Source organism: Saccostrea cucullata, unplaced genomic scaffold, assembly GCF_032062105.1.
Source record: "Saccostrea cucullata isolate Sc308-1 unplaced genomic scaffold, CSIRO_AGI_Scuc_v1 ctg2541, whole genome shotgun sequence".
In the NCBI taxonomy this organism is placed as follows: Eukaryota; Metazoa; Mollusca; class Bivalvia; order Ostreida; family Ostreidae; genus Saccostrea; species Saccostrea cuccullata.
In genome coordinates, this window is record NW_026936136.1 from 1 (window position 1) to 69937 (window position 69937).

General features: G+C 34.8%; 4 protein-coding genes across 4 annotated transcripts; 2 read left to right on the forward strand and 2 right to left on the reverse strand.

Moving 5' to 3' along the window:
* The first annotated feature begins 1674 nt into the window (after nt 1-1674).
* Nucleotides 1675-42622, forward strand: LOC134244849 (queuosine 5'-phosphate N-glycosylase/hydrolase-like). The gene is made up of 10 exons (XM_062727099.1): nt 1675-1739; nt 7558-7683; nt 34084-34181; nt 37807-37939; nt 38233-38382; nt 39049-39172; nt 41094-41208; nt 41513-41583; nt 41762-41829; nt 42083-42622. Exons 2-10 carry the CDS (start codon nt 7570-7572, stop codon nt 42248-42250), a joined length of 1041 nt encoding a protein of 346 aa, XP_062583083.1. The 5' UTR covers nt 1675-1739; nt 7558-7569; the 3' UTR covers nt 42251-42622.
* A 6904-nt stretch (nt 42623-49526) lies between these two features.
* On the reverse strand, nt 49527-58235 carry LOC134244850 (interferon-related developmental regulator 2-like). The gene is made up of 12 exons (XM_062727100.1): nt 58042-58235; nt 57120-57251; nt 56676-56757; nt 56240-56320; nt 54970-55165; nt 54240-54290; nt 53656-53834; nt 53172-53280; nt 52606-52740; nt 52087-52215; nt 51700-51789; nt 49527-50606 (listed from the first exon to the last, which is right to left on the reverse strand). Exons 1-12 carry the CDS (start codon nt 58061-58063, stop codon nt 50517-50519), a joined length of 1296 nt encoding a protein of 431 aa, XP_062583084.1. The 5' UTR covers nt 58064-58235; the 3' UTR covers nt 49527-50516.
* A 5750-nt stretch (nt 58236-63985) lies between these two features.
* On the forward strand, nt 63986-66398 carry LOC134244851 (protein HEXIM1-like). The gene is made up of 2 exons (XM_062727101.1): nt 63986-65248; nt 66014-66398. Exon 1 carries the CDS (start codon nt 64087-64089, stop codon nt 64930-64932), a length of 846 nt encoding a protein of 281 aa, XP_062583085.1. The 5' UTR covers nt 63986-64086; the 3' UTR covers nt 64933-65248; nt 66014-66398.
* A 1794-nt stretch (nt 66399-68192) lies between these two features.
* Nucleotides 68193-68959, reverse strand: LOC134244853 (uncharacterized). Its single transcript, XM_062727102.1, has 2 exons — nt 68741-68959; nt 68193-68378 (listed from the first exon to the last, which is right to left on the reverse strand). Exons 1-2 carry the CDS (start codon nt 68897-68899, stop codon nt 68208-68210), a joined length of 330 nt encoding a protein of 109 aa, XP_062583086.1. The 5' UTR covers nt 68900-68959; the 3' UTR covers nt 68193-68207.
* Nucleotides 68960-69937: the final 978 nt, after the last annotated feature.

A 69937-nucleotide genomic window follows, 5' to 3' on the forward strand; every position in this document is an offset into this window, starting at 1 on the left:
AAAAAAAACGTAAAGTCCTTCCCTAAATGTGAAAATTTATTTCGGCTGGGGAGAGGGGGTGTCTTATGCGTCATAAATTCATGTCTATGACATTTTTATACCAACTTAACACGAATCCGCGTTTTCGGGGGGTGGGGGTGGGGGTGGGGGTAAGGTCCCTTTTAGTTGATTTTTTTAATACATGCAATGAATAACTTTTAGTTAGTTTAGTTTGTGCATTAAATAACTTAACAAATTTCAGAGGAGTGGTCCGGACTCCTCTCTCTAGATTTATGCATGTAAAACATAAAACATATCTCATTTGTAAATTAAACAAAGAGATATAAATGTTTGATCGGCGTTTTCTTGGAGGGTCCAAGGTCAGTTTTAGTTTCTTTAGTTCATACATTAGCCCATGACTGTACAAATTTTAAATGCCCCCCCCCCCTAAAAAAAAATCTATGCATGTGAAACATTATTACACACAGAGATATATACCTTTAATTTGAGGAAATTTTTTAACTATATAGAATATAATGGAAAAATGTTAATTCATTTTCAAAATATCTTTCTATGCGAAACGACAGATATTTTTTCTTTTATTTTTCTCTCTTCAGAAGTTTTTGTTGTCTCCGGGGTTGGGGGGGGGGGGTTATTACCTATTTCAAATAGGAAAACAAATAAATAAAATAAACAATGTACTTTATCAATCGCATATATTGAATATAACATAAGATAAAAAAAATATTGGTCATTTAATCTATTTAATTTTACCAGGGTGACCCTCTTGGAAAAAAATGTCCTGGATCCTCGCCAGTTTTTCCTTCTTCTCTTTTTTGTGAAAATTCACATAAATATCAATATAAAAATAAAATTTATTCAAGTTTGTGTGGCAGTTGGCAGTAAGTAGTTGGCTGTCGTATACATGTATGGAATTCCATAGGTTTTCACTGGAAAACATGAAAGAAATTTATGTTAAATCTGCCCCCGTCCTTTAGAAATTTTTTTTAATACCTTTAACCCTGTAAACCTTGAGTAATTTCCAAATTACAATGCACTATACTGTTTACATTTCATTTTTCCTTTAAAACTATTTGAAGTTACATCTAAGGTTAACAAAAACACATTTTTGTCATGGTCGACCGCATAAATTATACAAAACAATCTTTTGAAGATAATTATATACCACAACTTTGGGATTATCAATTTTTACAATAAGTCTTTGCAAAATTTGTAAGAAAAAATAATTGTAAAGATGTGGAACCATCTAATATGTGTAGTACTTTGTGTAGCGATCTGGTTGGGGCTTATCAAAGATCTAATTTTAATTAGGTCTTAAAATCGATAGGTCTCAAGTCATTTGTATGAAAAATACTATAAAGTGTTGGTCCATACAACCAATAGAGAAGTTTGTGTCAGTTTGTATAAAATGGTATAAAATGACATAAAGATCAAATGGGGCAGGTAGAGTGCAAAGTGTTAACTTCCATTAATGAACATGATGAAATATAACATATGTATATGATAGACTAAATTCTTGTATGCACAATGACATAATCCTACATTGTCAATGATCATCTGAGAAAAAAAGTTACAATAATTTTTAAAATTGGAGTATAAAATTAAAACCAGTTCCGTTAACAGCAAGGGGTATTAACATATATTCATGAATGAGTCGGGATCGTGTTTCAAATAATTCTTGAATATAAACACTGTCCCTTTCACAACACGTGGAGTATTTGAAATTCTTGGGTTATTTGGTGAGTAGTAGCAGTCTACTGTTGTTTATCTGATAACATTCGACTGCTAACTTTTCCCTGATCTAATATCAAATAAGTTTGATGTTCTTCAAGATTTTGTATTGACTTAATATGTTGGTAAATCCACAAACCTAATCACAGGCTGGAGCATCTAGATTTTTGTCCGTTTGCATAAAGTGGATAAAACGTGTATAAGTAATAGTTATTGTATATTTATTATGGTGTATCCTGAGTTATTTGGACGAAGGGCGGTGACGAGTGCGAAGCACGAGTCTCCGCCCTTCGTCCAAATCAATCAGGATACACCATAATAAATATTCAATAACTTTCTTGTATCATGGCCAATCAACCGTCATGTCACAGATTTTCAGCATGATTTTTAATTACACCAACAGAAAATATAGTTTTTGTCAGGTGACCGCATGGATAATCTCTCCTTCCTGTCAGTATTTTAATAAACATTTTACGTGCGTGTGTTCATGAGAAAGGACGTCGGATTGCAGCATCCCAGCCCCCCCCCCCCTCCCGGATTTCCTTGTCAACTGTTTTGGAGGCCCCCTTTCTTTTAAATGTAGCTACGGACTTAAAGTGGCCGAGTTGTGATTCTGGAGGTGTGATTCTATGAATGAGTGCTGGAGGCACCGACCTGGAGCCCCCCCCCCCTTTCAAAAATTGCTGGATATCGATCCGCCCCTGGATTGTTAATGAAATTCACAAGAAAACCTTTGGATATCAAAGAAGAAAAATTCGAAGTTGAAGAAGGTAAATTCAAGTGTTATTCTAAAATCAAGAAAAAAAAATACCCGTTGATCATTTGACATATTCGAGAGCTGTCGTATTCACGAAAACGCTGTGTCAGGGTCAATTACTCTTCATCTGTGGATGCAGTACAGCTTAAGGCCTATATTACAATAGATGGGATATTTTAATATATTTCTGTCTGGAATTCATGTCAAGAATTTGATTTCTAGTTACTGTGGATTGAATATTTGAAGAGATCCGTAAAATCATTTCGTAGTTCACTTAGGGATATATACGTACTGTAATTTATGTGAAAGACTTTTATTTCACTTGCAGAAATTTTGCATTTGTATATTACAAAGCCCATTCATTCTGTAATTCAGATTCAATATACATGTAAATTAAAATGATGAAATCGCCTTGGTGTTCAATAATTTATTTACATGGCACAGTTTTGGCTGGCTCCGCCCATCGGTGTATCTCCAGTTATTGTACACTTGACTTCAAAGGAAAAACACCGCAGCCATGATACAAAGGTGAAATATAGAACAGAGTGGATCAATCTGTTATTGAAATTCGATCTTTGATTCGCACCAACTAGATCGCTACACAACATTTGTGCAGCGATTTAATCTGAGCGGATCAAAGATCGAAAGTGAATACGCCTTCTTCTCGTATTTAACTTATACGCATTTCTTTGTAACACTTTAGTACAAAGACTTAATGTGTTGTATTGCAACCTCGTCTTCGTGATTTTATTTTAATTGATATCCAACATTCCAACGACTACATCTGTTTGCTTCGACGGCCTTGCGTTCATATACAAGATACAAGATACAAGATTTTATTAATCCAATTTGGGCCCCCGGAGGAGCAAAAAGATTTACAAATAGAAGGAGGAGGATCCAAATGATAGAACAAGCATGATGATGATATTACAAATAAGGAGCAATTGTTAAAAAAAACCAAAAAAAAGTATATAAGAGATATACTGAATATACATACATGTATCGTATTCTAAGTTACATACAAATATATATAATTTATACATATATATATATAGTTAAAGGCAAGAAACTGGGAAAGAGATATATAATTTTTTTTATGCTTATCACAATATCTTCAATTAAGGTAAATTACTAAGGAATCCAGCAAGTGATCTAAGGATGTCTGGGTCTTCATTAGTCATGAGCCAATAAAATTGATTATCATAAGATAGAGACTGAAAATTTTTACATTTAATTTTACAAATATTTATGAGTTCAAGTCTTTGTACATTAAGATGAGGACATACAAGGAGAAAATGAATTTCATCCTGAATCTCATTGTAGTGACAAAGTGAACAAATTCGTTCCTCTCTAGGTATTTTTTGTTGTATCATGGCTGCGGTGTTTTTCCTTTGAAGTCAAGTGTACAATAACTGGAGATACACCGATGGGCGTATCCAGAAAAAAAAACTGTGCCGTGTATATGGGCGGAGCCAGCAAAAACTGTGCCGTGTAAATAAATTATTGAACACCAAGGCGATTTCATCATTTTAAATTACATGTATATTGAATCTGAATTACAGAATGAATGGGCATTGTAATACACAAATGCAAAATTTCTGCAAGTGAAATAAAAGTCTTTCACATAAATTACAGTACGTATATATCCCAAACTACGAAATGATTTTACGGAGCTCTTCAAATATTCAATCCACAGCAACGAGAGATCAATTTCTTGACATGAATTCCACACAGAAATATATTGAAATATCCCACCTATTGTAATATAGGGCATACGCTGTACTGCATCCACAGATGAAGAGTAATTGACCCTGACACAGCGTTTTCGTGAATACAACAGCTCGAATATGTCAAATGATCAACGGGTATCTTTTTTCTTGATTTTGAATTTACCTTCTTCAACTTTTTTGTCTTCTTTGATATCCAAAGGTTTTCTTGTGAATTTCATTAACAATTCAGGGACGGAACCAGCAATTTTTGAAAGGGGGGACGCTCCAGGTCTGTGCCCCCAGCACTCATGCACAGAATCACACCTCGGCCACTTTAAGTCCGTAGCTACATTTAAAAGAAAGTTGACAAGGAAAAAACCCCTTGCACCACACTCTAAAATCCAGGAGGGGGGGGGGGTGTTGGGATACTGCAATCCGACGTCCTTTCTCATGAACACACGCACGTAAAATGTTTATCAAAAATACTGACAGAAAGGAGAGATTATCTATGCGGTCACCTGACAAAAACTACATTTTCTATTGGTGTAATTAAAAATCATGCTGAAAATCTGTGACATGACGTTTGATTGGCCATGATACAAGAAAGTTATTGAATATTTATTATGGTGTATCCTGAGTTATTTGGACGAAGGGCGGAGACTCGTGCTTCGCACTCGTCACCGCCCCTCGTCCAAATAACTCAGGATACACCATAATAAATATACAATAACTATTACATAACGTCCAATTTCAATTTTAAGCCTGTGAGCCGATATTCTTAACTTTGTTAAAACTGATCTATGTTGATTGTTTGTAAGAATATCTAGATAAGGTTCAAAACAAAATTTAGTCTTTATGCTGGTAAAGGTAGACAATTTGCCATCTTTATGTAAATTCCTGTCTTTTTCCCATGTTAATTTATAGAAATTCAGTAATATTCTTTTCAAATTGATTTTAAATTGTGGGGTTGACATACCTAGGAAATCACTAATTTTAATATCAATATGGTTAAGTAAGAAGTTAACACAAGAATACCATGAAGTAAAACCATTTTGGTGTAGTGTTTTAGAGCAGTTAAAAGCCTCACTAAGCAAGGGAAATTCACCATCTAGATTCTCTAATCTATCCATATATAAAATAAATATATAATTGCATAATCATATAATCTACACTCACATTCTTCATGTTCTTAAACGGAAATCAAAACACTACTTAGAAAACTCTAATCATGGTGATGTTTTTCTAACTATTCCACAATCTATATTGAAGTATATTGAGCTAGAAATAAATGGAATTAAAAAAACAAAACAAATAATGCAAAACATTTTCAAAAAACATCATTAGGCTTGGGGTTATTTATTTTTGATGAGTCACTTTGTGTCTGTGTTACGTACGTCAGCATGGTCACTTTCTTATCATATTGTATGAAAAACGTCAGATCGTTGCATGTAGTTGTGCAATATTGAACGATACAAAATTCTTCACAACTGTCGAGATAAGATATTTTAGTCTAACAGAAGGATCTAAAGGTAAATGCGATAATATAACGTAATTTTTGGTAATACATATGACAAGATATTTACATGAATTTATTAAAAAATGAATAATGAAATGATTGCATGTTTATTCATATTGACATGTAAGCATCCTCGTGTATTGAAGATTTAAAGAACTACGTGCGCTAACTCTTGATTCCCGCCTACATTTTACACATATTTAATTCAATATTAATGACAATTTGTCCATAAAATCTTTGTTTAATGAAAAGATCTGTTCAATTATAATTGATTAATAATATTAATACCGTGTAAAAAAGTTAATTATCCCTTATTCTAGCTTTTTAAAAAAGGAGGGAAGACGATATTTTCCGTTGAAACCGGACTTTACACCATTACCGTATTTTAAAATATTTTTGAATGTGAATAAATGTTCCTAACCTCTTTTCTTATGTTTTAAGCATATGAAATTAAACATATATCATTAATAAAATACTATGTCTTAGTTGTTAACCCCTTTGAAATTGGTGAAAATTTGAAACTTTTGTCATTTTTTTGTCAGTAAACGTATGTCCCCCCCCCCCCCCCCCCCCCCCCGTGAAACACAAAAAGCTTTGGTATGAATTTGTGAAATGACAGTCTATATTATACCTGTATAAAGGAATTTTTGTTTCGGGGGGGGGGGGGGGGGGGGGGGGGGGAGATGTCTTAAAAATATTTTCCGTTTTTCGTTGATTTCAATAGTGAAAAACGCGAGTTTTACCAAAATTATGGGGTTCTTTCTTTTTGCCTTCCCAAAATAAGTAATGTTTTATGGAAATTCATGTAAATATGAATATAAATATGGAAAATCATTCAACTATATTAACTTTTGAAAATTGACTTGGAGGTAGGCTGGAGAACAATACTATCGTTCGTAGTTCTTTGTTCAAATCATGTCCCTTGGGGGTCGGGAGGGAAACAACGGGAAATCAAATTCAAATTATTACGAAGAAATATATATACGAACAAAATTTTTTAAAAAAATCTTTGAAAATCTTTTTCTCAAGAACAGCAAAGTTGTATGTTGTTACAGTATTGATATGGAGGCATTCTCAAGTAGTATTAAAATTCACCCCCCCCCCCTCCCCAGTAAACTTTTCAATTCTGATCCGATTTGTGCTTTTTCGTAGTTGATGTGCTCAGGTGAGCGTTGTGGCCCCTGGGCCACTTGTTAAGATTATGCTTAGACCTACACGGAAAAGTTTATTTACTAAAATGCCATGTGCATGTTTCAATGTTTAGAAAAAAAAATCGGTACTTGTAAAAATAAGTTCATTTTTAAAAAACAAACCTCTGATTGAAATGAACTGTTTAAGGAGACATTGTGGGATTCCTATGAGATGCAGAGTCAATCCGATAGCATGGACTAAGACAGAAATATATGTTTAGACGGTGTGGATCGACATTTTAGGTTGAAATAAAATAAATACATGTTTTTAAACCCAGAAAGACCAGTGGGGGTAAAACGTAAACAAACTGGAGTGGGATATCTTTCTCTCTTACAATGTATAGTTGGCTATTTTTTGTGGAGCAATTACTTTGGGTTTTAACGATTTTTTCATATTGTACACATGATGAATAAGTGTAAAAAAAAAATTATTTTGTGAAAAAAATGTCCAATAAGCCCCAAGGTTGAATATCGGGGCGGGGGGGGGGGGGGGTAAGTCCACAAGTACCTGTAGACAGAGAGCTGCATTTGCCAGCCGCTCGTCTACCAATTTAATATTCGGATTTTTTTTTTGATTTTACTGCAGAAAACCTGCAACTTACTCACCAAAATATTCTACGAGAATTGTGATAAAACTTTAGATACATTTTACAGGATTTAAAAGAGATGGAAAACGGTGTGCCAGAAGTGTTGTCACCAAGGGAAAGTGCCAAGCTCATTGCAAAAAATAGCAAAGATGTGAAAATTATTAACAAGGGAGTAGACAATATTGCTCAACATGTAAGTGACCTTTTCTGTAATTAATCAAAAGAAAATTTCATTTTCTCTCTCTCTCTCTCTCTCTCTCTCTCTCTCTCTCTCTCTCTCTCTCTCTCTCTCCAGTGAATATGTGTATTTCTGATACATAAATTGTTTCAGAATAAAAGTTAAATTTATATTGCTTGCACAATTTCGTATTTCGGTAACAAAATATTTTAAATTAAATCTGGAAAATAAAATTTGATCCTTTCACAAGAATTCATAAATTTTCCCCTGTTTAAATACAATTGCTGTGAAATTTTGCTTTGAAATGCAAACAATACTTACAGGCATAATTATAAGTTTACTCCTTATTAAGATCCCATTTCTCCGTAATAAATCCAAGAAGGTACTAAGAATCGAAGAAATGGGAATAGCAAATTTTACATTTAATGGAAAATGGGAACAAACCAATAAAATATACTGAACGGGAATTTATTTGCTGTTTTTTTTTTAATTATGAAAATAATGTTCCTTTAAAGTATACACTAAATAATCTCAGGGTGAAAGAAATGTTCAATGTACATGCAGATGCCCATGATTTTTTTTTATTGGGGGGGGGGGGGGGGGGTGATACATCTATGCTTAAGCTCTTATTATGTTCCCCAAACGGAGTTTGGGAACATATTGTTTTTACTCTGTTTCTTATTATTATTATGTTCCCCAAACGAAGTTTGGGAACATATTGTTTTTACTCTGTTTCTTATTATGTTCCCCAAACGAAGTTGGGGAACATATTGTTTTTACTCTGTTTCTTATTATTATTATTTTTCTTCTTCTTCTTCCTGGGTACTTTTTTGTCCGGGAATGATCTAGTTAACTGTTCGTCCGATGTAGGTAAAACCTTTATAGGGTCAGTAGACATGTTATGTAGATTTGCGGAATCAAGGTCATTTTGCGCGCACGTGCTTGCAAGAGCACGCACGTGCAACACGTGAAATGACCAATACAATGGATAAAGCCGCAACTTTTCTATTTTTTGATGAAATGCTTTGAAACTCATAATGTGAGGATATATTAGTAGCATAGACATGATGACATGGTCAAAATAGCAAGATCGCACGCACATGCACGTGCGCTTCGCTCTGATTGGCTGAAAGTAAAGTCTCAATATCTTTTTTGTTTTTTGATAAAATCATTTGAAATTTTGAACATAGTCATACATTAGGGAGATCTACAGCCTGTAATATAAGATTTTTCATGAATGCATGTGCATGCACATGTGCTTGCAAGAGCTCGCACGTGCAACACGAGAAATGTCCAATATAATTGATACAGACGTAACTATTAAAATTATTGAGGAAATGCTTTGAAACTCATTTTATAAGTATATATTAGTAGTATGCACAAGATGAAATGGTCAAAATAGCAAGATCGCACGCGCATGCACGTGTGCTTCGCTCTGATTGGCTGAAACTAAAGTCTCAATATCTTTCTTGTTTCTTGTCATAATTCTTTCAAATTTTGAACATAGACCTACATTATGAAGATCTACAGCATGATATATAAGATTTCTCATGAAAGCATGCGCATGCCCGCGTGCTGAAATCTGATTGGCTGAAACTTTAAATGGCTATATCTACTTTGTTTTTTGACGAAATGCTTTGAAATTTTAAACATTGTCATGCATTAGGATATCCTACAATATGATATAGAAATAAATCATGAAATCACGCGCATGCACGTGTGCTACAATCTGATTGGCTTAAACTTGAAATGGCTATAACTCCCTTGTTTTTCAACAGAACAGGATGGGATTTAGAATATAGATAGATGTAAGGGACTCCTACAAGACGGTATGGTCATCATGCACGTGCATGCACGTGCGTACATTTGGAACGAGTGAAATGAAAAATACACTTGAAAGAGTGATTTTTCATACTTTTGGACTGAATGCTTTAATATATTGTATATTAAAATATGTAGATAGTGTAGACAAGATGATATGATCATAACGGACATGCATTCACATGCGCACGGGTGCAATGCTAAAATTTGAATATAATTGGTATCCTTCTGAGAAAACGTTGTTAAAGTCAAAATGCACAAATTTTGTCTTATTTAATGAAGCTTACAGGGAATATGGCACCAAAAAGGAGTTGGGGAGCGTTTGGGGAACATATGTAACGGTCCCCGTTACAATTAGCACTAGTTATGTCGCCCCGAACGAAGTCGGGGACGACATATTGATATTGTACGCATGTTTTTTTTATCCAGGCTGTTTCTCGGAGATGGCTGGGACAATCTACCTGAAACTTTCCTCAAAGGACGATCACTGGTTGTAGTTGTGCAGTGAGGTCGTTCAGTTCCAATATGTCTACCGTTGCCATGGAAACCTGTAAAAAGCGACGAATTTTGTCCGAGAGTGTTCTCTCTGGTCCCTTAAACGTTCGTCATGAAACTCTTTTTATTTTAATGATTAGTATCTGTAGTTGTGCGCCTTGCATTTAAAATTTTCAAATAATCGATTATTGCCATGGAAACCAGGGGAATGTTAAAATTCTTTAATTTCGATTTTCTCAATAACTACTCAAGCAATCGTTTTGAAACTTTCAATGTTAATTCCTTGCAATGTGTCAAAGTGATTTTTACTTTTAAAATAATTGTAATGAGTCGCTCACAGTTGTCATAGAAACGAAACAGAAAAAAGGTTAAGATGTACACATGTGTTCTCCAAGGTCTAGGTCAAAGGGTCAAAGTTCTTCGTGTCCAAGAAAAGTTCTTTTCACAAGGATTACATATTTGAAATACGAAATCCCTAGCCCTGACCGTTCAAACGTAAGGTAATATGTTCAAGACGACCCCCCCCTTTTGAAGCGCACTGCCATTTAGAATACACATATCTAACATATACAACTTACAAGTAACGTTTTAAAAGTTTCATTCATAAAATTCAGTTCTCCTGATGTGATTTCATAGTTTGCCAACCTTCATTCTTCTTCTGTCTTGTCTCTAGATTTTATAATTATTTTATTTTATCTATATATAAATTAACGATTGTCAACTGCATTTATTAGCATTTCGCATTTTTTTTTTGTATATCTATTACTTGTATATTATTAATTTCATTAGATAGTGCAAGTATAAATTAGAAAATTTGTACGTTATTTTCATAGTTTTTATTCATTCATAAATCCTAGGATCCGCTCCTATAGGTGCGATAAGCCTTGATCACTACTGTAAACAAAACATTCATCTCGCCGAAAATGTTCACGATTCCGCTAAACTGAGAAAGTTTACACATGATTTATCATCTCATAAGAAACATCAGCCCTGTACAATGTAGAAATGCTCGAATTGAAGGTGGCATGTCAGATTCGTTTTCCGGCAGAACCTCTAAAGTGAAGTTCTCACTGGCGTTATAATACACAAAATAATTCGGCTGATCTTCTTAAAAAATTACATTTGCCAAGCTTTTTTGGTAGGAAAGATACTGCCAATTAACAAGTATGAGGCTCAGTTCAGTACATCTGCCCAATTTCTTTTATGCAAGTCTGCAAATTTAGGAACTTGTAATTTTTTCCTGCACTACTTTCTTCTCCTACCGATTCTAAAAATAAAATGGGATGTACCCAATTAAGGTCTTCCGTTTCCAACGGAAAGGACTGATACGACTCGATGGTTGTCCAAGCTTAGCTAATGGACCATTGTTTTAGTGATGATAAAAATGAAAAAAAAAAGTCTTGTCCAGTACGGGGCGACATATGCTATTGCTTGCAATAGCAGACTTTCTAGTTATTATTATTATTATTCTTTTTTCTTCTTATTTCTTCTCCGGTACTTTTTTGTCCGCGAGTGTTCTCAGAAACTGTTCACCCAACTGAGCTAAAACCTTTTTAGGGTTAATAGGTGTGTTGTGTAGGTGTGCGGAACGAAGGTCATTTTGCGCGCATACGCCTGCACGTGCGGGCGCGTGAAATGACTGAAATGACTAATATATTTAATATAGCCATAACTTTAACATTTTCCGATGAAATGCTTTGAAACTCATTATATAAGGATATATTAATAGTGTAGATAATGTGACACTGTCAAATTAGCAAGAACTCACGCGCATTTACGTGCGCTTCGCTCTGATTGGCTGAAACAAAAATCTCAATATCTTTTCCGTTTTTTGACGAAATGGTATGAAATTTAAAATATAAGCATACTTTAAGATGTCCTACAACATGATGTATAACATTTGTCATGAAAGCATGCGCATGCACGTGCGCTGCAATCTGATTGGCTTAAACTTCAAATGGCTGTAACTCCCTTGTTTTTCAACCAACCACGATAAGATTTAGAACATAGACAGACACAATAGACTCCTATAAGAAGTTACGGTCATCATGCACATGCATGCACGCGCATGCACGTGCGCTTTGCTCTGATTAGCTGAAACAAAAATCTCAATATCTTACTTGTTTTTTGACAAAATACTTTGAATTTTAAAACATAATCATACCTTAATACGTCCTAAACTATGATATATAAAAGTTTTCAAGAAACCACGCCCATGCACGTGTGCTGCGATCTGATTGGCTTAAACTTTAAATGCCTATAACTTTTTTGATTCTCAACAAAACAGGATGAAATTTAGAATATGAATAGATATGACGGATTCTTACATTATGCTACTATCAAACTTGAATGCAAGGACTTGCATGCACGTGTGCGCGCGCAATGCGTTAAATGACCGATTTACTTGATATAGTCGTAATTTTTTTTATGAAACGTTTCAAAATTCAAAGAATAGAAACACATTAAAAGTGTAGTCACGATGATATAGCTTTCATGCATTGCACCTTCGCGCGCGTGCAATGATCAAATGACTTGTATACTTGATATGGCCGTTACTTTTATATTTCTTTATGAAATGCTTTGATGACCTTGACCTTTGACCTTGACCTTTGACCCCTTGACCCAAAGGTCACAATCCAGCTCAAGTTCGTAGATGTATTTACAAACTCACTTTAACAAATGCTTAGAAGAAAAAAGTCAACCCCCCCCCCCTTCTCCTTAAAAAAAAAAAAATCAATAACAACGTAGAAAATTTCTCTGAAACTCGATCAACACCTGGGATCGACATAAAATTTCACTTAAGGTGCAGAAAAGACTTCATAGAAAGTTTCCTGAAAGTTTTACGGTAAGTCTCTAAAGTATATAGAAATTATGAATTTTTACGGCAAAAATTACAAATTCTGTCGTGTTTGAAATTTAAGTGCAGACGAACAAAGATATGATATAAACCTTTTAAAGCCTATTTCTCCAGATGTCGTTAATAGCATTCAATTCTACTGATATGAATTAATATTTTAATACCAAGCATTCTTCTTTTATTTCACCATTGAAATTTATCTGAATTTTTTTTAGAATTACACAATCCCCAGAAATAGCGAGTTTCGGTATATTAAAAAGCAATACACGTTTCTTTCCAGTAAAACCTCACGTGTTTGAATTCATGAAAAAATATTGATAAGGGGGTGTTAAACAATACCTGTCACATTAGCTGACACCAAAAAACCAGGGTACGTACACGACATTTTCTGATTTATTTGCAAATGCAAACAGGGCTACCCTCAAATCCACGTGTTTTCCATGTCTTTATAAACATCACAAAAGCACCCCAGGAAGTAGCCTCCTATGCCCTGGAGAAATAGTTCCTGTCAAAAAACTTTATTTATTTATAGAGTAGATAAAATTTCCTAGGCACAGGTACCAGAGTTGTCAAACTGGCCTGGAAGGAAATTAAAAAAACTCTCAAAAGAAAGGAAAATCGGCTTAATGTATGGACCTACAATTGACTAAGTTCATTTTGATTGGTCAATTACCGGTGTGGTACCCCTAGTCGCCTTGAACCCAGTCCTGTCTTTCTGAAGAAAACCAACTCCGAGCCCGATGTAAAAATCTTAGTAGAGAAATGAGAATTTGAATTTTGCTGCCTTATTATGTTCCCCAAACGAAGTTTGGGAACATATTGTTTTTACTCTGTTTCTTATTATTAAGGTCTTCCGTCTCCAACGGAAGACCTTCTTGTTTTCGTTCGGTTTCTTTTTCCCTATTATTATTATTATTCTTCCAACCGATTTTGTGCAAGCGATTTCTCAGAGATGGCTCGTCCGATTTCTACCAAACTTTCAGATCTGAAAGATATTCAATTGATCTTGATAGGTTTTTTTCCTTTTTGATTATCTCACTTCCGGTCGTGAGATATGGACGATTTTCTGATTTTCAGAGGGTCGGCTTGTCCGGGAAACTCCTCCGAAACGACTTAAGAATGGACTTGAGATTTTCAGGGAAAATAGAGGAAGGTTTGGTGAGTTGTAATTGGGTCTCCAAATCTTTCTAGCGCAAAAGGCACCGAAGTTCGGTAGGGCCGAAAAAATGTCTCAGAAATATCTCACAAAATTTGACGCATTTTGTCTCATATCTTCACTCCTGTTCATAATTTGTTAAAACATATTGAAGACAAAATATTCAATATCGCAAGACCTTTCATTTGATATAAAAAAAATAGGGCTGACCCTTCAAATTAGGGGCTAAGAGGGGCCAAAAGTTTTTTATCTATAACTCTCTAATGATCAATTCTTTGTTATACATTATTGATCAAAAGTATTCATCTTAACAATTAGATTATAACTATCTAAGTTGTTTGAAAATTGGCTTATCTGAATTCTAGATATTAATATTTGAAAATCTGAAGCGGGCCCCAGATGGCGGCTGTCTTTGTCAATTCCGCCATTTCGCAATTGGGGTTTATGGAGGCAGCTGAGCGTTTGATTAAACCATTCTGACATACGAATGCATGAAATGTAAACAAAACTACTTGGACTTTCACGTAGTAGTACGTTGCAATTCAGTGTCGATCTTAACACTTAATTTCCGTTTCACTACTTAAGTGTAACTGGGCTAGATACGATATATGTAATGTGTACAAAGACTTTTTAAACGTCGAAATAAAATAAAGGCGATAAGAACGTTTTATTTATTTTATTTCATAAAAGTTCAAAGAAAATGCGCGAATATTTACTCCTGGCGTTTGGCGCAAATTATTAATAGTGACCCGCCTTTTATGATTCTTAGACAGGTGTACTGTTGCAAAAGTATACACACAAGTATATTTAGAGCAGTACTCCCAAAAGCTTAATGGTTTGCGCGTTGGGGATAAAACAGAAAAAGGCGACATGGGTTCAATCCTCTTTGCGACCAAAATTTTGAATCTTTTTCTGTGATATTCATGGCATAAGTAAAGGCCCCTATTTGCTGATTTATCGTATAATCAGTTTCTTGATTTGATAAAGAAGAAATTAAATATCTTTGAATGTCTTAGAACTTTCGCAAGCGTAGGTTCAACGTTTTCTTAAACACTAAAAAATATTCATTTCATTTTCTCATAAATAGGCTGCGCGGGTAATACACATGGTGCCAATGTGCAGGTAAGGTCTTCCCCGTGATGGGGAATGGACCTGTAGAAAACCTTCTCTGGTTCTGCAGAGTCGAGTTTTTAGCAAATAAAATGTATGAAAATGCACGAATATTTACTCGTGGCGTTTGGCGCATATTATTGATAGTGACCCGCCTTTTATGATTCTTAGACAGGTGTACTGTTGCAAAAGTATACACACAAGTATATTTAGAGCAGTACTCCCAAAAGCTTTATGGTTTGCGCGTTGGGGATAAAACAGAAAAAGGCGACATGGGTTCAATCCTCTTTGCGACCAAAATTTTGAATCACTTTTCAGCTCGATTATACGAGATTTTTTTTCCTGAATCGGACGGAAGACCTCTCGTTGCTAGCAACGAGATCGTTTCTAGTTATTATTATTATTCTTTTTTCTTCTTATTTCTTCTCCGGTACTTTTTTGTCCGCGAGTGTTCTCAGAAACTGTTCACCCAACTGAGCTAAAACCTTTTTAGGGTTAATAGGTGTGTTGTGTAGGTGTGCGGAACGAAGGTCATTTTGCGCGCATACGCCTGCACGTGCGGGCGCGTGAAATGAGTGAAATGACTAATATATTTAATATAGCCATAACTTTAACATTTTCCGATGAAATGCTTTGAAACTCATTATATAAGGATATATTAATAGTGTAGATAATTTGTCAAATTAGCAAGAACTCACGCGCATTTACGTGCGCTTCGCTCTGATTGGCTGAAACAAAAATCTCAATATCTTTTCTGTTTTTTGACGAAATGGTATGAAATTTAAAATATAAGCATACTTTAAGATGTCCTACAACATGATGTATAACATTTGTCATGAAAGCATGCGCATGCACGTGCGCTGCAATCTGATTGGCTTAAACTTCAAATGGCTGTTCCTCCCTTGTTTTTCAACCAACCACGATAAGATTTAGAACATAGACAGACACAATAGACTCCTATAAGAAGTTACGGTCATCATGCACATGCATGCACGCGCATGCACGTGCGCTTTGCTCTGATTAGCTGAAACAAAAATCTCAATATCTTACTTGTTTTTTGACAAAATACTTTGAATTTTAAAACATAATCATACCTTAATACGTCCTAAACTATGATATATAAAAGTTTTCAAGAAACCACGCCCATGCACGTGTGCTGCGATCTGATTGGCTTAAACTTTAAATGCCTATAACTTTTTTGATTCTCAACAAAACAGGATGAAATTTAGAATATGAATAGATATGACGGATTCTTACATTATGCTACTATCAAACTTGAATGCAAGGACTTGCATGCACGTGTGCGCGCGCAATGCGTTAAATGACCGATTTACTTGATATAGTCGTATTTTTTTTTATGAAACGTTTCAAAATTCAAAGAATAGAAACACATTAAAAGTGTAGTCACGATGATATAGCTTTCATGCATTGCACCTTCGCGCGCGTGCAATGATCAAATGACTTGTATACTTGATATGGCCGTTACTTTTATATTTCTTTATGAAATGCTTTGATGACCTTGACCTTTGACCTTGACCTTTGACCCCTTGACCCAAAGGTCACAATCCAGCTCAAGTTCGTAAAATGTATTTACAAACTCACTTTAACAAATGCTTAGAATAAAAAAGTCCCCCCCCCCCCTTCTCCTTAAAAAAAAAAAAATCAATAACAACGTAGAAAATTTCTCTGAAACTCGATCAACACCTGGGATCGACATAAAATTTCACTTAAGGTGCAGAAAAGACTTCATAGAAAGTTTCCTGAAAGTTTTACGGTAAGTCTCTAAAGTATATAGAAATTATGAATTTTTACGGCAAAAATTACAAATTCTGTCGTGTTTGAAATTTAAGTGCAGACGAACAAAGATATGATATAAACCTTTTAAAGCCTATTTCTCCAGATGTCGTTAATAGCATTCAATTCTACTGATATGAATTAATATTTTAATACCAAGCATTCTTCTTTTATTTCACCATTGAAATTTATCTGAATTTTTTTTAGAATTACAAATCCCCAGAAATAGCGAGTTTCGGTATATTAAAAAGCAATACACGTTTCTTTCCAGTAAAACCTCACGTGTTTGAATTCATGAAAAAATATTAATAAGGGGGTGTTAAACAATACCTGTCACATTAGCTGACACCAAAAAACCAGGGTACGTACACGACATTTTCTGATTAATTTGCAAATGCAAACAGGGCTACCCTCAAATCCACGTGTTTTCCATGTCTTTATAAACATCACAAAAGCACCCCAGGAAGTAGCCTCCTATGCCCTGGAGAAATAGTTCCTGTCAAAAAACTTTATTTATTTATAGAGTAGATAAAATTTCCTAGGCACAGGTACCAGAGTTGTCAAACTGGCCTGGAAGGAAATTAAAAAAACTCTCAAAAGAAAGGAAAATCGGCTTAATGTATGGACCTACAATTGACTAAGTTCATTTTGATTGGTCAATTACCGGTGTGGTACCCCTAGTCGCCTTGAACCCAGTCCTGTCTTTCTGAAGAAAACCAACTCCGAGCCCGATGTAAAAATCTTAGTAGAGAAATGAGAATTTGAATTTTGCTGCCTTATTATGTTCCCCAAACGAAGTTTGGGAACATATTGTTTTTACTCTGTTTCTTATTATTAATCTTCCGTCTCCAACGGAAGACCTTCTTGTTTTCGTTCGGTTTCTTTTTCCCTATTATTATTATTATTCTTCCAACCGATTTTGTGCAAGCGATTTCTCAGAGATGGCTCGTCCGATTTCTACCAAACTTTCAGATCTGAAAGATATTCAATTGATCTTGATAGGTTTTTTTCCTTTTTGATTATCTCACTTCCGGTCGTGAGATATGGACGATTTTCTGATTTTCAGAGGGTCGGCTTGTCCGGGAAACTCCTCCGAAACGACTTAAGATATGGACTTGAGATTTTTAGGGAAAATAGAGGAAGGTTTGGTGAGTTGTAATTGGGTCTCCAAATCTTTCTAGCGCAAAAGGCACCGAAGTTCGGTAGGGCCGAAAAAATGTCTCAGAAATATCTCACAAAATTTGACGCATTTTGTCTCATATCTTCACTCCTGTTCATAATTTGTTAAAACATATTGAAGACAAAATGTTCAATATCGCAAGACCTTTCATTTGATATAAAAAAAATAGGGCTGACCCTTCAAATTAGGGGCTAAGAGGGGCCAAAAGTCTTTTATCTATAACTCTCTAATGATCAATTCTTTGTTATACATTATTGATCAAAAGTATTCATCTTAACAATTAGATTATAACTATCTAAGTTGTTTGAAAATTGGCTTATCTGAATTCTAGATATTAATATTTGAAAATCTGAAGCGGGCCCCAGATGGCGGCTGTCTTTGTCAATTCCGCCATTTCGCAATTGGGGTTTATGGAGGCAGCTGAGCGTTTGATTAAACCATTCTGACATACGAATGCATGAAATGTAAACAAAACTACTTGGACTTTCACGTAGTAGTACGTTGCAATTCAGTGTCGATCTTAACACTTAATTTCCGTTTCACTACTTAAGTGTAACTGGGCTAGATACGATATATGTAATGTGTACAAAGACTTTTTAAACGTCGAAATAAAATAAAGGCGATAAGAACGTTTTATTTATTTTATTTCATTGCAGCTATCACACCAATTTAATAGATAAGTTCAAAGAAAATGCGCGAATATTTACTCCTGGCGTTTGGCGCAAATTATTAATAGTGACCCGCCTTTTATGATTCTTAGACAGGTGTACTGTTGCAAAAGTATACACACAAGTATATTTAGAGCAGTACTCCCAAAAGCTTAATGGTTTGCGCGTTGGGGATAAAACAGAAAAAGGCGACATGGGTTCAATCCTCTTTGCGACCAAAATTTTGAATCTTTTTCTGTGATATTCATGGCATAAGTAAAGGCCCCTATTTGCTGATTTAACGTATAATCAGTTTCTTGATTTGATAAAGAAGAAATTAAATATCTTTGAATGTCTTAGAACTTTCGCAAGCGTAGGTTCAACGTTTTCTTAAACACTAAAAAATATTCATTTCATTTTCTCATAAATAGGCTGCGCGGATAATACACATGGTGCCAATGTGCAGGTAAGGTCATCCCCGTGATGGGGAATGGACCTGTAGAAAACCTTCTCTGGTTCTGCAGAGTCGAGTTTTTAGCAAATAAAATGTATGAAAATGCACGAATATTTACTCGTGGCGTTTGGCGCAAATTATTGATAGTGACCCGCCTTTTATGATTCTTAGACAGGTGTACTGTTGCAAAAGTATACACACAAGTATATTTAGAGCAGTACTCCCAAAAGCTTTATGGTTTGCGCGTTGGGGATAAAACAGAAAAAGGCGACATGGGTTCAATCCTCTTTGCGACCAAAATTTTGAATCACTTTTCAGCTCGATTATACGAGATTTTTTTTCCTGAATCGGACGGAAGACCTCTCGTTGCTAGCAACGAGATCGTTTCTAGTTATTATTATTATTTTTTTTTTTTTTCTTATTTCTTCTCCGGTACTTTTTTTTGTCCGCGAGTGTTCTCAGAAACTGTTCACCCAACTGAGCTAAAACCTTTTTAGGGTTAATAGGTGTGTTGTGTAGGTGTGCGGAACGAAGGTCATTTTGCGCGCATACGCCTGCACGTGCGGGCGCGTGAAATGACTGAAATGACTAATATATTTAATATAGCCATAACTTTAACATTTTCCGATGAAATGCTTTGAAACTCATTATATAAGGATATATTAATAGTGTAGATAATGATGACACTGTCAAATTAGCAAGAACTCACGCGCATTTACGTGCGCTTCGCTCTGATTGGCTGAAACAAAAATCTCAATATCTTTTCCGTTTTTTGACGAAATGGTATGAAATTTAAAATATAAGCATACTTTAAGATGTCCTACAACATGATGTATAACATTTGTCATGAAAGCATGCGCATGCACGTGCGCTGCAATCTGATTGGCTTAAACTTCAAATGGCTGTAACTCCCTTGTTTTTCAACCAACCACGATGAGATTTAGAACATAGACAGACACAATAGACTCCTATAAGAAGTTACGGTCATCATGCACATGCATGCACGCGCATGCACGTGCGCTTTGCTCTGATTAGCTGAAACAAAAATCTCAATATCTTACTTGTTTTTTGACAAAATACTTTGAATTTTAAAACATAATCATACCTTAATACGTCCTAAACTATGATATATAAAAGTTTTCAAGAAACCACGCCCATGCACGTGTGCTGCGATCTGATTGGCTTAAACTTTAAATGCCTATAACTTTTTTGATTCTCAACAAAACAGGATGAAATTTAGAATATGAATAGATATGACGGATTCTTACATTATGCTACTATCAAACTTGAATGCAAGGACTTGCATGCACGTGTGCGCGCGCAATGCGTTAAATGACCGATTTACTTGATATAGTCGTAATTTTTTTTATGAAACGTTTCAAAATTCAAAGAATAGAAACACATTAAAAGTGTAGTCACGATGATATAGCTTTCATGCATTGCACCTTCGCGCGCGTGCAATGATCAAATGACTTGTATACTTGATATGGCCGTTACTTTTATATTTCTTTATGAAATGCTTTGATGACCTTGACCTTTGACCTTGACCTTTGACCCCTTGACCCAAAGGTCACAATCCAGCTCAAGTTCGTAGATGTATTTACAAACTCACTTTAACAAATGCTTAGAATAAAAAAGTCAACCCCCCCCCCCCTTCTCCTAAAAAAAAAAAAAAATCAATAACAACGTAGAAAATTTCTCTGAAACTCGATCAACACCTGGGATCGACATAAAATTTCACTTAAGGTGCAGAAAAGACTTCATAGAAAGTTTCCTGAAAGTTTTACGGTAAGTCTCTAAAGTATATAGAAATTATGAATTTTTACGGCAAAAATTACAAATTCTGTCGTGTTTGAAATTTAAGTGCAGACGAACAAAGATATGATATAAACCTTTTAAAGCCTATTTCTCCAGATGTCGTTAATAGCATTCAATTCTACTGATATGAATTAATATTTTAATACCAAGCATTCTTCTTTTATTTCACCATTGAAATTTATCTGAATTTTTTTTAGAATTACACAATCCCCAGAAATAGCGAGTTTCGGTATATTAAAAAGCAATACACGTTTCTTTCCAGTAAAACCTCACGTGTTTGAATTCATGAAAAAATATTGATAAGGGGGTGTTAAACAATACCTGTCACATTAGCTGACACCAAAAAACCAGGGTACGTACACGACATTTTCTGATTAATTTGCAAATGCAAACAGGGCTACCCTCAAATCCACGTGTTTTCCATGTCTTTATAAACATCACAAAAGAGGAAGTAGCCTCCTATGCCCTGCAGAAATAGTTCCTGTCAAAAAACTTTATTTATTTATAGAGTAGATAAAATTTCCTAGGCACAGGTACCAGAGTTGTCAAACTGGCCTGGAAGGAAATTAAAAAAACTCTCAAAAGAAAGGAAAATCGGCTTAATGTATGGACCTACAATTGACTAAGTTCATTTTGATTGGTCAATTACCGGTGTGGTACCCCTAGTCGCCTTGAACCCAGTCCTGTCTTTCTGAAGAAAACCAACTCCGAGCCCGATGTAAAAATCTTAGTAGAGAAATGAGAATTTGAATTTTGCTGCCTTATTATGTTCCCCAAACGAAGTTTGGGAACATATTGTTTTTACTCTGTTTCTTATTATTAAGGTCTTCCGTCTCCAACGGAAGACCTTCTTGTTTTCGTTCGGTTTCTTTTTCCCTATTATTATTATTCTTCCAACCGATTTTGTGCAAGCGATTTCTCAGAGATGGCTCGTCCGATTTCTACCAAACTTTCAGATCTGAAAGATATTCAATTGATCTTGATAGGTTTTTTTCCTTTTTGATTATCTCACTTCCGGTCGTGAGATATGGACGATTTTCTGATTTTCAGAGGGTCGGCTTGTCCGGGAAACTCCTCCGAAACGACTTAAGATATGGACTTGAGATTTTTAGGGAAAATAGAGGAAGGTTTGTTGAGTTGTAATTGGGTCTCCAAATCTTTCTAGCGCAAAAGGCACCGAAGTTCGGTAGGGCCGAAAAAATGTCTCAGAAATATCTCACAAAATTTGACGCATTTTGTCTCATATCTTCACTCCTGTTCATAATTTGTTAAAACATATTGAAGACAAAATATTCAATATTGCAAGACCTTTCATTTGATATAAAAAAAATAGGGCTGACCCTTCAAATTAGGGGCTAAGAGGGGCCAAAAGTTTTTTATCTATAACTCTCTAATGATCAATTCTTTGTTATACATTATTGATCAAAAGTATTCATCTTAACAATTAGATTATAACTATCTAAGTTGTTTGAAAATTGGCTTATCTGAATTCTAGATATTAATATTTGAAAATCTGAAGCGGGCCCCAGATGGCGGCTGTCTTTGTCAATTCCGCCATTTCGCAATTGGGGTTTATGGAGGCAGCTGAGCGTTTGATTAAACCATTCTGACATACGAATGCATGAAATGTAAACAAAACTACTTGGACTTTCACGTAGTAGTACGTTGCAATTCAGTGTCGATCTTAACACTTAATTTCCGTTTCACTACTTAAGTGTAACTGGGCTAGATACGATATATGTAATGTGTACAAAGACTTTTTAAACGTCGAAATAAAATAAAGGCGATAAGAACGTTTTATTTATTTTATTTCATAAAAGTTTAAAGAAAATGCGCGAATATTTACTCCTGGCGTTTGGCGCAAATTATTAATAGTGACCCGCCTTTTAGGATTCTTAGACAGGTGTACTGTTGCAAAAGTATACACACAAGTATATTTAGAGCAGTACTCCCAAAAGCTTAATGGTTTGCGCGTTGGGGATAAAACAGAAAAAGGCGACATGGGTTCAATCCTCTTTGCGACCAAAATTTTGAATCTTTTTCTGTGATATTCATGGCATAAGTAAAGGCCCCTATTTGCTGATTTAACGTATAATCAGTTTCTTGATTTGATAAAGAAGAAATTAAATATCTTTGAATGTCTTAGAACTTTCGCAAGCGTAGGTTCAACGTTTTCTTAAACACTAAAAAATATTCATTTCATTTTCTCATAAATAGGCTGCGCGGGTAATACACATGGTGCCAATGTGCAGGTAAGGTCTTCCCCGTGATGGGGAATGGACCTGTAGAAAACCTTCTCTGGTTCTGCAGAGTCGAGTTTTTAGCAAATAAAATGTATGAAAATGCACGAATATTTACTCGTGGCGTTTGGCGCATATTATTGATAGTGACCCGCCTTTTATGATTCTTAGACAGGTGTACTGTTGCAAAAGTATACACACAAGTATATTTAGAGCAGTACTCCCAAAAGCTTTATGGTTTGCGCGTTGGGGATAAAACAGAAAAAGGCGACATGGGTTCAATCCTCTTTGCGACCAAAATTTTGAATCACTTTTCAGCTCGATTATACGAGATTTTTTTTCCTGAATCGGACGGAAGACCTCTCGTTGCTAGCAACGAGATCGTTTCTAGTTATTATTATTATTATGTTCCCCAAACGAAGTTGGGGAACATATTGTTTTTACTCGGTTTCTTATTATTATTATTCTTATTATTATTTTTCTTTTCGGGAAAAAAGTGATCTTGTAAACTACACAACGACTTAGTTTGAAACCTTTTTAGGGTCAGTAGGCATGTTATGTAGATTTGCCGAACGAAGGTCATTTTGCGCGCACGTGCTTGCAAGAGCGCGCACGTGCAACACGTGAAATGACCAATATAATGATATGCCGTAACTTTTCTATTTTTTGATGAAATTTTTTGAAACTCATAATGTAAGGATATATTAGTAGTATAAACAAGATAGCATGGTCAAAATAGCAAGATCTCACGCGCATGCACGTGCGCTTCGCTCTGATTGGCTGAAACTAAAGTCTCAATATCTTTCTTGTTTCTTTCATAATCCTTTGAAATTTTGAACATAGTCCACATTATGAAGATCTACGCAATGATATATAAGAATTTTCATGAAAATGCGCATGTGCGCGTGCTGCAAGCTGATTGGCTGAAACTTTAAATGGCAATATCTTTTTTGTTTTTTGACGAAATTCTTTGAAATTTAAAATATAGTCATGCATTAAACAAAATATCTACAAAATGATATAGAAAAATACATGCAAACACGCGCATGCACGTGTGCTGCAATCTGATTGGCTGAAACTTTAAATGGCTATTTCTCCTTTGTTTTTTGACGAAATTCTTTGAAATTTAAAATATAGTCATGCATTAGGATATCCTACAAAATGATATAAAAAAAATCATGAAATAACGCGCATGCACGTGTGCTGCAATCTGATTGGCTGAAACTTTAAATGGCTATAACTCCCTTGTTTTTCAACCAAACAGGATGGGATTTAAACATAGATAAATATAAGGGACTCCTACAAAACGTGGTCATCATGTATACGCACGTGCGTGCATTTGAAACGAGTATATATAAAAATACACTTGAATGAGTGAAATTACTTTTAATTAAATGCTTTAATAATATATGTATATTAAAATATATAAATAGTGTAGACAAGATGATATGGTCATAACGCACATGCATTCACATTTTGGGTGCAATGCTAAAAATTGAATAAATTTTTGGTATCCTTCTGGGAAAACGTTGTTAAAGTAAAAAATGCACAGAGTTTGTCTTATTTAATGAAGCTTACAGGGAATATGGCACCGAAAGGGAGTTGGGGAGCGTTTGGGGAACATCTTAACGGTTCCCGTTACAATTAGCACTAGAAAACATATTGTTTTTAGCTCTTATGTTATTATTCTTTTTTCTTCTTATTTCTTCTCCGGTACTTTTTTGTCCGCGAGTGTTCTCAGAAACTGTTCACCCAACTGAGCTAAAACCTTTTTAGGGTTAATAGGTGTGTTGTGTAGGTGTGCGGAACGAAGGTCATTTTGCGCGCATACGCCTGCACGTGCGGGCGCGTGAAATGACTGAAATGACTAATATATTTAATATAGCCATAACTTTAACATTTTCCGATGAAATGCTTTGAAACTCATTATATAAGGATATATTAATAGTGTAGATAATGTGACACTGTCAAATTAGCAAGAACTCACGCGCATTTACGTGCGCTTCGCTCTGATTGGCTGAAACAAAAATCTCAATATCTTTTCCGTTTTTTGACGAAATGGTATGAAATTTAAAATATAAGCATACTTTAAGATGTCCTACAACATGATGTATAACATTTGTCATGAAAGCATGTGCATGCACGTGCGCTGCAATCTGATTGGCTTAAACTTCAAATGGCTGTAACTCCCTTGTTTTTCAACCAACCACGATAAGATTTAGAACATAGACAGACACAATAGACTCCTATAAGAAGTTACGGTCATCATGCACATGCATGCACGCGCATGCACGTGCGCTTTGCTCTGATTAGCTGAAACAAAAATCTCAATATCTTACTTGTTTTTTGACAAAATACTTTGAATTTTAAAACATAATCATACCTTAATACGTCCTAAACTATGATATATAAAAGTTTTCAAGAAACCACGCCCATGCACGTGTGCTGCGATCTGATTGGCTTAAACTTTAAATGCCTATAACTTTTTTGATTCTCAACAAAACAGGATGAAATTTAGAATATGAATAGATATGACGGATTCTTACATTATGCTACTATCAAACTTGAATGCAAGGACTTGCATGCACGTGTGCGCGCGCAATGCGTTAAATGACCGATTTACTTGATATAGTCGTATAATTTTTTTTATGAAACGTTTCAAAATTCAAAGAATAGAAACACATTAAAAGTGTAGTCACGATGATATAGCTTTCATGCATTGCACCTTCGCGCGCGTGCAATGATCAAATGACTTGTATACTTGATATGGCCGTTACTTTTATATTTCTTTATGAAATGCTTTGATGACCTTGACCTTTGACCTTGACCTTTGACCCCTTGACCCAAAGGTCACAATCCAGCTCAAGTTCGTAGATGTATTTACAAACTCACTTTAACAAATGCTTAGAAGAAAAAAGTCAACCCCCCCCCCCCCCTTCTCCTTAAAAAAAAAAAAAATCAATAACAACGTAGAAAATTTCTCTGAAACTCGATCAACACCTGGGATCGACATAAAATTTCACTTAAGGTGCAGAAAAGACTTCATAGAAAGTTTCCTGAAAGTTTTACGGTAAGTCTCTAAAGTATATAGAAATTATGAATTTTTACGGCAAAAATTACAAATTCTGTCGTGTTTGAAATTTAAGTGCAGACGAACAAAGATATGATATAAACCTTTTAAAGCCTATTTCTCCAGATGTCGTTAATAGCATTCAATTCTACTGATATGAATTAATATTTTAATACCAAGCATTCTTCTTTTATTTCACCATTGAAATTTATCTGAATTTTTTTAGAATTACACAATCCCCAGAAATAGCGAGTTTCGGTATATTAAAAAGCAATACACGTTTCTTTCCAGTAAAACCTCACGTGTTTGAATTCATGAAAAAATATTGATAAGGGGGTGTTAAACAATACCTGTCACATTAGCTGACACCAAAAAACCAGGGTACGTACACGACATTTTCTGATTAATTTGCAAATGCAAACAGGGCTACCCTCAAATCCACGTGTTTTCCATGTCTTTATAAACATCACAAAAGCACCCCAGGAAGTAGCCTCCTATGCCCTGCAGAAATAGTTCCTGTCAAAAAACTTTATTTATTTATAGAGTAGATAAAATTTCCTAGGCACAGGTACCAGAGTTGTCAACTGGCCTGGAAGGAAATTTTTAAAATTTAAAAAAACTCTCAAAAGAAAGGAAAATCGGCTTAATGTATGGACCTACAATTGACTAAGTTCATTTTGATTGGTCAATTACCGGTGTGGTACCCCTAGTCGCCTTGAACCCAGTCCTGTCTTTCTGAAGAAAACCAACTCCGAGCCCGATGTAAAAATCTTAGTAGAGAAATGAGAATTTGAATTTTGCTGCCTTATTATGTTCCCCAAACGAAGTTTGGGAACATATTGTTTTTACTCTGTTTCTTATTATTAAGGTCTTCCGTCTCCAACGGAAGACCTTCTTGTTTTCGTTCGGTTTCTTTTTCCCTATTATTATTATTATTCTTCCAACCGATTTTGTGCAAGCGATTTCTCAGAGATGGCTCGTCCGATTTCTACCAAACTTTCAGATCTGAAAGATATTCAATTGATCTTGATAGGTTTTTTTCCTTTTTGATTATCTCACTTCCGGTCGTGAGATATGGACGATTTTCTGATTTTCAGAGGGTCGGCTTGTCCGGGAAACTCCTCCGAAACGACTTAAGATATGGACTTGAGATTTTTAGGGAAAATAGAGGAAGGTTTGGTGAGTTGTAATTGGGTCTCCAAATCTTTCTAGCGCAAAAGGCACCGAAGTTCGGTAGGGCCGAAAAAATGTCTCAGAAATATCTCACAAAATTTGACGCATTTTGTCTCATATCTTCACTCCTGTTCATAATTTGTTAAAACATATTGAAGACAAAATATTCAATATCGCAAGACCTTTCATTTGATATAAAAAAAATAGGGCTGACCCTTCAAATTAGGGGCTAAGAGGGGCCAAAAGTTTTTTATCTATAACTCTCTAATGATCAATTCTTTGTTATACATTATTGATCAAAAGTATTCATCTTAACAATTAGATTATAACTATCTAAGTTGTTTGAAAATTGGCTTATCTGAATTCTAGATATTAATATTTGAAAATCTGAAGCGGGCCCCAGATGGCGGCTGTCTTTGTCAATTCCGCCATTTCGCAATTGGGGTTTATGGAGGCAGCTGAGCGTTTGATTAAACCATTCTGACATACGAATGCATGAAATGTAAACAAAACTACTTGGACTTTCACGTAGTAGTACGTTGCAATTCAGTGTCGATCTTAACACTTAATTTCCGTTTCACTACTTAAGTGTAACTGGGCTAGATACGATATATGTAATGTGTACAAAGACTTTTTAAACGTCGAAATAAAATAAAGGCGATAAGAACGTTTTATTTATTTTATTTCATAAAAGTTCAAAGAAAATGCGCGAATATTTACTCCTGGCGTTTGGCGCAAATTATTAATAGTGACCCGCCTTTTATGATTCTTAGACAGGTGTACTGTTGCAAAAGTATACACACAAGTATATTTAGAGCAGTACTCCCAAAAGCTTAATGGTTTGCGCGTTGGGGATAAAACAGAAAAAGGCGACATGGGTTCAATCCTCTTTGCGACCAAAATTTTGAATCTTTTTCTGTGATATTCATGGCATAAGTAAAGGCCCCTATTTGCTGATTTAACGTATAATCAGTTTCTTGATTTGATAAAGAAGAAATTAAATATCTTTGAATGTCTTAGAACTTTCGCAAGCGTAGGTTCAACGTTTTCTTAAACACTAAAAAATATTCATTTCATTTTCTCATAAATAGGCTGCGCGGGTAATACACATGGTGCCAATGTGCAGGTAAGGTCTTCCCCGTGATGGGGAATGGACCTGTAGAAAACCTTCTCTGGTTCTGCAGAGTCGAGTTTTTAGCAAATAAAATGTATGAAAATGCACGAATATTTACTCGTGGCGTTTGGCGCATATTATTGATAGTGACCCGCCTTTTATGATTCTTAGACAGGTGTACTGTTGCAAAAGTATACACACAAGTATATTTAGAGCAGTACTCCCAAAAGCTTTATGGTTTGCGCGTTGGGGATAAAACAGAAAAAGGCGACATGGGTTCAATCCTCTTTGCGACCAAAATTTTGAATCACTTTTCAGCTCGATTATACGAGATTTTTTTTCCTGAATCGGACGGAAGACCTCTCGTTGCTAGCAACGAGATCGTTTCTAGTTATTATTATTATTCTTTTTTCTTCTTATTTCTTCTCCGGTACTTTTTTGTCCGCGAGTGTTCTCAGAAACTGTTCACCCAACTGAGCTAAAACCTTTTTAGGGTTAATAGGTGTGTTGTGTAGGTGTGCGGAACGAAGGTCATTTTGCGCGCATACGCCTGCACGTGCGGGCGCGTGAAATGACTGAAATGACTAATATATTTAATATAGCCATAACTTTAACATTTTCCGATGAAATGCTTTGAAACTCATTATATAAGGATATATTAATAGTGTAGATAATGTGACACTGTCAAATTAGCAAGAACTCACGCGCATTTACGTGCGCTTCGCTCTGATTGGCTGAAACAAAAATCTCAATATCTTTTCCGTTTTTTGACGAAATGGTATGAAATTTAAAATATAAGCATACTTTAAGATGTCCTACAACATGATGTATAACATTTGTCATGAAAGCATGCGCATGCACGTGCGCTGCAATCTGATTGGCTTAAACTTCAAATGGCTGTAACTCCCTTGTTTTTCAACCAACCACGATGAGATTTAGAACATAGACAGACACAATAGACTCCTATAAGAAGTTACGGTCATCATGCACATGCATGCACGCGCATGCACGTGCGCTTTGCTCTGATTAGCTGAAACAAAAATCTCAATATCGTACTTGTTTTTTGACAAAATACTTTGAATTTTAAAACATAATCATACCTTAATACGTCCTAAACTATGATATATAAAAGTTTTCAAGAAACCACGCCCATGCACGTGTGCTGCGATCTGATTGGCTTAAACTTTAAATGCCTATAACTTTTTTGATTCTCAACAAAACAGGATGAAATTTAGAATATGAATAGATATGACGGATTCTTACATTATGCTACTATCAAACTTGAATGCAAGGACTTGCATGCACGTGTGCGCGCGCAATGCGTTAAATGACCGATTTACTTGATATAGTCGTAATTTTTTTTATGAAACGTTTCAAAATTCAAAGAATAGAAACACATTAAAAGTGTAGTCACGATGATATAGCTTTCATGCATTGCACCTTCGCGCGCGTGCAATGATCAAATGACTTGTATACTTGATATGGCCGTTACTTTTATATTTCTTTATGAAATGCTTTGATGACCTTGACCTTTGACCTTGACCTTTGACCCCTTGACCCAAAGGTCACAATCCAGCTCAAGTTCGTAGATGTATTTACAAACTCACTTTAACAAATGCTTAGAAGAAAAAAGTCAACCCCCCCCCCTTCTCCTTAAAAAAAAAAAAATCAATAACAACGTAGAAAATTTCTCTGAAACTCGATCAACACCTGGGATCGACATAAAATTTCACTTAAGGTGCAGAAAAGACTTCATAGAAAGTTTCCTGAAAGTTTTACGGTAAGTCTCTAAAGTATATAGAAATTATGAATTTTTACGGCAAAAATTACAAATTCTGTCGTGTTTGAAATTTAAGTGCAGACGAACAAAGATATGATATAAACCTTTTAAAGCCTATTTCTCCAGATGTCGTTAATAGCATTCAATTCTACTGATATGAATTAATATTTTAATACCAAGCATTCTTCTTTTATTTCACCATTGAAATTTATCTGAATTTTCTTTAGAATTACACAATCCCCAGAAATAGCGAGTTTCGGTATATTAAAAAGCAATACACGTTTCTTTCCAGTAAAACCTCACGTGTTTGAATTCATGAAAAAATATTGATAAGGGGGTGTTAAACAATACCTGTCACATTAGCTGACACCAAAAAACCAGGGTACGTACACGACATTTTCTGATTAATTTGCAAATGCAAACAGGGCTACCCTCAAATCCACGTGTTTTCCATGTCTTTATAAACATCACAAAAGCACCCCAGGAAGTAGCCTCCTATGCCCTGCAGAAATAGTTCCTGTCAAAAAACTTTATTTATTTATAGAGTAGATAAAATTTCCTAGGCACAGGTACCAGAGTTGTCAAACTGGCCTGGAAGGAAATTAAAAAAACTCTCAAAAGAAAGGAAAATCGGCTTAATGTATGGACCTACAATTGACTAAGTTCATTTTGATTGGTCAATTACCGGTGTGGTACCCCTAGTCGCCTTGAACCCAGTCCTGTCTTTCTGAAGAAAACCAACTCCGAGCCCGATGTAAAAATCTTAGTAGAGAAATGAGAATTTGAATTTTGCTGCCTTATTATGTTCCCCAAACGAAGTTTGGGAACATATTGTTTTTACTCTGTTTCTTATTATTATGTTCCCCAAACGGAGTTTGGGAACATATTGTTTTTACTCGGTTTCTTATTATGTTCCCCAAACGAAGTTGGGGAACATATTGTTTTTACTCTGTTTCTTATTATTATTATTCTTATTATTATTTTTCTTCTTCCTGGGAAAATTTTGTCCACGAGTGATCTTGTAAACTACACATCCGACTTAGGTGAAACCTTTTTAGGGTTAGTAGGCATGTTATGTAGAGTTGCCAAACAAAGGTCATTTTGCGCGCACGTGCTTGCAAGAGCGCGCACGTGCAACAGGTGAAATTACCAATATAATGGATATTGCAGTAACTTTTCTATTTTTTTATGAAATTTTTTGAAACTCATAATGTAAGGATACATTTGTAGTATAGACAAGATAGCATGGTCAAAATAGCAAGATCTCACGCGCATGCACGTGCGCTTCGCTCTGATTGGCTGAAACTAAAGTCTCAATAACTTTCTTGTTTCTTGTCATAATCCTTTGAAATTTTGAACATAGTCCTACAATATAAAGATCTACCGCATGATGTATTAGAATTTTCAAGAAAGCATGCGCATGTGCGCGTGCTGCAAGCTGATTGGCTTAAACTTTAAATGGCAATATCTCCTTTGTTTTTTGACGAAATTCTTTGAAATTTAAAATATAGTCATGCATTAGGATATCCTACAAAATGATATAGAAAAAAATCATGAAATCACGCGCATGCACGTGTGCTGCAATCTGATTGGCTGAAACTTTAAATTGCTATTTCTCCTTTGTTTGTCGACGAAATTCTTTGAAATTTAAAATATAGTCATGCATTAGGATGTCCTACAAAATGATATAAAAAAAAATCATGAAATTACGCGCATGCACGTGTGCTGCAATCTGATTGGCTGAAACTTTAAATTGCTATAACTCCCTTGTTTTTCAACCAAACAGGATGGAATTTAGAACATAGATAGATGTAAGGGACTCCTACAAGAAGGTATGATCATCATGCACGTGCACGCACGTGCGTGATGTGAAATGAGTATATTTAAAAATACTCTTGAATGAGTGATTTTTATTACTTTTGGACTGAATGCTTTAATATATAGTATATTAAAATATATAAAAAGTGTAGACAAGATGATATGGTCATAACGCACATGCATTCACATGCGCTTGGGTGCAATGCTTCAAATTGAATTATATAATTGGTATCCTTCTGGGAAAACGTTGTTAAAGTCAAAAATGCACAGAGTTTGTCTTATTTAATGAAGCTTACAGGGAATATGGCACCGAAAGGGAGTTGGGGAGCGTTTGGGAACATCTGTAACGGTCCCCGTTACAATTAGCACTAGTTATTATTATTATTATTTTTTTTCTTATTTCTTCTCCTGTACTTTTTTTGTCCGCGAGTGTTCTCAGAAACTGTTCACCCAACTGAGCTAAAACCTTATTAGGGTTAATAGGTGTGTAGTGTAGGTGTGCGGAACGAAGGTCATTTTGCGCGCATACGCACGCACGTGCGTGCGCGTGAAATGAGTGAATTGACTGATATACTTAAAATAGCTATTACTTTTACATTTTTTGATGAAATGATTTGAAACTCATTATGTAAAGATATATTAATACTATTGATAATGTGACACTGTCAAATTAGCACGAACTCACGCGCATGCACGTGCGCTTCGCTCTGATTGGCTAAAACAAAAATCTCAGTATCTTCTCTGTTTTTTGATGAAATGCTTTGAAATTCAAAATATAGTCATGAATTAGGATATCCTACAATATGATATAGAAAAAATTTCATGAAATCACGCGCATGCACGTGTGCTGCAATCTGATTGGCTGACACTTTAATTGACTATATCGCCTTTGTTTTTTGTCGAAATGCTTTGAAATTTAAAACATAGTCATACATTAGGATGCCCTGCAATATGATATACAAAAAATTTCAAGAAATTACGCGCATGCACGTGTGCTGTGATCTGATTGGCTGAAACTTTAAATGACTATATCTCCTTTGTTTTCTGACGAAATGCTTTGAAATTTAAAACATAGTCATACATTAGGATGCCCTGCAATATGATATACAAAAAATTTCAAGAAATTACGCGCATGCACGTGTGCTGCGATCTGATTGGCTGAAACTTTAAATGACTATATCTCCTTTGTTTTTTGACGAAATGCTTTGAAATTTAAAACATAATCATTCATTAGGATATCCTACAATGCCATATAGAAAAATGATCATGAAATCACGCGCATGCACGTGTGCTGCAATCTGATTGGCTGACACTTGAAATGGCTATAACTCCCTTGTTTTTCAACCAAACAGGATGGGATTCAGAACATAAATAAATATAAGGGACTCCTACAAGAAGGTATGGTCATCATGCACGTGCACGCACGTGCGTGCATTTGGAACGAATGAAATTAGAAATACACTTGAATGAGTGATTTTTAATAATTTTGGACTGAATGCTTTCACAAATAGTATATTACAGGGAATATGGAACTAAAAGGGAGTTGGGGAGCGTTTGGGGAACATCTGTAACGGTTCCCGTTACAATTAGCACTAGTTTATAATGATGTGAATATTTATGCCTCCCTTCAAAGAAGGTGATACATATTTCTTTCGATCGGTCTGTCGGTCTACCAACAATTTCCGATCATTTTCTTTGCACAGGTTGCACATTCTGAAATTTTATGAAATTTGGTATACAGGTTTGTCATAAAAATATCTAAATCAAGTTGTGTTTTGGGTACGATCGAGCAATTTTTGATAGAGCTATGTCCCTTGTCCAAATTGGGGAAGAGCAATAAGTGTTTCTCATACATTTCTTGTTTCTCTTAAAATATTGTCCATCAAAGATGTATGAGTGTGCTAAGAAGAGTACGTACAATATCCAGTCCTGGCGAACGGAGCACGAATTAAACCCTCGGACCCAGGACGAATCAGCCCTCCACTGGTCAGTACCTTTTCATCTGCGTATAATTTTTGTTTTCCTTATTTTTTTTTATATTTGGCCAAAGGTTTTGATATAGACATGAAAATTTATCTAAAAATTTCCTTCTTTTGTGTGTAGAGAGCAGAATAAGTATTATTTATTTTTCACGCCTGTTATTGATTTGATATAAAAGTTTGAGTTTCAGAATAAAAAGAGGTATATTAGGTTTGTTATCTGCCGGTAAAGGTACATGTACATTGTAAAATAGATAAAAGGAACATAGGCGTCGAAAGCAAGTTGAAAGTCCTCCCCCTCCCCCCCCCCCCCCCCCCCCCCCCCCCCCGCCCCGGTTCTGACGCCTGTGAAGAAAATAAAAGTACTAGCAATGCTTTGAGAAGTTATCGTGGGATGCGACATCCAGTATTTTGAATATATAACATATTATAATAAAATAACATCAATTTGACCGCTAGTGGAACAAAATCATTTGTTGTAATTCAATTCAATTCATTTTATTGGGTAAGACCTGCATCTTATTGTATACAATGTAAATTTATAACAAATTAACAGTAAAGCAAGGTGCAGGTATTTTTCATCAGCATTAATGGATATACAATCAGTATCATGATGGAGAATGTAACAAGAGGCCCAGGGGCCACAGCGCTCACCTGAGTACATCGGCAAGGAAAAAGCACATATCAGATCAGAACTGAAAGTTTACTGAGGTGCGTGGCTTGAATTTTAACCCCCCCCCCCCCCCCCCGAGGATGATTCCTTATAAATATCACTAATCATGGATTTGAAGTATTTGAAAAGAAGATTTTAAAAGGTATCCCTATGTAAAACTTGGGTCTGCCATTTTGGCCCCAACCTAATCCCGGGGGTCATGATTTGAACAAACTTGAATCTACACTACCTGAGGATAATTCCACATGAGTTTCATCTTTCCTGGCCCAGTGGTTCTTGAGAAGAAGATTTTAAAAGATTTTTCCTATTTATTCCCATGTAAAACTTGGGTCGGCCATTTTGGCCCCACCCTAGCCCCGGGGGTTATGATTTGAACAAATCTGAGTCTACACTACCTGAGGATAATTTTACATGAGTTTTATCTTTTCTGGCCCAGTGGTTCTTGAGAAGAAGATTTTTAAAGATTTTTCCTGTATCTTCCTATGTAAAAATTTGATCTGCCATTTTGGCCCCACCCTAGTCCCGGGGGTCATGATTTGAACAAACTTGAATCTACACTACCTGAGGATTATTCCACATGAGTTTCATCTTTCCTGGCGCAGTGGTTCTTGAGAAGAAGATTTTTAAAGATTTTTCCTATATATATTCCTATGTAAAACTTGGGTCTGCCATTTTGGCCCCACCCTAGCCCGGGGGGTCATGATTTGAACAAACTTGAATTTACACTACCTGAGGATAATTCCACATGAGTTTCATCTTTCCTGGCCCAGTGGTTCTTGAGAAGAAGATTTTAAAAGATTTTTCCTATTTATTCCTATGTAAAACTTGGGTCGGCCATTTTGGCCCCACCCTAGCCCCGGGGGTTATGATTTGAACAAATCTGAGTCTACACTACCTGAGGATAATTTTACATGAGTTTTATCTTTTCTGGCCCAGTGGTTCTTGAGAAGAAGATTTTTAAAGATTTTTCCTGTATCTTCCTATGTAAAAATTTGATCTGCCATTTTGGCCCCACCCTAGTCCCGGGGGTCATGATTTGAACAAACTTGAATCTACACTACCTGAGGATTATTCCACATGAGTTTCATCTTTCCTGGCGCACTGGTTCTTGAGAAGATTTTTAAAGATTTTTCCTATATATATTCCTATGTAAAACTTGGGTCTGCCATTTTGGCCCCACCCTAGCCCGGGGGGTCATGATTTGAACAAACTTGAATTTACACTACCTGAGGATAATTCCACATGAGTTTCATCTTTCCTGGTCCTGTGGTTCTTGAGAAGAAGATTTCTAAAGATTTTTCCTATGTATATTCCTATGTAAAACTTGGGTCTGCCATTTTGGCCCCACCCTAGCCCCGGGGGTCATGATTTGAACAAACTTGAATCTACACTTCCTGAGGATGATTCCATCCATATGAGTTTCATCTTTCATGGCCCAGTGGTTCTTGAGAAGAAGATTTTTTAAAAATGCCATTAATTTTTCTCTAATTCATAATTATCTACCCTTGGAAAAGGGTGTGGCCCTTCATTTGAATAAACATGAATCCCCTTTACCCAAGGATACTTTGTAGCAAGTTTGGTTGAAATTGGCCCAATGGTTCTTGAGAAGAAGATGAAAATGTGAAAAGTTTACGACAACGACAACGACAGACAACGGACAAATTTTGATCAGAAAAGCTCACTTGAGCCTTCGGCTCAGGTGAGCTAAAAACCATTTTTTCTCTTTAGATATTTATAAGAAAGTATGACAGTCATTACGTAATAAAGCATGGTACAGAAAAATTCCCAGATTACAATTTGAAGGGTCCTTAACATTGGGTGCACATAGCAGTTGTATGAATTTAAACATTGATGGTTTTCCCCGAAAAATTAAAAATATATTTTACTCATAAATCCTTATATCGTTGACATTTCAAAATGAAATTGATTTCATCTTCAATTTCAGATCCACACAATTTGTTCTCGCGTGAGATATTTTTATGGCGTCCACTTTCTATAGCTAAATTATGTGAGGATAATCTTATTTTGCTAATTTGCTTTTTATAAATGGAAGAAATAGGCTTTACCAAATAATATTGCAGTGTGAAGTGGTCAGTAATGTTCTTGAATAACATACAACTTGATGAATTATTGATATCTGCAAAGATATTCTGACATAGTTGTCAATAATTCCTGCTTTATAATTATAAAAATGCATGGCTGTTACAACCAATTCTTTCTTGGTCAGTACACATGTATCCTAATCCAATTGCGAATAGTTTATCTTTAATATTAAAAGCCCAATTCGTAACCATATCCATTGGTTGTTCAAAACTCTACAGCCGTAGTTAAGTTGTAACAAAAAGTGAGAGCATAGTTTCAGTGTTTAAGCTCACTTACCATAGATTTTAGACAGAACATTGCTTTTTACCTTGACAGGCAGCTGCTTTTGAGTTACATTAAAATTTTTAGTTTTCTCAACATTAATGGTCAGATCATTTCGAGGCATAATCATACTAAGTATTTAACATTTGTTGTAGTTCTTGTACAGATTCAGCAAAACAGACCATATCGTCTGCATACATCAAAGTAAAAGGATTCATCTTGAAGTTCAAAACGAACGTTATTGTATTTAATGAATTCGGTCTCAAAATCAATTTACATGCATTGAAAAAAGGTTAGGGGACAGAACTTCTCCTTGTAACAGACCTTGGGTATTTTCAAAAACCTCTGATAAAACTCTTGCCGATTGACACAGGATTTCATATTCTCGTATATAGCACGTATAATTTTAAGTAATTTCCCTTAAATTCCGTATACATTCCATACATATAAAAAGCTTTCTTGATTTTGTAAATATTCTTTGGTCTTGTGAGGAATCGACTGCATTGTGTAACTTTTAATAATCAGATAAAAGTAATGATTTTACTTTAGTATACTGCATCGTATTGAAACTAAGGAGAAGTTGTGTTTTACACAGGGTATTTGTAGCAGACACATTAAACTTTTCTTTTTGGTCGGACGACGAATCTCAGAAATACTGCGTCAGATATAAAGGGAAGAAGTACACGGGCTACTGGTCATGGTGTGCCGCTCTCAATAGGGCGCTGGAGGTAAATAGATAGTTACACAATAAAATCAGATAGTTTAAAAATTTTAAAGGATTAGATCTTTTTATTGGTATGAAATGAAATTGGTGCCAGTATTACTTTTTTCAATATTGGAATTTATAATTCCTTACTATTCGACTCGTATAAATTTTATGTCTAGAAAAAATTTAAAGTACAGTGTAATCTGTTATGCTGGATATCTTTCCGTCTTTAAGCTGTTAGCTTAATTCGCTAAATACCTTACTATGGATAAGTATATGTTCTGTGCATGGTCACCCCTCTCCCTTTTTTAACAGAATGGTGTCAAAATAACAGATGCCAGTTTCTACGCCGATATTACCGAGAAGAAACTTGCAGAGGTTCTGAAATCAGACTCTGATATACCAATACCATTATTAGAACAAAGGGTTTCAGTTCTGAGAGAAGCGGGAAAAGTTTTATTAGAAGTAAGTTAAGAAATGTTTTAATGTATTGTATGAGTTTGTTACTGCGTTTACTTAAAGAAATAAATTAAACCAATTTCTCCCAGATAATAGCATTATAATAGCATTTATTTTATTCAAGAAGGATATGGAGATAACGTTCAGTATTCGATTTCAAAGTCCATAAAACAATACAGAATGAGAGCAAAGCAAAAACGGACCTCCAAAACATCAGAGGTTGGATTGGGTACCATAGAGGAGTGAGCATCCACTGCCGACGGGTCACACACACCCGCCGTGTGCTCCTTGCCATGATCGGGAAATAACGCAAGAAACCGTCGTCAATTCAGTGTATAAATAATCTTGTAGCCAAAATTTTAACTCCTTCATGGCACCCGAATCCCGCCTCTGAGGTTTTTGGAAGTCCATGTTTGCTCTGCTCCCACTTTGTATTGTTTAAATGAAATGGACTCTGAGCTTGAATGCTGTTTGTTATCTCCCTATTTCATTGTAAAAGGAAATTTATATTTTGGTCAAAGAGAATAAATACTGTGTACTTACCCTAGACCCGTGTAATTTTAGACCTTTTCATCAAATATTTGTTTTTCATTCCTTTACATCGGGAAAAAGAATCTTCTAAAAAGTACTGAAAAGACACAATTTCAAATTGTTAAACTTTTTTCCCCACAGAAATATGATGGAAATTTTTCAAACTGCATTAAGGCCTGCAATAAAAGCGCACAGTCGTTAATGCGTTTGATTGTCCAGGATTTCCCCTCTTACAGAGACGAAGCTGATTACGAGGGAAAGAGAGGTATTAGTTTATACACGGATGTCTTAATTAATTAATATTAAAATTTCCAAAAGCTTAATGCGATGTTGTTTTTTTCTTTTTGATCCTAGATTTAAAAGTTCTTGATATATTCTCTAGAACCAGTGGGCCAATCTTCACCAAACTTTTACCACAAAAGCATCCCTGCATGCACTACTGAATTAATTATTCCCTTAGATTCCAAAAAATCCCCTGTCCTCCCCCTGTCAGTCCCTGACATGTTCCTTTCACTCCCTGACTCACACCTATGATCCTCTCTCATTGTCCCTGACTACCCTGTCTACTCCCTATTGTTCCCGACTACCCTGTCTACTCCCTGTCATCCCCTGTCATTGTCCCCGACTACCCTGTCTACTCCCTATTGTCCCCGACTACCCTGTCTACTCCCTATTGTCCCCGACTACCCTGTCTACTCCCTATTGTCAACTTTCATTGTCCCCGACTACCCTGTCTACTCTCTGTCATCCCCTGTCATTGTCCCTGACTACCCTGTCTACTCCCTGTCATTGTCCCTGACTATCCTGTCTACTCCCTATTGTCCCCTGTCATTGTCCCCGACTACCCTGTCTACTCCCTGTCATTGCCCCTCTCTACTCCTGTCTACTCCTGTCATCCCCTGACTTCTTTGACCTCCCTTTCCATTCCCTGTTGTCCCCTGTCCTTGTCTATCCTGACTTCCCCATGTCGTCTCCTGACATTCTCTGACCTCCCTGTCCACTCTCTGTCGTCCCCTGTAATTGCCCTTGTCTACTCCCTGTCGTCCCCTAACTTCTCCGACCTCCTTGTTCACTCCCTGTCTTCCCCTGTCATTGTCCCTGACTATTCTGTCTACTCCTGTCTTCCCCTGATATTCTCTGACCCCTCCTGTCCACTCTCTGTCGTCCGTTGTCGTTGCCCCTGTCTACTCTCTGTTGTCCCCTGACTTCTCTGACCTTCCTGTCGTCCTCTGTCGCTGTCCATGTCTACCCGTACTTCCCCATGTCGTCACCTGACATTCTCTGACCTCCCTGTCCGCTGTCTGTCGTCCTATGTCATTGTCCTTGTCTATCCTGACTTACCCATGTCGCCCCTGACATTTCTTTTGCAAAGAAAAGGGGTTTCAGATATATTCTTGTTGCAAATTAAGAAGTTGTGAGAAAGTCCATAGACTTAAAAATTCTAAGGTTTTGTGAATATATAGACTTAATAATAAGTTCACATTTTTTTAATGCATTAACTAAAGCCTTTGTGTAGTTTCTATGATTTGTATCGATTGTTTCAGTTTGGTAGCATTTCGGATAAATCTAACAGCAAAGACCAATTGGGTAAAGGGAATTCCAGATTATTCAAGTAAACAAAGGGCTGTGTTCTCTTCAAAGGAAGATAATTGAAATTGGTGAAATTTTGTGGCCATTTTAAAATTTTCTCAAGAATCACTGGGCAAGAATTTAAAACTTATTCAAAAACTTTACTACATATATAGTTTAGATTCAAAATTGTTGAAATGACCCAAGGGGGAGGCGGGTCCACAATGGAGATCAAAGTTTTAACTAGGAATAAAAAGGGGATTTTTAAAAAGATTTTCCTCTCAAGAGCAGCAAATCTCTATTGAATCATATTAATATGGAATTTGAAGCATACTGAGATAGTGAAAATTTACTTTTGTTCAAATTATGAACCCAGGGGATAGGGTGGGGTAACGTTGGGGATCAAAATTTAAGGAATATGTAGAAAAAAAAATCTTCATCTCAGAAAAGCAAAACCATGTTTATTCATATTTACACGTATATGGAAATATCGTCATATAGTGTAGATTTAATTTAGTTCAAATGATAGCCCATGGTATAGGATGGAGTAAAAATACACTTATACATAGAGTTTAACATGCTATTATTTATGATAAACCATAATTATATTCTTTTAGTGTCATTTTACAAGAGAGCCCAAATTTTAGTTGCTGATATTTGGGCGTGCTTCGAGGGGAAAGGTTTTGGGGAATTTAAGGACATTGACACAATCACAATGTTTGCAGACTACAGGTAAATTTCAAACAAATCTTACTTTCTGTACTAGTTGAAGTTCCTCTTCTTATTTTTTAAATTCATACTTTAATTTAATATAGTTTGTATCCATTCTGTATTCTTTGTTTATGTCATTTTAGGTGCAGAACTGTAGTATCATGGTTTTATATTTTATTATTTGACCAATTTGGTCAAAGACTTAACATATAAAACTATAATGCTTCAGTTCTTCAGCTACATGTTAAGAAATCTCATCTAAAACGGTTAAATATGAAATAAACATTTAATATTTAAACATCTTCTTGTATTTTTGCAATTACAGGATTCCCCAGGCTTTGTACCACTTTGGAGCCTTGTCTTACAGTGACGAACTTATGAAATATTTAAAAGAAGGTAAGAAAAATTCTTTTTTTTTTAAATGTATGATTACGAATTATGATAAGTTAATAGGTTATTTTTTTTTATCATAGTTGATACATTTTAATTATTGATACAATAACACAATTATATAATAATTTATCTTATATAAGTCCAACTACATGTATTTATTTTACCTATTTTAATATATCAGAACATATGATGAAATCGGGAGACCGCTATGAAGTAGAGATTCGTGGTTGTAGCATTTGGGCGACTGAAGTGAGAATTCTGAAAATTAATATTCAAAGTTTATTCTATTCATATGTCCCTAAACATTTTATATGTTCTTAAACATTTTTAATGTTCTCTTTTAGTTCATTACTTATAGTTCATTACAATTTAGCAAATGTTTATACGTCAGAATTCAAACGACTAATTTTATAGTTGGCTATTCTGCTTGTCTTTGCTAAATTATCTGATTTGATATATTTTATTTGCATGAATATATTGTGGTTATATTTTCTACTTGTAGCTTGTTGCTGATAAAACAAGGGAATTAATTAAGGAGGATTCTTCACTGAAAGACGTAGTAATGAATTCTATTCTGATTGACCATTACCTGTGGGACTTCAGACGAGAACATGCGGAGGAAATGCGGGATAATATTCCATTTCATCGCATTCGATGCATTTACTACTGAAAATATCATATGCCTGAATGGCTGTAAGAAATAGAAGACGTTGTACTTGTTTATTTAGAAGAAACTTTATTTTTTTTTAGAAGATAGGGGTGGGGATGTGGATTGAAAAGGGGGGAGGTTATGAATTATGCTGCACATATTATCCTACATGAGCTGATTTAAAAGGGTGCTTTGATTTAATTGGGCGTTATAACTTCATTAGTAAATTTTTTTTTTACTTCTTTTGATCCTTTACAGTGTTGTATTTTGCACCATACTCAGGTGACCATTAAAGCCCTTAGGCCTCTTTTTTCAAGACAATTATTGAAAACGATCTGTTAACTTATACCTGCCTGTTAAATAAATAAATGTTGGCTTACAAGTGACAAGACACTTTATTTTGTTTTTCCTTCATATTAAAAGACAGAGGCAAATGGGAAATTCAAGAGATGTCATGAATAGAAAACTCAATATTTTGTTGTTGAATATGGGAGTGCTCGTAAAATAGAAAATTATCCTGTCCCATTCGTGAAATGAATTCAGTATATGACTATTAAACTTTGAATATCCTCCTTTTTTCAATTATTACCTCCCTTCGTTTATGAAACAATAAGGAGTTTATGTCTCCCAGTTAATTCGATACGTAAGAGCATGTCTACGTACAAATAATTTCTAAAACGAGGCAAGCTTTTGACAAACAAGTACAGATATCAACAGTCTAGTTTCAAGTCAACATTTGGTATGTTCTATGGTCGATACAATGACTTTGTCAGCAAATACTATCCATCTTTAAATCGGATGCTGACTGACTTTTTCCATACTACCTGGTAATTGTTAGACCATTGTTTGCACGATTAGGACAAGGATCATATATAAAAGTATGGACGGTTTGAAAAGGGATGCTTACTGCTCCATGGTACATGATCCGAACTTTGAGGTTTCTAAGAGATCATTTTGCTCTGCTCCTGATCTGCTTTGTTTCACTGTACTTTGAGCTTGATCACTTTTAATTATCTCATACTCCAAAATCCAATTTACCCCCTCATTCTTTCTCAGAAGAAGATTTTCCTCATTTTGTCGATGCTAAAATCAGAACTATAATCTATGAAACTCAGCCTATTTTTAGCTCTACTGGTCAAAGACCGATAGTAATGCGTGCGGCGTCCGTTCGTTCGTCTGTCTGTAAACAATTTTTCAAAATGCTACTTCTCCTACAGTTTTGGTCCGATTTCAATATTACTTAGCACACAAGTAGACTACACTTAGGTACATAATTCTGTATATTGGTTTTTGATTTCTCGGAATGGTGTTGCCGTTGTTACTAAAAATAGAAATTTCTGTGAAATTCTTTCAAAATGCTACTTCTCCTACAGTTTTGGTCTGATTTCAATATAACTTGGTACACAAGTAGACTACACTAAGGTACATAATTCTGTGTATCAGTTTTTGATTGATGAACGGTGTTGCCGTGGTTACTAAAATAGAAATTTCTTTGAAATTCTTTCAAAATGCTACGTCTCCTACAGTTTTGGTCTGATTATAATATAATCTGACATGCAAGTAGACTACACTAAGAACATAAATAGACTTTATCAAGGATAATTATTCTATTTCTTGCTATTGTAAAGTTTCAATTCCCAACTGCTAAGTGCTTAAGTACTTTTCTCTTCCTTTAAATTTGCTATAAGTACAAACCAGTAGAGCTTCAGTCTTGACAGAGACTTCTGGTTCATAGAAGTATGAGTGTTTTTGCTCAAAACTTACTTTTATTCGAATTTAGTGAGAAAACTAAACGTAGGTAATCAAAGATTATGAAGCTCATCTCGACGAATGTTGTCTATAAGTTAGGCAAATTTCACATTTTTTTCTGGTTACTTGCATCCCACCGCAAGATAAATGAATATCCAGGCAAGATTAGTTTAAGTATGACTAGTTAGTTAGAAATGGAACTGCTCCAAAAACTTTCATCAAAAACAAGTTGGTTAGTTCGATTTTTGAAGTAAAACTGAAAGTGTCCATTCTTATGATGCATCATCCATGCAAGTTTTATCATAACAGGCTACATAATTATAGAGCTACTCTGAAAATTTTATCCTATTCAATCATCTGGAAAACACAGGTCTAACTGGCATCTGAACCAAGTCTGAAAGTGTTCTTCCCTAGAAACATCCATGCTAATATAGTTAAAGTAAGGCTAAAATTCACTTATCTGGAAAATATAGGTTAAATACAGCATCTGAAGCAAAAAGAAAAATGTTAATCCGTAGATGCATCCATTCTTCTAGTTTGGTCAAGGTAAGATTTATAATTACTAAGGAATGGACCTGCTCCTGACCAAAACATTTAACCTTGTCACTCATCTGGAAAATTTAGGTCAGATCCAGCATCCACAGTTTGTCAAGTACATGTATGTGCCCATCCCTAAATGCACCATTCATGAAAGTTTGGTCTGATAGGGCTTAAAGTCACTTTGGAATAACCTGCTCCAAAATTTTTAACCTGGTCACTCATCTGGAAAATGTAGGTCAGATCCAGCATCCAAAGCATGGCTGGTAGTGTACATCCCTAGATGCATCATCCCTGCAAGTTTGGGCCAGGAGGGGCTAATATTTAATTGGGAATGGGCTTCCTCAAAAAACATTCACCTGTGGTTACTCATTTGGAAAGTGTATGTCAGATTCAGCATCTGAAGCAAGTTCATAAGTGTGCATCCTTATATGTATCATTCATGTAAGTTTTGTAAACATAAAGCTTATAGTTACTTGGAAAGAGAGCTGCACCAAGATTTCTAATCTGTTCTCTCATCTGGAAAATGCAGGTCTGATCCTGCATCCAAAGCAAGTCTGGTAGTGTGCCTCTTTAGATGTATCATTGTTGCAAGAATGGTCCAGGTAGGGCTTATAGTTACTTAGAAATGAGAATTGAAGGAAAAAACATTAAACTGTTTACTTATCCTGAAAATGTAAGTCAGATCCAGCATCTGAAGCAAGTTCATTAGTACGCATCCTTAGATGTATCATACATAGAAGTTTGGTCAACATGGGGCTTATACCTACATGTACATGATTTAAACTATAGGTATAAGCCCCATGTAACTAAATGTACTTCAGAATGAACCTGCTCCAAAAACTTTTACCTGATCACTTAACTGGATTTTTAGGTCAGATCCAGCACCTGAAGCAATCCTGGTTGTAGGCTTCCTTACATGTATCATCCATGAAAGTTTGGTCAACATAGGGCTTTAGTTACTTGGATATGAAACCTGCATCAAAAACATTAAAAAATGTTACCTGCTCCAAAAACATTAATCTGGTTAATCCTTAGTTTATACTAAATCATCTGAAACCTTAAATGGTATGTATAATGAAACATACTAGATGCATCTTCCATGCATCAGATGTCTGCTTAAATCATTTTAAACCAGAAGTCTCTGTTGAGACTGAAGCTCTACTGGTTTGCACTTATAGCAAAGGAAGAAAAAAGTACTTAGAGAGTTGGGAATTGAAACTTTACAACAGCTATAAATAGAATAATGATCCTTGATTATAAGTCTCTTTGTGTTCTTAGTGTAGTCTACTTGCATGCCACATTATATTATAATCAGACTAAAAGTGTATTTGGAGTAGCATTTGAGATTATTTCACAGAAATTTCTATTTTTAGTAACTACAGCAACACTATTCATAAAAATCAAAAACTGAAATACAGAATTTTGTATCTAAGTGTAGTCTACTTGTGTGTCAACTTATACTGAAATCAGACTAAAATTGTAGGAGACATAGCATTTTGAAAGAATTTCACAGAAATTTCTATTTTTAGTAACTAAGGCAACAATATTCACCAAAATCAAAAACTGAAATACAGAATTTTGTATCTAAGTGTAGTCTACTTGTGTGCCAAGTTATATTGAAATCAGACCAAAACTGTAGGAAATGTAGCATTTTGAAAGAATTTCACAGAAATTTCTATTTTTAGTAACCACGGCAACAACGTTCATCAAAATCAAAAACCGATACACAGAATTATGTATCTCAGTGTAGTCTACTTGTGTGCCAAGTTATACTGAAATCAAACAAAAACTGTAGGAGAAGTAGCATTTTAAAAGAATTTCACAGAAATTTCTATTTTTAGTAACCATGGCAATATCGTTCACCAAAATCAAAAACCGATATACAGAATTAAGTATCTTAGTGTAGTCTACTTGTGTGCCAAGTTATATTGAAATCAGATCAAAACTGTAGGAGGAGTAACATTTTGAAAGAATTTCACAGAAATTTCTATTTTTAGTAACCACGGCAACAACGTTCATCAAAATCAAAAACCGATGTACAGAATTATGTATTTAAGTGTAGTCTAATTGTATGCCAAGTTATATTGAAATCAGACCAAAACTGTAGGAGGAGTAGCATTTTGAAAAATTGTTTACAGACAGACGGACAGACAGACAGACAGACAGCCAGACGGACGGACGGACGCCGGCACATTACTATCGCATAAGCTCTTCTGGTCTCTGACCAGTAGAGCTAAAAATGCTGTTCGTTTGTAGCATTTAAAAATGCTATGTAAACTGTAAAATAATATATAAAAAAAATTCATTTGCAGGGCTTATAATTTATTTCAACATGTACAGGATGAAACTTTTACACTTCTCAATCAATTTGCTAAAAATAGCATGAAATTTATCGCCATGCCATGAATGGCCTCTGACCTGTCAAAATATTTTGAAACTGTATGTAAATAAATTAAAACATCTGTGAAACACCACATGGTGTTACTGCAATAACTAAATCAAAAGAAAGCACTTTCACAATTATAATAATCAGCTTATATTATTCAACAAGTGGGGGAAAATGTTCCATTTTCTATTATGCCTAAACAATAATTTTGTAGATACCAACTTGTCAGAATCCACATGGAACAGAAATCAGATGGTATACAAGCACATAATCCATGATGGATATGCCAGCACTCACTATTGAGGGATCAAAAAGATGAGTATTTAACACGCATAATCTAAGCTAAAATTTTTTTTTTTTAAAATATGAATGACCTATGGGCCACAACACTCACCCAAGTTATATTGACTAGGCGTTCGTAATTTTTTTTTCAAAGTATTTCCCCTATTTTCCAATGAAAAAAACATAGGTAATCAGAGATTACAGAGCTCACCTCAACGAATGTTGTCTTTAAGTAAGGCAAAGTCACACAATTAACCAACAAAAAAGTGTACATTCCAAAAATGAAAATATTTAAGCAATTTTGATCTGATACTTTGAAATAGACCTACATAAAAAATTTAAACTAGTTCTTCTTAATGAAAATGTAATCAAAATCCAGCATCTGAAGCAATTTGAGAGTTTTCATCTCTTGATGCATCATTTGTGCAAGTTTGGTTTATACTATGTTATATTAGCCTTATAGTTTTTTGGAAATAGACCTGCAACCATAACTTTTACCTGGTCTATTATCTGAAAAATGTATGTCGAATTCAGCATCCGAAGCAAGTCCATTAGTGTGCATCCTAAGATGTATCGTCCATGCAAGTTTGCTCATTATAGGGCTCATAGTTAATTGGAAATGAAACATATATCAAAAACTAACATTTTCACTCATCCACAAAAAGTAGGTCAGATTCAGCATCCGAAGCAAGCCTGGTAGTATGCATCCTTAGATGTATCATCCATGCAAGATTGGTCATTAAAGAACTCATAGTTACTTGGAAATGAAACCTGCACCAAAAACTTTAACCTGTTCACTCAACCAGAAAATGTAGGTCAGATTCAGCATCTGAAGCAAGCCCAGTAGTGTGCATCCTTAGATGTATCATCCATGCAAGTTTGGTCAACTTAGGGCTTAAAGTTACTTGGAAATGAAACCTGCACCAAAAACTTTAACCTGTTCACTCAACTGGAAAATGTAGGTCAAATTCAGCATCATAAGCAAGCCCAGTAGTATTCATCCTTAGATGTATCATACATGCAAGTTTGGTCAACATAGGGCTTATAGTTACTTGGAAATGAAACCTGAACCAAAAACTGTAACCTGTTCACTCAACCGGAAAATGTAGGTCAGATTCAGCATCCGAAGCAAGCCCGGTAGTATGCATTCTAAGATGTATCATCCATGCAAGTTTGGTCAACATAGGGCTTATAGTTACTTGGAAATGAAACCTGCACCAAAAACTTTAACCTGTTCACTCAACCGGAAAATGTAGGTCAGATTCAGCATCCGAAGCAAGTCCGGTAGTATGCATTCTTAGATGTATCATCCATGCAAGTTTAGTCAACATAGGGCTTATAGTTACTTGGAAATGAAATCTAAACCAAAAACTGCACCAAAAATGTTAACCTGCTCCAAAAACATTAACCTGGTCATTCCTTTGCTGAAACTGCAGCATCTGAAACTTTGACTGGTACAATGAAACACACTAGAACCATCTTCCATGCATGTCTAATCAATATAGGACATAGAAGTACTTAAAAAGAAAAGTGCTCCAAAAAACTTAACCTTAACCTGGGACGCCGACACCGACGGTATTACATAAGCTCCCCCAACTTCGTTGAGGTGAGGTAAAAATGAAGATCTTAGCCAAAAACTTACCCCAAATATCTATTAACTCCAGTTATATCCCGACCCCGTTAAAACTTTGATCCCTACTGCAAACCAATCCTTCCCCTTAGCCCCTTTTTAAACATAAATTCAATACCTATCACATAATGTTACATGTAGTGTATTGATATTGCTCCAGATCCCTACCATTCTTAAGAAGTATTTTTTACTCCATACTTATAAAACCAAGGATCTTCAATATGTCACAAATCTTATCAGGTCCTCAAGGTTCTAGGTAATTTTAAAAAGAAAGCAACCTTACTTTTGCCTTTTAACTTCATAATTTCTCCTTGAAATGGGATATGTCCTTAGTTTGAAAACAAGCAAATTCATTTTATTGCAGAAAGCTTTGAACCAAGATGGATCGAAATTGGACAAAAGATTTTGAAGAGGAAAATAAAATTGTGAAAAATTTACAGTGGCAATGCTGACAAAGACAAATGACAGACAGGTTATGATCTGAAAAGCTCACTTTAGTCTTTTTGCTAGGGTGGGCTAAAAAATTGACAGCTTCAAAAAAGTGTTGACGAAAATATCAGTAGCCATATTGCAGAAAATATGCGAGTTTGAAACCCATTACCTAATTATGGTTTGAAAACCGTTTCTTTGGACAACTGATTTAAAATTGGCCAGAGTTCAAACAAAAAATGTTAGATCGGGGAAAATCTTGCATACAGTGTAAATGTATATACTGTAATTCACTTTTTAATTGCAAGAACTTTATTTTTACGTACTTGCACAAGAAAGACTGCTTGTGAGAATTTCATTCTCACAAATACTTCTATTTTCATAGATTATATACAACACAAGCAGAATTCATGAAAATTTTATCTTTGATACCATTTTTGCAAAACATTAATTGCCATATTTTTAACAATATTAACTTTGGGAGGATATTTATGCATAATGATCAATATCAAAATGGTTTTGAATGTTATATTTATAACATTTTCTTTGTTGAAAACTTGCACCTTATTGCAATTCAAACAAAAAAGTCATAATTTGGGGGAAAAAAATCTCTTGGAATGGCAGTGAAAGACAACTTTGTCTTGACTTCAAATCAAGTGAACCTACAGTAACTAAGGAAAGCCTTCTAACATTCTAATTAACTTCAAAATGTGTTTAAAAAAATGGACAAAAAAGCACTGCAACAATGAAGTCATACACATACATTATAATCATATACATGTATAAGCAATCCAATAGCTCTTTCATTCATGGGATATATAAGGAACTAGAAAGTTATTTTCAATAACATTCAAACTGCTCCATTTTTGAAGGGGGTGTGACTACATACATTCATTCATCAAAAAATAAAATCAATGAAAAATACATATACCTTAGACATTTCTAAAATCAGATCAAATGATGCCTATGATGGCACAAACACTCACAAACCATGAAAACTAAAATACATTTTATGACTTCAATAAATAATTGGTTTCTAATGTGCATAAAGATATATATGTTTATAGCATAATTATAGGAGGTTTTTCACAAATCAATACAACTGGTTACCAGTGTGAGCACACACACCAACATTTTACATCAAAATTTGATGATGACATCATCAAGCCAACCGCAGACGATGACGCAATCACAGATAATTAGGAGTACATCTTCAAAGGATGCCACTAAACAAGTTAAAAAGATGTAGCAGTCTTCTAGTATGCTGTTTGTCAATCCCCATTTACCATGACTGATCGTTTGTCTCTGTGCTTGGAGCGAGCTTTGGTGAGAGCCTTAAAGGCTGCAGCATTGTAGTGGGTCTGAAAAGGAAAACAACAAAAAATAATTTTCCACTTTTAAACTTTTGCACATAAGAATCAGAAGATGAAAATTTTAAGAATTATTTTCCTCCCCCCCCCCCCAAAAAAAAATTTACAGAGGATCCAACTCAAAACATCCTGAAAACTGCATGGTTTATAAGATCTGGAAAGGTGCCTGAATGGCAGACAGCAGGGCTCTCACACCACTTTTTGGGACTGGGGCCGGGGCCGTTCAAATTGGGAAAATTATCGTCATTTTGGGAAAAGTTGGATAACCAAAATTCATTAAAAAAAATACTCAAATTTTGCTTTTCTAGCATTTTGTCATCAATTTAAATCTGGTTTTGAATAAACAGTTAAACAGGACAAACATGGGTACATAGGCTATTTTATGAAAGTACAATAGCTATGTCATAACTGTCTTTGAATGTTGATATTGCGGTTATTTGTTTTTCTGAGTGACAGTCGCTAGTCACATGGTCCCGAATTTCCTCGATCACATGGACAACTTTGCTTACCAATACCATGAATTGAACATGCCGAAGCGTGGGTATGTTTCTAGGTGCAGCTTACTAATTTGAAACCAAAATGAGTACATGACAAGATACTCTGCACTCATAGTTAGTACACATTTTTGTAAAAACAGTAACCTGGTTCCCCGAACCAGTTTACGGAAATTTACACCTTTCTTTTGGGAAAAAAGGTACCTTTTTTGCATTGGGAACGGGGCCGTTGAACGGCCCCAATTTTAGAGAATCGAGAGCCCTGGACAGTTATCATCTTTCATTTGGTCACATTTCAGTATACTCTCAGTCATTATTCCATTAACTAAATAAAATTCATCCTGTGATTTCTGTAGACGTACTTTTTTCCACGGGGTGACGGAATCTAATTCTTTTCAATCCACTGGTAGAAAATTACGCGGGTATCTTAAGACTCTCTTTACATGCATTATATTTGCAATTAGTTCAATTGTACAAATTTTCGTGGAAAATTTGTGACCGCATACATAGCATGAATTATTACTACGCAGAAAAAAGTACTTCTACAGTTTCAAAATCAATTGAAAGTCATGTTTTCAACATTTACTTACTCTCTCCCATTTAGTGATTTTCTGAACTGGTTTAGTGCCAACAGGTATAGGTGCCCCTAGTCCAAATACTTCCCTAACCACAATGTTATCCTGTAAAAAAAACCATGCAATTCAGTTTCTGATCACAACTTGGACAGAAAAAAACTTTTCTTTGAATGATTTCTAGGTAAATCAGTAATAAAGCAATTTCAAAGGGACATAATCCTTATACGTTGTTTTTCACCTATTTGTATCCATATATTTGACAGATACATCTATATCAAACATGAAACATTCCTTCTTAGTGCTTTGTCTTATCCTGGTCTTTTCCTTAAAATTAAGAAAGCTTCTACTTTTCAACTCCCTAAGCATAATATCCTGACTTGGTAAAGATTAAAATCCACTGACCTGCAGATGCTGATAGACTCCGGATCCCAGGACTAAACAGAAGGCATCATACTGCTTCTTCCTGGTCCAGGAATCAATCAACACGGACTCGGTTCCAAATTTTATTGTTAGGTCTGGTACATCCCCTTCCTGTAAACAAAGAACATCATTTTTTAAATTATTCTGTATAATATCATTTGATTACCTACACATATTTGGGGTCTTCAGAAGTAGCATGTCTGTAAGAATCATATTTGAATTTTAACACCATACTTACCATACCTGTTAGAAATAAATTCACTCAACAGAAATAAAATTTGATTCATATTTCTCAATTTCTTTTAATGCCAAAATATCTTTTTTTTCTATTTGCTGTAAATTTTTTGTGATTTTAAAAGACTTCCTTGCATCATACAAATCCTACAATTTTCTTTGAATGCCAAAACAATGGAAAAGAGTCTTGTATTTTTTTTTTCCGTATCATTTCTTCGGAGGTTGCAGATTTTCTTATGGTAATGAGAAAAGGTATATTTTACCGACCTCTACTGCCCTTAGGACATCCCTGAAACTTGACCTCTGCTGGCGTCTGTCCTTTTTGGCACGGTATTTGTTGGAATCTGTGGCTAGTTTCTTTAGTGTCTCACACAGGTTGTCAATATCCTTTCCTTCAAAGTCCTTCAAGAGAGAACACATAAATAGCATACCATAACATTTAAAAAAAAAAAGAAAAAATTTCCATCAAGTGTCTTAAGCAAACTACATTTATCAACTCAGACATTTCAAAACTTACTGGTATTCAGTAGATTTATACAACTGAAATAAATTCAATTGAAAAAAAAATTTGCATCTTTAATCTTTTGATATCCCTTAGTTTTTTCTCAGTCCCATTATGTTTCAGAGATCGTAAGGCAGTTTGACTGTTATTAATGTGTCTATATACTGTATACAGGGTTATTTTGCCCCGCTTAATTTTCGGCATTTTACACTTGCTTACAATTTTGCCCATTTTAAATTCACCTTGTCACATTTCTTTGAATTTGCCCTGTTTTAAATTTTGCAAAGGTGAAAATAAAACAGGGGGCAAAAATTTCCCTGTATATGTCTACCTCATCTTCCTCCCTAGCCAGTTCATACAGCAGAGCCAGGGTCTCACCCGCTTCTATCCTCAGTTCTACGTCTGAACTGTGTAACAGGTCAGGCAGGTGATCTATGTGTCTGAAATGAAAGAGGGGGTATTCTAAAAAGTTGCAACTTCCTTGGCTACGTTCTGTCTAGAACTTGATTTCAGAATGCAAGGAAAGATTTTTACTTTGACATTCAGCAAAGTAGAACACTGACTGTGTACATGTCTTATTTTAATTAGGGGTAAAATTTTCATTGGTGTGAACACATATCCATAAATTCCTGTCCTCGACATATTCTTAAAATTGTAAATAAAAGAAATTTAAACAATTCAGTGTTCAATAATTATTGTTCACAATCGGTAAACCAAAGAGTAGTACACAGGAAACAGTACTAAAAGAATTCCTTTACCGTGTATAATAAAATACAAACCTGATATTCGATCGTTAGTTTTACAGTATTACTTACTTTTCTAAACATTTCATAACTAGGAAAGATGGGGCTATAGACAACAAGAGGCTCCACCCCGATAGAGCACAGGCGTGTAGATGTGTGGTGTCTGGTGTATGGGACGGGATGGATTTATCACCCTTTCTGTATGAGGTTTTGAAAATCCCTTCCAAAGCATCAAGCACCTTAACTACAATCTGTGTAAAAGTAAATGGTGAAAATGGATTGAAACAACCTCTACCACCCATCCCCACCCTCAATTTCTCATTTCATACTTTTTTATCCTTCCACTCCATTTATATTAAAATAGTAGCTTTAGATATATAATTTATGATAACTTCATATTGATGGTGGCAGAGTTTGATAGTTTTTCTTGTTGGTAATCAATATTCCTCTTTTTTCAACAGAAATAATTTTGCCGGCTGAAAGCATAGAATTTTTCATGCCTTTCATATTTTTTTTACAGTATGTGCATATAACTTTTCATAAAATTTCCAATAAAGCAATAAACTTAAAAAGTTTTTAAAATGATCATCTTCAGTCCTCATACATGTAAAAAATTAATGTGTCACAGACTGACACATATTTTATTCAGTACTTACATCAATATCTGTGCAGGACACGAAATTACAGACAGCCAAGCCAATGGCACACTGAAAAATCAATAACCATAAATAATACACAGTGTTAACAAAACTGATTGTGGCCAACACCACTGATCCAAATAATTGTAAGCAATGAAATCTTTTCAAAAGCAGTCTCTTAACCAACTGAAAAGAACCCGACTCCAACAGATGGCCGAATAATAAATTATTTGGCACTGTATAATGAAATGATGGGCAACTTAAACTATTTTATATTTCTTTTTTTCTCTATGTCTATTCCTACATAATTTAATTTTACTTGTAACACGTCTTTTGATTGATGTTACTTTTAAAATTTAATCAATGTGAAGCCTTATTCTGGGGGAAAAATTGTCTCATCGTCTGCACTGAAATTAAATTATAAGGAATGAATCTTATTTCAACTTATATTATACGATATAGCAAAACTTGGGGCAGTTTACGCTTTTTTATAAACCACTTCGTGGTTTATAAAGCGTAAACTGCCCCAAGTAATGTTATATCGTATAATATAAGTTGAAAAAAGCTTCATTCCTTAAATATAATTATACACAAAAATAATTATTGCATCATTTCACAAGAATCTTCAATTGCAAAATAAAGTTAATTACTTTAACTATCACGGTGTTGAAATCCCATGTTATATTTTGCAATACTAAGTACTTGTGTAAAATAAGGAATTTTCAGTATCTCTTCCCCCTATACACACCTGTGACCTGGCCTTGAGGGCTACAGAATTATCTGTCATGGCGGTCAGTAGCTGAGGTTGTATCTCACTGAAGATGTCCTCCGCCTCGAGCCCCATCTGCATACACAGTAGACTCAGGCAACGGGCAGCAAGCACCTGCTCGTCTCCCTTGCCTTTCTTCAGACACTTCAACAGGTAATCGGTCAAAGTCACCTTCCTATAAAAACAGAGAATATACATGTAGGAATTAACCCCAGCCTATTCTCAATCAGCAGGATTCATCAAAAAGCATCTTCATGCATATCTATATTTAACACCTTTTAAGACTTTTTCTTAAATAATTGAATTTCATTGTCTGCAGTTCACATAAATAATATTATAAACAAGAGATGTTTGTAAAACACTTATGCCCCCCTCCCCCACAAATTGGTATTTTTTTTAAGTCCAAAAGGGCATAACTCTGTCAAAAATGGTGTGATTATACCCAAAACTTAAGTTGATCTAGATATTCATCTGACTAATTTGTAAACTTAATTCCATTTCAATATGTGCAACCTCTCAAAAGAAAATGAATGGAAACTGTAAATTGTTGGAATTTTTTTAAGTCCAAGGGGCATAACTCTGTCAATTATGGTGCGATCGTACCCAAAACAGATCTTATCCTAGATATTCATCTGACTAATCTGTATACTAAATTCCATTTCAATATGTGCAACCTCTCAAAAGAAAATGAACAGAAACTGCAAATAACTGGAATTTTTCTGAGTCCAAGGGGTATAACTCTGTCAATTATGGTGCGATCATACCCAAAACAAAACTTGACCTAGAAATTCATCTGATATACCTGTATACTAAATTCCTTTTCAAAATGTGCAACCTCTCCAAAGAAAATGAACGGAAACTGCAAAAATATGGAATTTTTCTAAGTCCAAGGGGCATAAAAATCCAAAACAGAACTTGACCTAGATATTCATCTGATATACCTGTATACGAAATTTCATTTCAGTATGTGCAATGGTTATGAAGAAAATGAACGGAAACTAAATGGACCGACAGACCTACCGACCGACAGACAGCAGCAAAGCAATATGCCCTCCCTTCTTCGAACGGGAGCATAACAATAATGTTTATCTATGGTAGACTTACTAAAAAATTATAAAATGTTGAATGCAACAAAAGATTTCATTTAAAATCTTTAGTTTCTTTTAGACACACAATAAGATTTTTTTTTATTTTCCTTGATCATAAATATCCCTGCCCACTGATTTCCTTATAAAATATTTCAGACTACCTTTCCATGAGGAAGTCCATGATGTACTTCTTTGACAGAGCCTTTGCTACTCCATCTAAAGCTGTCTTCCTGGTCTGTGCACTGTGAAGACAGAGAGCAAAAATCATGCAAATAAGAAATACAACATTTTTGGATATTTATTGATCAAGGTTGTCCCTAAGACCTGTGGAATTCTCCCACCTATAATGATGTAATGTTCTGGTTATTCTTGTATTCCCCTTCAACCCCCCGTTTGGGGCAGAACTTCAGACCCCCTTCTTCTTTTCGAATGCCCCATGCTATTCCTAGGGACAACTGTGTTGACACATATATAAACAGTAAGACGCATTTAAATAAACATGCTTATTAAGAATACAAGACTTACAGTAAAGTAATTTTCATTTTCAGTGGGGACCGAATCCATGATTAAAATATACTAAACTGCAACAAACACTACCTTTTCTCAGCTAGTCCATCAATACAGTCTTTCAGCTTGTCCTCAAAATTCTCCTGAGCAGTAGATTCATCAGGGCCTGCTCCTTCAAATTAACAAATTTACATCACATAACATTACATTAAATTAGCATTTATTACTGTTTGTAATTTCTTTCAATCAATATACTCTAAAGTCTAAACCAACTTTTATTTGCCTGCGAGAAATTTTCGCGAGGTTCGGAAGAAGCACGTCATCGCAAATATTTCTCACCCTGAACCTGTCCTTAAAGCCTCTGTTTCTACTAACTTCAGATCAAAAAGAGCTTGATCGCAAAAATTTAATTGTTGCAAACTAATAAATCCCTAGTAAATCCCGAATAAAATCTTCGCAAATAAAAATTGGTTTGCAGTATGTGTTAATCTATAATCAAGATGTACATGTATTCATTCTAAATGCGACTGTTACCTTCTTCTGACAGGCTGCTTTGTTGTCCATCATCAGAGAGAATACTGGCCGTGCTCCAGTTATCAGCCGTTTCTCTGTCATCCTCACTTGTCGGCAATGAATCTAGAGTTGCCTTTGGCTTTGCCCCCTTCCCTGAAAAACAAAAGATGCATGAAAACTACACCCAGTTTCTCTTTCTTTTAAAAAAATTGATTATTTTTTTATTATTTGTTAAAATTTGTCATTGTATGGGACTGCATATATATCTTTTCATTATGTATACCATTAACCAACTTAGCAAGAAAACTGTAAATTGAAAAATTCATTAAATACATTGTCAGAGTATATGGCAAAACACAAGTGCATCATTTGATACAAGGAAATTGTTGTCATTTGTTTTGCACTTTCCTGTAAAATAATTAAATGACAAATATTGTATTGTAAGTATGAGATGTGATTCATACAAAAATTTACTCTCTAGTTAAATTTGTCAACACTTTCAATAAAAATGTAGGATGTTCAATCATCAAAATGGCTCCATATGGTACATGTTACATTGAAGAATAGTACTTCAATACCTTGGCGATAAAGCGTGGGGAAAACTTAGATTAGTGTTCAAGAAATGTCATTATGAGTCTGATATAGTAATGAACACTTTAAGATTAATTTGACATAATTAAATGCGCTGGTGCTCTAATGATAAACAATATTGCTGTATGCGTGTCAAGGTTACGATCTCAAGTCAATGGGCTACCTTTCTTTCCTTCACTGCAGGTAATCTGTTATCGTAAAAATATGTCTTTATTTATATCTCTTGATGATTCTTATCCTCACCCCCCTATTTGTAAAAATTCAACTTATATTCTAATTTTCCTGAGAAATTAGGCTACTACGTAGCTCACGCGTGATCAAAGCATGGATGAATATGGCGCGGGCTACTTACCCTTTTTGTTTTTCTTCGGCATTTTATTATTTCGGTTGATCTATACTTTTATATCTTTTACAATTTCTTAAACACGGACGCCTTCGTATATGAAAATCGGGAAGATACAATTTTATCAAGTTATTCACACTAGAACATTCCATCCGCATGGTCAATCCCGCAAGTTATGGTCGTGTGTAGTGTGTTGCACAAGGCAATCACTAATGATCTATTTTTAGAACATTGAGACGTGAATAACTGAAAAAAGAATTTATTGTTTTTTTTTTCATAATGATATTTTATTCATCATAAATGGTAAAAATATATTATTTTAGTATTTTTATTAATAAAACAAAATTTCTTTGAAGATTTTCTTCCTGAAGAATCCGTGTTATCATTGTGCTTGAATTTCGAGAATTGAGCCCGAGGTAAAAAATAAAAAAATCGAGTAATATTGTACTGACTAACTGTACGTCCTGTCTTTATTACTTGATATCTGGGACCTGTTTAACAAACAATAGATATTGCGAATACAATAGTAAGACAAAAAAAACTTAAGTTGATCGTAAAATTAATGTTTCTATTTTTAAAAATAATGCATAGCATAGAAATATCTTTGAATTTCTTTTTTTAAAAAATCATCAACAACAAACAAACAAACAAAAACGTTTAAACTATTGTCAAATTCATACATATAAAAAATAATAAAATTTATTCGCAAAATTACATTTTGTTCACAGCCCTTAGTCCTTTTGAAAAAAGTGGTCCTGTCTTCTCGATCGTCTCGTAATACCATAATAAAATGTATTTAATAAGGAAAACAATGAAATATATTTTTCTCAACATTATGTATTTCCCGGAATGATATCTTCGGCTGTCTTACTATATATCTGCATGGACGTATCATCGTCACGGATAAAGGAAAAAATACATAACCCCCTTAATTATTCAGTTAAAATACAGTCAATTAAATTTTTTTTTATTGTTTACCCAGACACGTTTTCTTGACATTATTATTTGACACCTGAAATAATATAAGTGAACATGTCAAATAATTTATTATCTGTGCATTTACATAATTATATATCCGCACGACACCAAAGATACATAGTCAGGCCAGTGTGCACACTGTGCAACACTGTGGGGGGTTAAATTATAAGGCTGACATGAATGGTGAAAATTTATCTTCATCAGGCACATGTCTAATTACATGTTATTAGCACATGATTGCCATAATTTAGGATCTATGTATAACGAAGGCTTTATTTTTTTATTTATTTATTTTTTTTAAAAAATCTGTCCCATCCTTATTCAAAAACATTAAATGTTTATTTTTCTTTAAAATGTAATCATTAATATTATAAAGCTATAGGAATTAAGGTTAATCAAACAAATCGATGCATTTGGATTCCTATATTCTACGAAAAAAATCCTGAGCCCACTTTTTGAATTCGTTCTCAGTATACATATTTTGTTTCACAGGTTCCTACACGAACTACTTGTCTGCCACTGTAGTGTTGAATTAGGAAATTTTCGCTCTCAAATTCTAATAAACAAGAAATTGAGTTAATGTTCAATTACATTACAAAATTCCCTGTTCCCATGGGTATGTTGTATTCATTAGTGAATCAATTTTAAAAGAAAGTAAACAGTGAATTTTAAAAAAAAAACACACGAACATGTAGTGATCGAAATTCATTTCTATAATTGTTTGATATTTTATTTGAAGTAAAAGTAACATCTGCACCACTTTTTAAATTACCATCGATCAACATTCATGGATATTTTTTATCATAGTCAGCAAAACTGCGTGCATGATTCTTTCTAATCCTACTGGTTATAAGACAACTATACTGTCACGTTTTACGTGTACTAAGGCGAGGCGATAGTCATGTTTGATAGGGTTTACTACTTCTTAACATTTTTGTCCATTTAGCTTTGTATAATAAATTCACACACATACAGCGTCTAAACAACAAAAAGAAGAGTTTACAAATTAAATATTAAAACCTCATTTCTCCCATCCTTAATACTCCTCTTTTTAAGCAACTTTATTTAAAAAAAAAATACGGGATTCGGGGGGGGGGGGGGGGGGGGGAGGGGTAATTAAATAAATGGGTCATGTTGGATCATTTACAATATAAATATAAGAAAAACTTAAGCGTCAAAAACGGGGGGCGTAAGGTGGGGCTTAGCCCCCCTCCCCCTCCCACTTTTATTTTACAAAGATAGACATACTACATATTTATTAAGCATTGAACATTTGGGCGTAGTCTCCAAACACTTTTTCTGGTCGGTACCCCCCCCGCCCCCCGGCCACTTTCAACAGGCACATAGCAACAAAACGTTCATCTTATAAAAAGATCGCCCGACCCCATCCCACAGTTTGATGCAGTATAGTCAAATAAGGGTCAGTGGTGGCGTATGAAAAATATGCATGAAGTTTGATATATCAAATTGAAACGCTGCAACAGAACATTGAAGGACTGGTCAAACATTTATATTTTTAATACTTTTCATGTATAAAAAGGTACCTGCACTGTAAAAAGTAGTGTTCATTTTTAACATGTTCATATGTTAATTGATCTACGGTAGTGTTAAATCTTTAATCGTCATATATTAAAGGTGTAAAATCTTAAACACATGAACATGTAAACATTCCATGTGTTCTGCTTTAACATATTATGTGTTAATAGCCCCTCAGTCTTCTTGCAAGTTTATTTCAATTAATATAACTATTTTCTTTACCTTTCATTTTAGAATGCAAAACATTTTGATGTGTAAGAATTTTGGTAACCCCCTTCCCCCCCCCCCCAACTGGTATATTTTCTGAACACATTTTAATACCTTATTTCACTAATATGTATATGATTATGATTTTGGTTTATATCAATTTATATGCATGACATGTACACTAGCTGAAATAAGTAGTAATATTCCTAATCTGTTTGTCAGAACATCATTAAAAATCCTTGAATTGCATTTGGTGGGGAAAAAACACTCAAAAGCAAATAACAGATACATACGGTATTGTTAACTATTAACACCAGTGTTAAAAGTAGGTACCATTTTATTAACACATTAAGTGTATAAATTAGTGATGAATTACATCACTGAAACTGACCTCTCTCTAGCTGACCTGACCTTTTGCCGCCGCATAAAAAATTTCTTTGTTTCAAAGAAAGCGGTCAGCAGAAAATTCAAAGAAAGCAAGACCAACTTCGTTGTGTGTTTTTGTGTGCAAGGGTAAGTTGATTATCATTTTTAAGCTATTTCTAGAATTGTACTACAAATTCTATTTCAATAACATTTGTGTTAATATTATTTTTTAGAAACTTTTGCATTCTTTGGTCGGTTGAGTCAAGTAAACCATGTAAACAAAGAGTGGATATTGTACTAATTTATAAACGTTGTACTAAGTATTTGCTTATGCACTTCCATCATATTTATTTAGAATGCCCAGTCAAAAGAAGACCTGTCATCAAAGAATTTCAAAACATCTCGAGTCTGAAGAGGAATATGCCCCTTCCAAAGTAGCTTTTTAAATGATGAAGAATTTTGTGATATACATTGTACATCGATCATCGGAGACGACGTTTGCCTTTGTGAACTTGATAATTTTGGACTTACATGGTAGTGAATCTAAATTATTTTTCTTTGGACTATGAATTCTTATATTGTATCTCGGATAACAACTTAGAACATTTTGGATTGTGTTCGCCTACTCAGACGATTACTTAAAATGTGAGCAAAATTTGGACATAAACGGATTAAAACACAAGAAACAACAGGATCTTTTGTGACTGCTGTGTGTGCTCAAAGCAAAGTCGTATTATGTATTTGACTTGGACTACCCATGCAGTAATCTACGGACTGTTTTGGAATATTTTAAAACATTGGCTGGTGGTATTTTTACACAAAACTACAAATATGAACTAATTTAGTAGGCAATTTTACATGCACGTGTTGAAAAATAAAATTATTCTCGTACATGTGTATTTATATTTGTTTTTTCCTACAGGACAACAGACAAAAGGATAATAATGAGGATTAATATCTTTTTTTTTTTTCGAAACGTGTGTTAAATGTTAAACACCAGTTTCAGAATTAACACGTTAAAGCGTGAATTAAGTGTTTCCAGGGGTTTTAACGTGTAATGCGTTAATTTTATTTAACATTTCTACATGTTTATAGATTAACACACCCGTAAATGTATTCACACTTTAACGCGTGAATTAAGTGTTTCCAGAATAGTGTTAATAATTGTGTTAAATTATTTACACTTCTTTTTACAGTGTGGGCCTCGTTTCACAAAACTATCGTAAGATTTGTCCTAAGATAGATCTTACGATTATCTTAAGATCTGACTTACGACGATCATAAGATTTGTCACTGCTGTTTCACAAAACTATCTTAAGTATAAGAAATCTTAAGACAAGTCTTAAGACAAATTCCATTCTTCAATACCAACTGGTATTAGAAAAATGTTTTCACGAAGTCTTTCTTTAATTTTCTTTGAAATATTGAAATAATGTGTGTCTCATATACCGGCGGTAGTTTCTTTTACAGATATACCCTCGGAAAAAAAACAAAATTTTATTGCATCAACTTTAATGTACTTTGTGTGTGTGTTGGGAAGGGGAGGGGGTCATTAAAATTTAATTAATTTCATCACACAAAATTGATTAATAAAACTTGCTTAAATGTCTTTTTGCTCAGGAAATAGAAGTTTCTGATAAAATGCATGTGATTACTTTAAATTAAAACTACAAGTGTATCAGAAGCTTTGCAAATAATGAACGATTTTAACAATAACTGCTTTTGAAACACCAAATCGTGTTCAAAGTTCGTTCATAAAATTAATTCGATGCAGGTGTCTTTGAAACGCTTCAACTACTGCAACAAAATATTAATGCTAACAAATGAAGGAGAGAATCGACAGAAAAAATTCCAATCAAAATTTTACGGTTTCAATACTATTATAAAAAGCATAAAGAAAGCATGTACATGCACATACATCATCAAATATTGCAGCATATTGAATTGTCTTACTTATTCCGGTGGATTAGATGTTAAACTATTTGATTTTATTCTAATTTTGTACGACTCAAGAAAATGTTTTCTTTGAAATTAATTGGGTTGCAATTCAGTTGGGAGGGGGCACAACCAAAGAAAATGTCTTGAAATGAATACAGTGCAAAAACATAAAGTAGGTGCATTTTAATATTTCTATCGTATATTTTTTTTTTGAAAATTATTGGGGACTATCAGGATATAGTCCAAAGCGTTGTTCTATCTCTAAAAACCGTTTTCTTTAAATATCCTTCGGTTTTTAGCCAAAATACATACTGTCGCAAGTTTCATTTTAGACTTAAGACATGTATCTAGTTGTCTTAAGATTATGATAGATCTTAAGATTATCATAAGATATGAAAGTTTTGTGAAACAGCTATGGTACAATCTTACGATAATTTTCGGTCTTAAGACAGATCTTATAGTCATAAGATAGTTTTGTGAAACGGGCCCCTGATTCGTAAGAGGCAAAGCTCTGAAATATATTTTGAAGAACATGACAACTTTCTGTCACCATGCTTTAGTTCTTAACGAGAGCTTAAAAGTTTCATTAAATGAATTACTCTACTGTTCCAACTTCGAACGAAATATCAACTTTACAAAAGTGGCATGCACATGAATAAACAAAAAAAGCACTGAAAGTAATAAAAAATAAAATGTTAATATAATTGAGTGAAATCTACTTTTAAAACCATAACTATATTTGAAAAAAATTAATTTACATTTTATATAGTTACTTTTATTGCAAAATTACTTAAAATTAATAATCATGCCATTTTGCTTTAATATTAGATCGGGATCGGATGTCTTAAAACGTTTTACGGACGAAGACTATTGGGGTATTTTCGTGTTGTGACGTGATATTCGTATTTACGACGATTTGGTCACGTGCTCTTAGTTTATAAGAACTGTTGCCAACGATTTTGCAACGTATTCAGCAGATACTCTTCGTCGGAGGAGGACGTGTAGTACAAAGATTCATATCAAAAAAATATGCTTATGGAAATTAATCAAATTCATAACCAGAAAAACGTTATCCCAGATTTTTTAAAGAAGAAATTTCAATTGGCAGAAAGAATGGATTTTCTAGAAGGAGCAAGTTTACGTCGATCGAAGAAAACAAGACGGGGCAAGAAAAAGAACAGGAACTTGCGAGATACTCACGAGGTTAGTGAAATAAAAGGAAATCTGGAAAATTGTCTAAGCTGCGAAAGACTCTCTCCTTACGATGGAGATTCAGAGGGCATGTCACCAGTGAAAAAATATCGGCAGCGACAGGCCAAAGGTAACCGAAGGCGCCAAACCATTTTGAGGCCTAGATATAGCCCTAAAGCTCCCCACAACTCGACACAGTTTTTGATGGATGATCATTTTACATACAGTTGCGAGTTTCTTGGTTTTGAGTCCCCTGACCCCTGGGGTCAGCGCCTTCACTATTCAGACGACTCAGATGCGTCCATTGTTGAACCGCCCGAGCCAGCAGACGATTCTTTGTTATTCCAGATGGACGACTTGAATGATTCTATAAATAGTGCTGATCAGGATACCAAGGCTTTTATGGAGAAAGACTTTGAAGATGCTTACAATTCTATTCAGATTGATGAGGCTTCTCGTCTGAGCAAATCAGAACTTATTTCAGCTATTTGTTCAATGGAATCCAAAGCCGAACTTTTGGAAAAAGAATTGGAATGTTCCCCTACCAGTGTTCAGTTTACTGAAGTGAAAACCAGACGCCAAAGGAAAAAGGGAGTGATAAACCAACTCAAAAGGGAAAATCTCAATCTTCAAAGGGAAAACGACCAGTTGAAAAGAATGTTACTTGCTGTATCTTGTAGCTAAAAATAATGTTTAAAAAATGAAATTCATTATGAACTAGTGCTGTATTGAATGTTGACTTTTTATAACAGCTCAGCTGTGCATAAAGAAAAAAAAACCTCAAAATCCAGAACAATTTAAAAATTATCTTTTAATCCAATTCTATGTACCTTTTAAGAAACTATTAAATTGTGTTTTATCCATGTATTGAGTGTATTCCATTCTAATGCCTATAAGTTTTATTTTTCAGTCGAGGCCACATCCAATCTAAGGGAACACTGTACCAAGGTGGCCAAAGGGGCCCCCTAAAGGGTGCAGTACAGCCTCAATCTAACCCAAGGTAAATGGTCTGCTTTTTACCAAATACAAACAGTCCTGAAACTTGCAAGTCTTGACAACCGCCAACTGAAAATATCCCATAATTTTTGAAATGTTCAAGGGATAAGTTATTCAAAAACTGAGAGTTGATTGTCTTAACTTGAAAGTCTCGGGACTTGTTTGGCATCATAGACCATATTGACCATTGCATTGACTAAGTACATGTTTATATTGATCATCATCACGGTAGCAATTCCGCTATATCCATATTCAATCAAGCATTTATTGCATTGTTTGCTGAAAAATCTTGGAAAATTGAGAACCAATACATGTGTGCAAAACTCTTATTTATGAAATGTGGTTATCTAAAATGGTGTAGTTTAAATGACCTAATGGTTTTATTTAAGTGGTACAGTGCTCATATTGAAAAGAATTGCAAATGTTGCAACTTTGGTGTAAAGATGAGGTTATTTCATATTTGAAGTTATACAGCAGATATACAATGTACCGAAACTTCAGTAAACAACATAATAATAACATACTTCTATATTAGCATTTTACATCAAAACCTGAAGTGGCATGTTCTGTACAATTTTATTATAGACAATCAAGAATGTACACAAAATGAAAATGGTTTCTCTGGTACAGTTCAAGTCCTCAATCGAGTTTTGAAAATATTTTTTAATTGGAGTCGAGAACACTTGATTGCAACACAGTGTTATAATATCTAATCATGTTTATATTTGATTGGTACTTGAGGCTAAACAAATACCCTCTCCTTTTAAAGCCCAGGACGTAAATCCAAGCATTTATTGCACCTCCTTGCTGTGTGGACAACCATCATCTTGCAAGCTTGGACACCTCCAGCACTGAATGACTGGAATTTGCTGTCCCGCGATGAACAGATTCGTCGAGAACAGTAACACACTCTTGGAGGCTCTCCAACATTTCCTGTCCTGCTGTTGCTATTGAAAGATAAATAAGTTGCATTTACCTAATATTTAATTGTATTATTAATTTTTTTCCAGGTTTGAATTTAATACAGGTTAGTATATATGTTTTGCCAGCAGAAACCTTAACATGAACTTTCAATGAAAAAGATACTTCATTGCTAAGATTTTTCTTTGGATGAAATACTCATATTGAAGAATTCAATAAATGATGAAAATGAACAGTTGTCTCCTGTTTTTGTTTTTGAAGGTTTTATAAGAGTAACTGGGATTAGTACCGCCCAATGGTTATCGGTCGAATATTAAAGGTTAATACTCATGTCATGATTAGAGTAAGCAAAATATTTTCATGAATTACAGTTAAATGAAAAGGAAGTAGAAAAGTAATATGAGAAGTTCGACTTTCTGTAATAGACGACTTTCACATTCGTTAGAGTTACCTTCTTTTGTTATGAAGGCATTTTCATTCTCTCAATACATGTATATCTTTTGTCACTTGTTTAAAAGTATCAAAACCATCAAATGCTTTTTGACAATTTTGTACCATTCAGTCCTGTATTACTAGAGTTTGGGGGAACGCAGAAAACATGATGAATATTTAAACAAAATTATTTAATTTGTGAGATACTGGCTTATAAAAATTGTATTATGTTATGGAACAAGTGGGTAACGCTGATTGATCCCAAAAGGGCAATAAGAAAGTTGTCTATTCAGGTTTGTCTCGTCTCTTAGGCAGATTTGGCAATGGCAAGTTTTTTTTCTTTGTTTAGCCTCCGCCTGCACCTTGTTTTGACACCCGTCGTCAGAAAAAAATCTCCATATTCCTGAAATCTTTTTTCTATTTATTTGTCTTGTGTTTTTTTGTGCAAAGGTAGATGGGTTTTTGAAATATGAGTGGATGCTAAACAAAGAAAAAAACTTGGACCAGAAAAGGGACTCGGTTATGAGAGATAACATGAGAACTAGCTCCTGTCCATTAAAACACAGTTACAGCCAACACACTTGTATAATGAATGAACACTTACAGCAAAGTGACTTTCATTTCTTTTCTTCATTTACGTATGCTACAATTAATGGGTATAATATTTGTATCACATCAAATTGTTTGTCCTTGCTTACTAATGGAAACAACATGAATTGGTTCAAATGTCAACCCCCCATGGTTTATCGGTATTCTAAAATTTTTGGAATTCTGCTTATATTTTTCAGTCTCTATTTTCTATAATTCAGAGAAAACCACCCGAAGTTAAAACTAAGTGCCAGTGGCAGACGATTTTGCTTTGCTATAAATGTTAATTATTATAAATGCAAAAGCCAGAAGGAATGAATACCATCTTGCTGTAAGCCACAATACTTGCATATGTGTTTGCTCTGACTGTACAACTAGTAGTAAAAATAAAACATCCACTGATAATGCATTTTTTTATGATTTGAGTATCAATATGCCCTAATATATAAAATCTATACATTGATTTTAATAAGAATGCTGAGGACAAGCTAAGTTGGAATATATTTAACTAAATAGGAAAAAAGAAGAGGTATTTTAAAATATAATACTGTAAAATCACACGTTTTCGTGGGGTCAAATTTTCGAGGTTTGAGGAAAATTTTTTTGGTTTGTGGGGATCTGAATTCGTGGTTGAAAAATGTTTAGTAGTAATGGATATGAAATTTTACATTTCGTGGTGGTCATGAGTTCATGGGTCTCTCCATATTAAAAATTAGTGATTTCACAGTATGATTGGAATCCAGGTTGAAATCAAAACAGTATCCTGATTATGGGAGTATACTGATTTATACAAATACCAAAGCTGACAACTGATACTTTAGTATTAAGATTGAAGTTTCTCTAAGAAAGAAGATAAATTCATCAGTATTTTGTTAAGTTTTCACCGCTTCGATATGCTGGAACCCCCTTTCTCTGTATAATTTTTTATTACATACTGATTTATACCAATTAAATTTTTTTTCTTATTCATTGACTTTGAACACTTTTTGAAACCTAAGTTAATTGAATAACTTTATTTTAGTCTAGCTGACAGTGCCCACCAGTGCCATTCTGATGATAAGTATTATACTACAGAGAAAACTATACTTGCCTAGACTAGCTTTCTTGGTCTTGACAGATCTCTGTATATTGATTTTGGTGTCTCGACTAAGATGTGTATAGGAGTCTCTTATGGATTCAAAATCCTTTATTAACTGAAATACAGAAAATTAAAATGTGATAGAGATTAATAAAACAACAAAGTTTGTTCTTTGAAACATAAAATTTGCCTTTGGAGTGTTAAAAATAATCAGTATACATGTAGATGGTTTACTGTTCAGTATGTAATAAACCCTGTCATACAATACATGTGTGTATTCTGTATTGCACTAATTTATATGTCTTTGGATCTAATACTATAACTGGGTATATGGTCAGAAAGTAAAGCCAACCAAAATGTGATATATTAAATATGGCCTGTGTACACATCGTAGGTATTATTTTCTTAAACAACACATTAAAAATTTAATGAAAATAATCAAAGAAGGAAAAAATTCAAGAGATTGCATGAACAAACCTTGACAAAACTCTGTAGTAAATTATAAACCCTCTTGAATGCCGGGCCGAGCTCGTTTAGTACTGGAGGGGATTTATTACACCAATGACTCATCTCGTTCTCGTAGCAGTAGGTGAATCCCGTTACCAGCTGAGATAACTCACACAGCACCAGACTCATCGTCTTGCTCACTATCTCACCTCGAGATGGGTCGGGAGACTCGTATGTGAACTAGTTATTAAAAAATAAAAGAATTTGAGGTATTAAAATGAGAACAAGATGTGTTTGTGAAACACTATGCGCCCGGCGGCAACAAAGTTCAAAAAATCTATTTTTAGCATATTGGTCACAGTCAAGGTCATTGACCATGGTGTCATTTGAAAGCACTTAATCGGTGGAGTAAGCATCCCAAATAAGAAGTCCCTGTCTCCTATGGTTCAAAAGTTATGGCAAAAAGTGTAAACAGCTATTTTTAGCATAAAGGTCACAGTCAAGGTCACAAGATCATTGACCTTGTCGTCGTTTGAAAGGACTTTATTAGTGGAGTATGCATATCAAACATGAAGTCCCTATCTCCTATGGTTAAAAAGTTATGACAGACAGTAGGAAAAGCTATTTTTAGCATATAGGTCACAGACAAGGTCACAAGGTCATTGACCTTGGTGTCATTTGAAAGGACTTTATTAGTGGAGTATGCATACCAAATATGAAGTCTCTATCTCTTATTGTTCAAAAGTTATGGCAAAAAGTGTAAAAAGCTATTTTTAGCATACAGGTCACAGTCAAGGTCACAAGATCATTGACCTTGTCGTCGTTTGAAAGGACTTTATTAGTGGAGTATACATATCAAATATGAAGTCCCTATCTCCTATGGTTAAAAAGTTAGGACAGACAGTGGAAAAAGCTATTTTTAGCATATAGGTCACAGACAAGGTCACAAGGTCATTGACCTTGGTGTCATTTGAAAGGACTTTATTAGTGGAGTATGCATACCAAATATGAAGTCTCTATCTCTTATTGTTCAAAAGTTATGGCAAAAAGTGTAAAAAGCTATTTTTAGCATATAGGTCACAGTCAAGGTCACAAGGTCATTGACCTTAATGTCATTTGAAAGGACTTTATTAGAGGAGTATGCATACCAAATATGAAGTCTCTATCTCTTACGGTTTAAAAGTTTTGGCGAAGGTTAAAGTTGACAACAGACAGACAGACAAACAG

What these genes read in the sequence shown, in the direction of transcription:
- LOC134244850 (XM_062727100.1), bottom strand. Translation starts at nt 58,063, where the DNA reads ATGCCGAAGAAAAACAAAAAGG. An exon ending in AAGCAGCCTGTCAGAAGAAG is followed by an intron (nt 56,758 to 57,119) that starts GTAACAGTCGCA and finishes GTTAATTTGAAG; the next exon opens with GAGCAGGCCCTGATGAATCT. An exon ending in AAATCACTAAATGGGAGAGA is followed by an intron (nt 50,607 to 51,699) that starts GTAAGTAAATGT and finishes TTTCCTTTTCAG; the next exon opens with ACCCACTACAATGCTGCAGC.
- LOC134244849 (XM_062727099.1), top strand. Translation starts at nt 7,570, where the DNA reads ATGGAAAACGGTGTGCCAGAAGTGTTGTCACCAAGGGAAAGTGCCAAG. An exon ending in CGGGAAAAGTTTTATTAGAA is followed by an intron (nt 38,383 to 39,048) that starts GTAAGTTAAGAA and finishes TTTTCCCCACAG; the next exon opens with AAATATGATGGAAATTTTTC. An exon ending in TATGAAATATTTAAAAGAAG is followed by an intron (nt 41,584 to 41,761) that starts GTAAGAAAAATT and finishes TTAATATATCAG; the next exon opens with AACATATGATGAAATCGGGA.
- LOC134244851 (XM_062727101.1), top strand. Translation starts at nt 64,087, where the DNA reads ATGCTTATGGAAATTAATCAAATTCATAACCAGAAAAACGTTATCCCA.
- LOC134244853 (XM_062727102.1), bottom strand. Translation starts at nt 68,899, where the DNA reads ATGAGTCTGGTGCTGTGTGAGTTATCTCAGCTGGTAACGGGATTCACC. An exon ending in TACTACAGAGTTTTGTCAAG is followed by an intron (nt 68,379 to 68,740) that starts GTTTGTTCATGC and finishes TCTGTATTTCAG; the next exon opens with TTAATAAAGGATTTTGAATC.